This window comes from Lotus japonicus, chromosome 1 (genome assembly GCF_012489685.1).
Source record: "Lotus japonicus ecotype B-129 chromosome 1, LjGifu_v1.2".
Taxonomy (NCBI): domain Eukaryota; kingdom Viridiplantae; phylum Streptophyta; class Magnoliopsida; order Fabales; family Fabaceae; genus Lotus; species Lotus japonicus.
Window position 1 is genome coordinate 12,836,275 of NC_080041.1, and position 72,089 is coordinate 12,908,363.

Below are 72,089 nucleotides of genomic sequence, written 5' to 3' on the forward strand. Positions count from 1 at the left end.
TCTTCTCTCTTCATGGAGTTTTTTATTTTCTTTCTATTTCACTACTGCATCCCTATCCACTGCATGCATTCGAGAAAACCCTTTTCGATAGCTATTCTTTATAGTAAGTGACTGAATATTAGATTAGTGTCGTTTATATAATTTCTTGCTCAGTGAGAATCTACCATTGTCAATTACTTGAAACCAGTACAAGATTTTGTTATGGCGTTCCGCGTTTGGCATAAATTATTCTATTCTGAATACTTTATTTGATTTCAAAATTCAAATTACTTTGATTGTTTAATTAAGTGGCTATGTGACTGGAATCTTGGAGTATGAATTTCTTTTTTGTATGATTTGGGTGGAACAAATTTATTCAGAAACTTAGGTTGAATGTGGATTGTACATTGCCTTTTTTTATTACTTTTTTTGCTTGCTTTTGCAACCACTCATGCTCAAAATCAAGGTACTAAAATTTGCTAAACATTGAAACCAATTAGCATGGAAGACGGCAACGGAGTGCGTTCGAGTTTTGCGGTTGATATTATTAAATGCAGAGCCAAAGAGGTTCCGATTTTTGATTCTCGGATAATCATTCTTTTATTTTTTCCTTCGAATAAAAGGAGATTCATTTTGGTGATGTTTCTTCTGATTCTTTTATAATGGCTAGTTTTTAAGGTATGGTGTGAAGTGTGAAGAAGCATGATGGGGCGTTTAAAGTAGAGATTTGTGATATATAAAGCAGAGATTTTCATCATCTTCTTTTATGAGGTGCATTTTCTTTATAAACAAACATATCTTGTTTGGAGGGTAGAGGATCAACACAGTCCTTATATAGACTTTCATGGATATATTCTAGTTCTATGATTTTCAAGAACTACCCCTTTCAAAATGGATAACTGAGTCTATTCTTTCACAAACACTAAAAGTGCATTGAGGACTTGAAACGTGTGGTTTGTTGAGGTTAAGGCCCTTTCTGCCAGTTTGTTCTTCCTCTTTTGTCTGATGCCGTTTTAGAAGCACTGGTTGTAATTTACTTTAGTTTTGTTTCTGCGCTGTGCCTGTCATTGATGTATGTGATAGCATTACTATGTTTACATATTTATATAGTACAATGGATCATAGCAACTGTGTAGAGGTTCAAAAGAAAATTAGTGTTAAAGAGGGACACAATCAGGTGAGTGATCACTGCTGTGCAAATAAGTTTTGAGCTCTGCAGGGACCACTACCTCAATTGGGCTGGCCTCGTGCTGTGGTTCTTGGCCGAGCTCGCGTTGATTAGTTCATTATTATTGTTAATTAATTGCTTGAAACCTTCCCCTTTTCATGTCCAAACACATTATTAAATGTGGTTTATTCTCTCTGTCAAACAGCTTTTGCTTTGCTGTTGTGCAGTTCTATGGAGTAAGGAAGTTGGAAGCTGCTTTTGTTGTTGTGCAGTTCTCATTGCTACCATGGCTCTTTCTTTTGGCTGGGTATTTGATGACGCAAAACCTAGTGGAAAAGAACTTTTGATAGGTAAATTTTATATGATTGTGTAGCTGAAATATCACTTTTGTATATGACCCAAATTTTTGTCTTCTTTAATAGCTTGCATCTCTTACTGACTTTTTGGGAATGAAAATATATCTGTCCACTGGTATATAGCCTTCCTTGTTCCTCCTTCTGGTAGGTATTTTCAGAAATGATAATGTTACCAGCCACCTGCAGGTATCCTAATCATACTATTATCTCATATGCAGTGTTGTTAATGGTGGATGGCGGACTATGTTGGAGAGCCAAAAACCCGCCATATTGACAAATAATGATGGCGGGCAGATTATGGCGGGATATCGACCATGACAAAGCTAAAAATCCGCCATGAGATTCCGCTATGGCAGATATTTGGTAACACTGCTAATATGTACTTTAGGAAGCAACATTAGCAACTGTTACGGAGTACATGGTAGATGGTTCTCTTAGGCATGTATTGCATCGTAAAGATAGGGCTAATAATATGCAAGGTAAAAACTGGCTTTTCACCAGGTTGGTGATTTTGACCTGTCAAAAATTAAGCAAGACACCCCTGGAGGCTGGTGGTGTGAGTGGAACCCTACTTTGGATGGCACTAGAGCTACTGAATGGTAGAAGCAACAAGAAATAACAAATTATGCGATCATGAATTCATTATCATAATGAAAAATGAGGAATTCATATTGTCTCTTAAGTTTTGTTGCGTCTTTTATATCCATCAGCCTCCATTATCAGCTGACCAGGTGAATGCTTCCGCAGATTTTGATTATGAATGAGGTCGGTACCGTAACATTTGGTGTTATGTTTTCCCTCCCTAGAATAATTTGTATCTTCTTTTAACTTCTGTGTTCTACCTAGAGTTTGCCTAATGGTTGTGTTTGGGGTCGTGGTGACTGTGGCAAGGATAGGGCCAGAGGTACTTGTCTGCATTTTTCATTTCCATGAACCATATTATGCTTATCAGGTGTTTGTTTTCTCTAAGGTGAGTTGATTGTGATTGATGGAGTTTGTTATTTGAGTCCATTATATTGTTTCCTCATCTTATTTTTAATGTAAAGCTAATGCCTTAGATGTTGTGGATGATCACATTTGGAAGTTTGTCATAGGGGCATTATGATGTTTGAATGCATCTCGATCAGTAACGGTTAGATGTGCGATATTTTTAACGGGATGTCACTTCTTGATGTCCACTAGGCATTAGCTATTTATCATGATAAGTGTTACCAAGATATCATACCTATTTCTTGTAAAGTTGTATTAGAAAGAATGAATAAATGAAAAATATTGCTATAGCTTGGCAGTAAGTCAGTAAAGAATTAACTATATACATGTTGAATGGCTTGACAGTATAAAATTTCAAATTGTTCAATAGTCATATATTGAATTGACTAGGAAGGGGTAAGACATTAATATTATCATTTAGCTAGCAATTAGCTGCCTGCTGAATATTTAACAATATTTTTTCCATCAAATAACCGTGAATAGCTAGACTTGTCCTAACTATTTGGCTAGGAAATATAAAGCTATATTTGAGTTGCAGAGTAACGATGAAACTCTTAAAATTTGCTTCAACTTCACTGCCAAAAAATTTGGCAGCTAATCAGCTACTAGTTTTATGCTGCCAACATTTCTTAGCTAAACTTACTCTTTCTAAAGCTAAATAATTTTTTTGCTAGCAATTTGTTGCGTATTCCATTGTAGCAAATCTGCAGATTTCTTGTTGTGAATGAGAGGGAGAAATTAGATAGGAGTGAGTCAGAGGAGACTTTGGTATGTGGAAATGAATGGAAAATGGTAGGTTCCACGTTACTTTTTACTTCTCTGGAATAAGTGAAGAAAGGTGTTCTTGATTAGGTACTTTTTACTTAAACCAAACAATATTTCTTGTAGTGGGTTACCTTTGAAAAATAAAAAGCATTGAACAAATGGGTCTTTAATATTAAGTTTTTGGGCCTGAATTTTTGCCTATCCAAACTAGTAGTGAAATACAAAATTTATATTGGACAAATTGTCAATGTTGTAGAAAATTCAACCAAATAATTCACTAAAAACAAAAGACCAAGACTTGCTTTATGGTCAACTCTGACCAGTTAAATGTAACAACATTGTGGGATAAGTCTTTGTTGCTCCTGTTTGTTTCTTAGCTGTGTAGTAATCAGAATTCAAGGTTACTCTTGTTGCTGTTTTGGAGATTGGAGCAATTGGAGTACCCATAAAGCTGTTGCCAAGCTTGTGCTGAAAGTTCGGGAAACAAGGTAAATGTAACCTTTTGTCAAAAAAAAGTAAATGTGGCCCAAAATAAATTTTCCCTTGTAATATTACTAAGTAAGATTATTTGCTTTTTGATTTTGAACTGTTTATGGGTGACAAGTTTGCTTGCTTATTATGTGAATGTCTTTCAGTTGGGTTTTAGTTGAGTTTAAAGCCTTCTTTAAGGTTGACTTTCAGAAATGAGTTTAAGGATGTATCTTTCTATGTTCTGTTTTGTCAGGCTAATCAATTTGCACATAGTGGAGTAAATTGATGGAGTATGTTTATGGCTTTGCATCTTCCATTTCAAGAGATTTGGTGTGTGGAGCAGTAGACCAGTTGCGATACCCCTGCTGCTTCAACAACTTTGTTGAAGACCTTGCAAAGGAAGAGGGCAATTTGATCACAACAAGAGATAGCGTCCAAGACCGTGTGGCACGAGCTAAGAAACAAACAAGAAAGACAGCTGTGGTTGTTGATAAGTGGCTGAAGGATGCTAACACTGACATAGACTCTGTGGACCAGTTACTAAAACAAGCTAGAACAAAAAAAAGCTCATGTCTTGGCCACTGTCCGGATTGGATTTGGCAATACCGTCTAGGCAGGAAGTTGGCAAAGAAAAAAGGGGACATCAAAACATGCATTGAAGAAGGTAGACAGTTTGTACAAATTGAACGCCCTGCTTCACTTAGGGGATATTATTTTTCTTCAGAAAAATGCTGGGAATTCAATAGTAGAAAATCTGCTTGTGAGGATCTTATGAATGCACTGGAAGAAGATGAGGTGACCGTTATTGGCTTGTATGGGATGGGGGGTTGTGGTAAAACCATGTTGGCAATGGAAGTAAGGAGGAGAGCAAGTCATCTTTTTGATCGAGTGCTTTTTGTGCCTGTGTCCAGCATGGTACAGGTCCAAAGGATCCAAGAAAAAATTGCAAGCTCGCTGGAGTTTGAATTCCAAGAGAAGGATGAAGTAGAGAGATCCCGACGCCTGTGCATGAGGTTAAATCAAGAAGAAAGGTTCCTTGTCATTCTGGATGATGTGTGGCAAATGCTTGATTTTGAAGCCATAGGGATTCCTTCTAAAGAAGGTTGTAAGGTTCTCATCACCACTCGATCTGAAGCAGTTTGTACTTTGATGGATTGCCAAAGAAAGGTTCACCTATCAACCTTAACCAATGATGAGACTTGGGGTCTTTTCGAAAAGCAAGCACTCATATCTGAGGGCACTTCTACCGCAGTGAAGCATTTGGCAAGAGAAATTTCAGATGAATGTAAAGGATTGCCTGTTGCCATTGTAGCTGTGGCTAATAGCTTAAAAGGCAAAACCGAGGTGGAATGGAGGGTTGCATTGGATAGATTGAAAAGTTCAAAACCGGTGAATATTGAAAATGGTTTCCAAAATCCTTACAAGTGCTTGCGGTTGAGCTACGATAATTTGCATATGGAAGAAGCCAAGTCCCTTTTCCTGTTGTGTTCTGCATTTCCTGAGGATTGTGAAATTCCAGTTGAACTTTTAACTAGAACAGCGATAGCGCTAGGCTTGGTTGGAGAAGTTCGCTCATATGAAGGGGCAAGGAATGAAGTGACTGCAGCTAAAAATAAGCTCATAAGTTCTTGTTTGTTGTTAGATGTTGATGAAGGAAAGTGTGTCAAAATGCATGACCTAGTCCGCAATGTTGCCCATTGGATTGCACAGAATGAGAATAAGTTGATTAAGTGCGCACTGGAAAAGGATACGACTTGGGAACATACTTCAGCACGGTATCTATGGTGTGAGAATTTTCCAAATAATTTGGATTGTTCCAACCTTGAGTTTCTAGTTCTACACATGCTCAAAGATTCTGAACTATCGGATGAAGTTTTCAAAGGAATGAGAATGCTCAAAGTTTTATTCCTTTACAACAAGGGTAGGGAGAGAAGGCCACTGTTGTCAACTTTATTAAAATCACTGACAAATCTTTGTTGCATGCTCCTACATAACTGGGAATTAGGTGACATTTCGTTTGTGGGAGATATGAAGAAACTTGAAAGTCTTACATTGTGTGATTGTTCCTTCCTTGAATTACCTGATGTGGTTACACAAATGACAACCTTGAGATTGCTGGATTTGTCGGAATGTGACACAAAAAGGAATCCTTTTGAGGTGATTGGAAGACACCCGAAACTGGAAGAACTCTACTTCACTGATCGCAGATCAAAGTGGGACAATGTATACACAGCTGAATTTTTCAAAAGTTTTAGTGTCCCCCAAGTATTGCACAGGTATCAAATAAAACTAGGAACGATGTTTGCAGGTTTCCAGCAAGAGTTTCTCAATCATCACAGAACTTTGTTTCTCAGTTATTTGGATACATCTAATGCAGCTGTTAGGGATTTGGCCAAGAAAGCAGAGGTTTTGTGGATAGCAGGTATTGAGGGAGGTACTAAAAATATCATCCCAGACATGGAAGGAGAAAGTATGAATCATTTAATTGAGCTTCTGGTATGTGATTCTGAAGGGGTAGAGTGTTTGGTTGACACTAGCAATCATTGGAGCGAGGTTGGAGCTCTCTTCCCCAAGTTGCATTGGCTAAGAATTGAGCGCATGCAGCATTTAGGAGCTTTACACCATGGTCCTCTTCCTCTTAATGGACATTTTCAGAAATTAGAGGATCTATATATAAGTCATTGTCCAAAGCTGACGTGTCTTGATGTTGCTCTGAATCTGGTACAACTGAAGAAACTAGAAATATTATCCTGTCCTACACTTAGGCATATACTGGCTGATGATGAGATAAGTACAGATGATCACAAGTTGTTGTTTCCCAAATTGAAAAAGCTCCATGTGAGAGAGTGTGAAGAGCTTGAATATATAATCCCAATCACTTTTGCTCAAGGCCTTGCACAGCTGGAGTGTTTGGAAATTGTATGCAATCGTAAGTTGAGATACGTGTTTGGCCAATGCGCAGGTCAAAATGAACTCAAGATTGAGCTTTCTTCCCTGGAAGAACTTACACTTGTTAAGTTGCCAAATATCAATAGCATTTGCCCGGAAGATTGTTATCTAACATGGCCATCTCTGCGGCAGTTCAATTTGCAAAATTGTCCAGAGTTTTTCATGGCGTCTGTTAATACTTGCATGGCTTTGCATAACAATCAGATAACCGCTGAAGCTTCACATCTAACCGTTCAAAGTGTGAAAGAAGTTCGAGTCAGCGACTGCGAGCTAGATGGTATCTTTCAGCTGGCAGGACTATCCATTGATGGAGAGCAGGATCCATTGACATCATGTCTAGAAATATTGTATTTGGAGAATCTACCTCGGCTTAGGTACTTATGCAGAAGCGATATAGAATCCACAAACCTCCAATTCCAAAATCTTCAACAAATTCAGGTGACTGGATGTAGAAGATTGAAATCTATCTTCTCCTCTAGTATGGCTGGAGGCTTACCTCAATTGAAAGAGCTCAAGATAGAAAGTTGCAATCAACTAGATCAAATCATTGAGGATGAGGGCACTCTATTTCCATCAGGTACATTCATAAACGCGCTATTTGTGTGTGTGTGATTCTATCCTACCTCTTCTCTGTAATTAACCTAAAGTAATTTTGTCTAAAATATTGTTGATTAATGACTCAATATGTTGTTTTGGGTGAAATGAATTTAATATGTAGGGAGATGATGTAAATTCTTTCTAACTATTTTCCAGGCTCGTATAATCTTCCCAGCCTCACAAGGTTAACAATAAAGTCATGTTCAATGTTGGATTCATTGTTCACAACATCCACTGCTAAAACCTTGACTTCATTGGAAGAATTGATGATACAAGATTGCCATGGTTTAAAGCATTTGCTAACTTGTGGAAAAGATAAAAAGGAAGAAACAGTTCAGGATGATATGTCAATGCTCTCTAGTTTGAAAAAGCTGAGTATTATGAATTGCCACTTGCTGCAGTATATACTACCCGTCTCATTTGCCAGAGGCCTGGCTAAATTGGAGGCTATAGAAATTACAGAGACTCCTGAGTTGAGATCTGTGTTTGGTGAAAACATTCATTCTTCTCATCAGTACCAAAACAAGTTCCAAATTGAGCTTCCTGTTTTGGAAAAAGTCACACTCTGCAGTATATGCTCATCTTTGCAACTGCTTGGCATGAACAATGTCGGACTTTCTATAAATAATCTGTTGGTTGATTCAAAAGCAATGCATTCGGATCATAGTTCTAAAACGGTAGGTCTCTCTCTCATTGTCCATCTTGTTTCATACACTTCTTGTAGGCATTCTACTATGCCTACTATATCAATACAACAATATTATAGTTCATTTTGTCATAATAAATGAGTTAATATATAATTTGGTCATTGAAAAATGAAAATAACAACTAGTGTGGATTTGACTCCTCAAAGTGTTTATGTGCATATATTAGTCCCAAAATGTGCTGTCTTCTTCACAAACGCATCTTTCCATCTTCACAATTTAGCATTTGGATCAACTTATTGCTTCTTAGAACAATTCTGACACCCAAAAGCTACTTATAGAACTTCTTCCAAGAATTGATTTTTGGTTTAGGATCAAGTGCTTTATATTGATGCAGTAAAAACAAACGATCAGTGTCCCAATGTTTCACTTAGTGCTTCAATTTTAAAATAGTATAATAGATTGTCTTCTTCAATGCTTGATGATCAAAATGTTTTTTATAGGATGCTGGTGAAGGGGAAACAAGTATGACAATTCAGAGAAAGTTAATATCAGTTTGTATTGAGAACGGTTCCAAAATTGAAGGCATTTTTCATCTAAAGGGGGTTCCAGTCAATGGACAACAAGTGACCTCATGGTTAGAAGACCTAAAATTGGCTAATTTACCAGAGCTAATGCACATATGGATGGGTGTCAAACATCTTGTGAGGCTTCAGCATCTTCATAAAGTGCACATTTTCAATTGTCCAAAACTAAAGTTTGTCTTCTCTTCCTCTGTCTTGAGAACCCTACCTTTATTGAAGATCCTAGTGGTAGAACAATGTGAGGAATTGGAACAAATCATCGAGGACGATGAAGAAAATGACAATGTCCCAAATCCTCAATCCCCAAAAGCATGCTTCTCACAGTTAAAATTCCTTCTTGTCACGCACTGCAACAACTTGAAGCATCTCATGTACATGTCCACACCCCACCACAAGTTTCCAGAACTTGAGTATCTGATCCTAAATCAAGACTCTCATCTAGTGCAAGTGTTTGAGGCTGAACCAGGTGTGAAACAAGGGAAGGTGGAAACTTTGTTTCCAAAACTGAAACATGTAATGTTAACACAACTACCAAACCTCAATAACATATGTCATGGGATTGAGTTTCAGACCCTTCCTAATCTTCTTATCCACAATTGTCCAAGACTCTCATTTACTTCAACAACAACTCTTGAGGACATGCTACAAATATCTGATCCTGGTACGCGCTATATTGTGTTATATCACTTCTATTTAGTTTGTCTGCATTAGATGTTGAATATCTCATTCACTTCTTTGATAAGCTTTTTCTATATTGGTTATACACACTGAATGACTATAAATCTATAATACACACTCTTACATCAAATTTGTTAAAAAATGATTATAGATGAGGAAATTGATTTCTATCTCCGTCTTCACTTACACGACATAAGTGGTAGCATAACAAAGAAAGGAAACAAAGGGACTCAAGACTTTCAATCGTTGGAGCAGAAACTGACACCCATTCCTTTATTGAAGTTGACCGAGGTATGGTGTAATTTTATTTTATTGTTTTACTCCTTTAAGAAACTAGGCATATTGGATGGACTCATGGAGACAATTTGAATTAAACATCTAGACATGATGAAGTTTTTTTGTTGATAAAGTTTACTTCATTAACAAATTCAGAACTGTTTGCCTTGGATATTCATCTGCATAAAGTACACACTCAGATGTGAATCTGCAGTTACATTTTCTCAGTATTAGAGGAAACAGATGTTGTGAGATTAATGCTTCTAAACATTTTTTTGTGTAGCAGTTGGGTGACGAACAATCAATGGATGAGGCATGTTTGACAAACCAACAAAAGCAACTTGGAGAATCTGTAAGTAGACATATGATCAAATCCTAAAAGAACAAAACCTATAATTAAATTACTATTATATAGATAAGGTAACATCCTTGATTGTCACTAATAATAATAACATAATTATCCTAAATTAAAATGCTCATTCATTTTACACCAATAGCAGAGCAAGTACACCTTAAGTTATACTAAATCATCACAGGATATCTTACATATCTAATATCTATTATTCTTGTGCAGATCATTAACAGTGGTGTTGAAGAGGAAACCCCATCAAAGAATGCCAATATAGTATATTCATCAATTTGTTCCGAATCCTCTAGCTCACTAGTCACTTCTCAACTTAAATTATGTCCGCATGTAAGTTCATTGTCTGAAAATGCTAATTCCAACATTTTGATCAGCCTTAAAAATAATGCTACCTTGTTTCTGATTTGTTATTTGCCACAAAATTGCAATCAAGAAATTACAGTACATACTTGCACATTCAAAGTTTTGAATCAAGAGTCTTGAATTCTGAATTGGTTACCTTTTATTCTTATTCTTCCCAGAGTGGAATAAGCCTCAGTCAGACTGAGACAGACACAAACAAAGAAAGTGAAGACCATCCTATAAACCTTGGAGACTTGTGTGTTTCTGAAATGGCTGCAGAGAATCCTTCCACCAAAGATAACTTAGTTGCAAAGGCCCTTGTTGACCTTGAAGAGTCTCTAAAGATGCCTCTGAAGGACATAGCTAGGTCCGAGGTGAACAGCATTCGCCTTCTGACGGCGCTTAAGTTCTTGTCCCACCTTCCATTAAAAGATGTAGCTATATCAGATGGACTTAAAACTATAATAGACTCTATGCATGACAAACTTCCAATCATTCTATGTTCCTTCAAGCAAGCATTGGTTACCACTGACAAATTTGCTCATCAAAATGAGGCATCCGTTACTACCCTTGTTTCGAAAATTTCTAAGGCAAATGATTTTTTGGATGAAGCTCAACAGAAGGAAGAAATTTTGAAGGAAGAGATTGTTCGGTTGAAGAAAGAAATGAAAGATCGTGAGGATGACCTATCATCTCTTCAGGAGGAAAAGAAGAAGTGCATTCAAGAAACTATAGGGTACAAAAGGGAGTTTCAAATGGTGGAAGATCAAAGAAAATCTCGGCATGAATTATTTGAGGTGGACTATAAATGGTCTGCTCTATGTTGCCAATTTCAGCACAACCGCATTGTTGATAGAAATCAATGTTAAGTATTTTCCTAGATTTAGCGTGTTTGGATTTGTGTTGTCAGAATTGATTCGGATATCATATAGTTGATTATAGTAAAATTGAGTTGAAAGTCAAGTGCTTGGATGGATTTATGAGAAAATTGTTTTTATTGAGTATTGTTGTGAAATTCTATAATTGATTATGTTTACCACATGAGCCATTTTCTCTAGTTTCTCTGCATAATGATTTTGGAACTAAAATGTATTCTCTTAGTCGATTGCCAAACATCTATATTCGAAAATGTGAATTGATTATAAGATTCCCAAACACACACAAAGTGAATTTTCCTAGTCCCCATTGTCAATTCCAGGCTTATTTTTCCTGGTTTTTTCCCCTTAGGCTTCAATGATTCCACAGTTTGTTGAAAGCTAAATTTTCCTATTCCCCAACATCCTTATATAATCTGATGAGGCATATGTGATAAGTTTGTCATTGTTAGGATCAATCAAGCATGCTTCATGATTCACATCTTATCCTGAGGATCAAGCATTATCCTCCATGATTAATATCTCTTCCATAGCATTAAGCATCACCCTATGCTAGCTATTTTTTGATTCCTCAAATCAGACAAAAAGTTAAAGCCAATTGTTATTTTAACAATATACCTCCCACTTCCTCTTTTATCTCTGTTACATAGTGTATAAACTATATAGTATAATAAAGTGTAAACCCATAATTAACCATAAACCTGTTTAAACATAGAAAACATGTCCTTCTGTTTTCCTATTTCAAGACAAACCCAATAAAAGCAAACCCAAAAACCTCATCTTGCCGGCTTCACTTGTTCCCTCCATTCAGCTCAACCGAAACAACACCCTCAACGACACAAGGAGGTGTCGTTTCATCCAACATCCCACCACGTGTCACGTAACCAAACACATTACAAGGACAACGTTTGTTTTGTTGTTATCTCCCTCTTCCCGACAACAACAACACAAACCTGTCATCACCTCCATTTCTCTTCCCCACAATGTCCCACCGGATTCAATTCACCATCTTCTCTAACCTTCCATTGCAAGATTCTCTTCTCAAACTCCACAAATCCATTCTTCCAAATTAGCCTTTTCTTTATTCATTGTAGATGTCTTCTTCACATTGGTGTCACCGGTGCAACCGTTTCGTCAGAATATGGCGGAGGCAGGGGATACCGGTATGTCCCGATTGCGACAGCGGCTTCGTCGAGGAGGTTGAAAATCACACCAACAGCCGGCGCCGGAGGGTACCTCCGGCGGCGGTAACCATGCACCACCGCTCCGATCAGAATTCACGTCCGAATCACCGGTGGAACTGCAGAAACTTCTCCGGCGAACGGTCACAGTTTAATCCGGTCATCATGCTCCGGAGAGGCGAGTCCTCCACGAGCCGCGGCGGGTTTGAGTTTTTCTACGACGACGGCTCTGGCTCCGGGCTGCGGCCATTGCCTCAGAGGATGTCGGAGATTCTTCTGGGCTCTGGATTCGATAGGGTGATGGAGCAGCTCTATCACGTTGAAACTGGGAGACACGGGCATCATCACCACAGCCATCACCAAAACTTTCCGGCGTCAAAAGCCGCCGTGGATTCCTGGCCGGAGATTGAGATCAACGAGAGCCATATTTCCACGGAGTCACACTGCGCGGTTTGCAAGGAGCCTTTTGAGATTGGCATCGCCGTGAAGGAAATGCCATGCAAACATGTTTACCATTCTGATTGTATCCTCCCCTGGCTCGCAATTCGCAATTCATGCCCTGTTTGTCGCCAAGAACTGCCGTCAGAATCGAACGCCGCCGCACTCGTTGATCAGGACCAGGTTCCAGAGGGGTTAACGATATGGAGATTACCGGGTGGTGGGTTCATGGTGGGAACGTATGCCGGAGGAAGCAGAGGTGGCACATGGAGGGAGCTTCCGGTTGTTTTCACAGAGGTGGATGGTGGGTTCAACAATGGCGTTGAAGTTGAGCCAAGGAGGGTATCTTGGTCATTGTCATCTTCTAGACGGAGGGGAAACGGTGGCGATGGTGGTGGTAGTGGTGGTGGTGGATTGAGGAGAATGTTGAACACCATGTTTCGTTGCTTGAGAAATGGAGTTAGGACTCGGCGTGCTGTTTCCTCTGTTCCTGCTAGAGAGGATTCTAGTTCTAGAGTACCTGTGACTGTGAGGAGCAATAGTGTGTCTCGTGCGAATGTGGAACCTTCAATTCCCTCTCCACGTTCGAGGAGGACTTGGTCTATGGATGTGAATAGTGGAACGAGAGCATGGTGATGGAAATTCAAGTGGGGATGGGTTGAAAATTGAACTTTGTTTCTGGGTTCTGCTGTGGGGGGAAGGGGATGGAAGATTTCATAGTGGGGCAGAGTGGAAGATGCAATGCAATGACAGATTGTTTGGTGAATTCTGAGAGCGATTATGAGTCCGTTTGGATGTGGACCAAAGAGCACTTATTTTAGCTTATCGGCTACTTTTTTATGTATAGAAGTTCTTGTAAGTGTTTTTTACCGCGCATTCGAAAGGGATGGCTACTGTTAAAACTCTCAGAAGCAATTAATGGCAGCAGCATCAGTGGAGAAATGGAGGTGAAAGGAGCCTATTTGTGAATATTTTGGGGGACAAGAACATTGGTAACCTTAGTGGGTTTGATAATAAAATGATGTGAACAATCTTCATATTGTTCATTTCATGATTTTTCCTCCCAAGATTTGTAAAGTTTAATTGGCTTCACTTTGATCTTTCAAATTCTGTGTAATTTGTAAATGTTTTGTTGTTGTAAATGTTTTCCTCAAAATATTTGAGGTATTATTGTCAATATCTATATATATTTTGTCAAAATATACAACGTGAGGGGTATTATTGTCATTTTGTAAATCATACACATGTTCTAATGGTTTTCTTCCTGATTTGGGAGGAATACATTTTATGTGGGTTCACCCCCTTTTTATCATTCCTTCCAGCTTTTGAGATGAACCAAATGAAGGAAAGGATTTTAAAATGCGTGTTTTTTTTCTGCCTTCAATTTTTTTTTTCCTTCCCTCAAACCAAACAAACCATAAGTGAAAATACTTCTATTACATTTTCATTAGGAGATCCTATATAATTATTAGTTGTGGGTGAATGAGCTGGTTTGTGGGTTTATTACTTTCTTTAACACTCACTCAACTAGTCCAATAAATGGCGATGAATGGTCGTGAATGATGGAAGCGCGAGGATGCAGAGACTACAACTTGGGCGACAACGTGAAGGGCAGATGCGACAAGCCAAGATGCAAAGACAACAAGAGGACATAGGTGACAACGTGAGGGATGTAGTAGGGATGGCAATGGGTCTAGGACCCATAGGGCACCCGCAAAAAATACCCACTATGGGTAGGGTAAAAACCCGCTAGATGGGTATGAGGTTGGGTATGGGTAATTACCCGTAAAAAGTAACGGGTATGGGTGCGGGTATGGATATTATAGTACCCAACCCACCTCATACCTGCACACGCATATTATTATTATTATTATTATTATTATTATTATTATTATTATTATTATTATTATTTGGTAATATATAACAAATTAACTTAAGCAATAGCTTTCAAACTTACTCTTTCACTAATTTACTCCCACTTATTTTTAAAATTTGTAAGTTATTAACCTACAACTTTAGGGCTATATTATAAATCTAAATCATAAATTTAAAATTATATCTTTTTCGTTTATTCCTTCTAAAAAAATATGCTTAGTTTAATGATTTTATTTGTTAAGTATTTGAATAATCTTTTGTATTTTTATAAGTGTTTTTTATTTAAAATTGTAGTTGTATTTTTGTTTACTATTAACAAAAATAGTGAAAAATATATTTTGGTTAGCTAAATTGCGGGTAATGGGCACGGGTATGGGCAAATAGGTACCCAGAGAGTACGGGGACGGGCATTCAAGTTGCTACCCACACGGGTATGGGGACGGGTACGGGTAATTTTTTAAAACGCGGGTATAGGAATGGGTAGTATAGTACCCTACCCAGACCCTACTCATTGCCATCCCTAGATGTAGGTGATAGAGTTAAAGCTAGAGATGAGGTGTAAGGGACAGAGTGCGGCAAACGGAGGTTGCGACTTAGAGTGATGGCGCAAGGGAAGGAGAAGATCATACGAGGGAGTTGCGTGCTTAGGGTAGAACAATAATATTATTTTTCAATACATGTGACAAAATACTAAAGTTACATACATAAAAGGGAAAAATTTAACATGCACAAGTAAAACCTTGTGTAAGGTTACACCAGGCCATTTTGACCCACTATAACAGGTTTTAAAAAAAAATCAAAATAAATATTTTCTTAATTAAATATTTACCTTTAATTAATTAAAAAAAAAACATTTATCCTTAATCTGAACCTCTTCCTCTTCTCTCTCCCCCTTCATCTCCTCTCTCTCCACCTAAGTATTCAAATCCAGAACAAATTTAATTTTATTGTGAATCCACAAGAACAAAGATGACATCCAATGAAAAATCAAAAAGATTAAAACTTGATACATATGACACTGGCCCAGCCACCGTCCACCTTCACCTCCATCACCACCACCTCTCTTCACGCCACCACAACACTTCATCTCATCTCTTCAATCTAAATCAGTGCTTTTGCATTCAAATCCACCCACTGCCATCATCAAAGTTTTGATCTTTTTGCATTCAAGATCCACGCTCACAAACCCCAAATCCAAACCCAAACCCATAAATCATACAGAATCGAAGGGAAGAATCGAACTATTTTGTGGATCTCAGAACCCCCAGCCATCATCAGTCATCACCCTCAACCCAGCACCTCCTTTGCGATCTGGACAAAAGCTTCGAACTTGGTCGTCGCTGTTACGCTGTGAAGGTTCGAGGGGGAGATTGGAGCGGCCATGGGAGCAGTGGTTCTTGGTTGGTTTCCTGGGTTCGTTTCTAGATCTGGGTTGGGTCGCAGGTGGTGAAAGGCTTGATCTTTCGAGACTAGGTGTTAGGATTATGCTACTTGCTAGTGTGTTTTTTGAAGTCCTGTTTTGTTAGTTTTCTCATATATATATATGAAGTTTTTATTGGGGCTGTTTCGTTTCTGAACTTCTATAAGGTTTATATATGCCAATTTTTGTTTTGTTTTCATGTGGTTGTTAACAATTTCACCCTGACTTCTATAGCGTGGCTTCTTGATCTAGAGAATCATTTGTTAGCTATGGATGCTATTAGTGTCGGCTTTCTGTTTCATGTGGGTAATTGCCATGCTTCCTTTTGGTTCAGTAGTTGAAGTGGTTTGGGTTTATTTAGTGATGTCATTAGTAGATCTGGGTTGGGTGATGCGAATAAATAGAATCAAGATCCTTCTTCTTCCTCCACTGATTTAGTTTTGTACATGTTTGTTGCATGTTTTGTTGCTGGATGAAGATGAGATGAACACATGTTGCTGGAGAATCATGGGTTTTGGAGCGGTAGTGGTAATGGTTGTAATGGGTTCTGGCTGGGTTTGGGTTCAGTCGATTTAGTCTGGTGAGAAGCAAGAAGAATAGGGGAAATGATTAAATGATGATGAAAAAAATGTTGAAGATGGCAAATTTGGAAGAACATGAATGATGAAGATGAATGTCTGGGTGGAAGATTAAAAGATTTGTGATCTGGGCAAAAGCTTCGAACTTGGCATGGAGGTTGAAGATGATGATGATGGTCAGGGGTTCTGAATCATATTTAGGGTTAGGTGATTTATTGGAGGTTAAGATTTTTCCTTTTTTTTTTACTATGAATAATTAACCTAATTATTCATTAACTAATTTACTAATATATATGTTTTTTGATTTTTTTTTTAAAAACCTGGTAAACCTGCTACCATAGGTCAAAAGTCACTTGTGTAACCTTACACAAGCATTCAATTGTGCACCGTAAATTCCTCCACATAAAAGAAGAGAACAGCCCACCTTACTTCGTTTTATGCAGATTGATAGCAGGAAGAGAGACGAAACTAGAAAAGGTAAAAGGTTCCATCCTTATGGTTCCTTGGTAACCACAAAAAATGCATTTGCTAATGAAATGAAGGTTAGATTCGATCAAAAGGAAGAAACTTGTAATATTGTAACTGCTCAAGGTTATTTTGGCTGATTGATCTTCCAATGTGCTAGTTTCAACAACTCTCATTCTCTACATTTCTTCTTAGCTACTTGGCCTGTAGTAGGTATCTAGTTTTTCTTTGTTTTATCAATTTGATTTGTATTGGTTGCAACTACAGACTGCAACTTAAAATTATAAAAAAGAAACTCTTATTTTTCTGGTTGGCATTTGGAAATTCCATTTTACTATTGATAGAATAGAATATTCGTTGTAATAATTTCTGATTATTCTCCTGTAATTACGTTGTGTCATAATTAGTTAGTTGACCATACGTTATAACTCATGTATTTATATTATTCACAAATCAATGAGAAAGGTACCCAATCAATTTCTCACATGGTATCAGCAGTTCAATTTTGATCCAAAATTAACCTAATTTCTTTTTTTTTCTCTCTCTCCTGCGCCTGTTCTTCTCTGGTTTGACTGGTCTCCCTCTGTTTTGACCAGCGGCCAGACACACCTTCTTCCCGCGCCGCAGCGCCAGCAGCCCTCTCGCCGCGCCCAAGCGCCGCGCTGTGCGTCCCTGTCAGGCGAACCAGACCCGCGACCCAGCCCACACACAGGTCTCTGCCTCACGCGACCCAGACACCCGCGACCCAGACTGTAACGCCCCGATTTCTCGAGTGTCACACAGTAACCAAAACGTCGTGAATTCTCGTCGTTTAATTAATTAATCTTCAATTAGTGACAAAAGTTCAATTTTACAAAATTCTTGAAACTTAACCATTTCAAACTTGCGGAAATAATCATCAACGTAAACCTCAAACTTTATTAATCAGTGAAAAGAGTATGAAAAACTTCAAAGTAAATTACATCAAGTTAAACTATCTCAACTAAAATAAAGTAATGGTTCAATGCTTCCAAAACTCGGTACTCTCAACCCAACCATATCCTTGGCCCCTTCCTCTTTATCTTCTTCCTCTTCTTCAGGAGTGTAGTCGTCATCCAGTAGTGGCTCGTCACGTAGTATCAACTCCCAAGAATGAGTCGTCGTCGTTATCTTCACGACCATCTACCCCCCCCCCCAAATAAACACATAAACAAGTAGTGCAAGGGTCAGGTCTCATATTCTCATAAAAACATTAACATATACATGTACTCTCATAAATAACAAGGTATAATAAGCATAATCTTTAAGTTATATCTCAGTCAGTCACCTAAGTTCAGTTAGGCTAGCGACCTCACCATTCACACAACCACCTCAACACCAATGGCCATATTCACGATCATTCGCAGATGAACAATTCTTGGAGGGGACACACCGTACAACCCTCAATCACGTGGGGACACACCGTACAACCCACAAAATCACAAGGTGACCGCAGTCAACCAAATCACGTGGGGACACACCGTACAACCCACAAACACCCTCGCGTGCAAGTAACTGTTTGTCTCTAACGGCACCATCATTCTCATGGTACATAGTCTCACCTAGACCTATGTTCCATTAATCACATTTTCACTTTTTACTTCAAGCGAGTTATTTCTCTTTCTCTTATATTGAGGCTCTAAGTCAAGTCTTCCTAGAGTCTTTTATTCTCATCACAAAACTAAAGATAGCAACACAACATTCACATTGCACAAAAGGGGATTACGGCTAGGTGAGCGACCCTTTTGTACAAATAACCAATTAAACAATGTGAAATCATTTAAGAATAGCCATATACATAAAAACATGCATATTATGTCACAACAGCACAACAAGGCAAGTACCAAGGCTTAACAACATATAACTCACAGCATCTCCTAAACACATGTTCCTAAACAAAACTTCAAAACATTTTCGCAACTCAACATATTGACAGCAGAAACAACTTTCACAAAAACAGAGCCACAGAATGTATCTTTCAACCAAAAATCACGTATGATACCTTTCTGGAAATCTATTTTAAATATCTACAACTCTCTAGTTAAACACTTGTTCATTTGAGTCCCATAATTAGGTGATATTAGGCCTTAAATCTTACTGTCCGGAACAGGAAAGACAGCAGGTGTAACAGTTACTAAAAACTACCCCCAGATCACATTACTAAACCAAAAATTATGATTTTTATATTTCCGGAAAGCTATTTCGAAAATCTACAACTTTCATTTTAATCACTTTTTCATTTGACAACCATAAACAGGTAAAAAGGGGTTCTGAAGTCCGCTGTCCAGTACAGGAAACTGGCAGCGAAACTCCCACCTCTAGTTTAAGCTATAAACCATTTCAGCCCAAGGCTTTAAGCTATGTTCCAGCAATAAAAATCAAATCACATAGGTCTCATATCATAATAGTACAGCAAACAAACCTTCAACCCAAACCCTCATGCAAACCCTCAACAATCAAGATTCTTCACAACCAAACATAGCAACAAGTTCCTAACAAACTACCCAAGTTCTAGGACCAGCCCTTAGCTTGTTTTAGAGCTTGAAAATAGAAAGAAAGAAGATGGTTCTCCTGCTGTCCAAACCTCCTTGCCTTGCTCGCGGTCACTCCCTCTTCCACTCGCGATCTCTCTCCCTCTCGCAAGCTATCTCTCGCGCGCGCGTCGTGAGTGGTGGTGGCGGCTTGGGCGGCGGCGCTCCTCTTCTCTCTCAAGCTCTCTCTTCTCTCTTTTCCTCTGGTTTCTAACGTGAAAGAGTGTGGGTGCAACTTCTGTTTTCTGATTCTTAGAAAATAGGGTTTCTCCCCCTCTTGACTAAAACCCATGCAAACCAACATGTGGGCTAGGGTTTGGCTTTTACCTTTTTAAGCCCAAACCACTTAAACCTATGGCCCACTAATCAACCCTAATCAGGTCTGAACATAATTAAAACCCAACTATTTTTAATTAAAAACCCAACCAAATTCGGAATAAAAATAAAAACACATTAATAAATTCGCTGGCACTTTACAGCCAGAACCCTGCTCGGTAAAATTCGAATATCTCGAGCTACAGAGATCGGAATGTCCTGATTCCACTTCGAGAATTTTCTACACTTAAAGGGCTACAACACTCATGAAGAAAGTTTTCCCAAATGAGGTCGTTAAGACCCTATAAAAATTCACACAAGTTGACAGTTGTAATCTGTCAATTTCTCAAACTTGAACAAAACCCTCATTTTATTCAATCTTTCTCAAAAACAATACAAACTAAAATAGGGCCTTACACAAACCCAGCCCGCACACAGGTCTCTGCCTCACGCGACCCAGACACCCGCGACCCAGACCCGTGCTCTGGTTTCTCTCCCTCGCGCGCCTCCAGCAACGCCGCCGTGCTCTTCTGACCCGCGTGACCCGTGCCCCTGCACCGCGCGCCCTTCTCTCTTCCAGTCGCGTAGCCTCCCGATCTAAGCACTCTGGTCACCGCCGCTCCTTCAGCCCACGTTCTCCACCGTCGTTCCACTCTCTTTCGGAACCATGTCAGACTCCGAGAACAGCGATACCGGCAACAGCGTCTCCAAGGCCAAAACCGCCTCCGGTGCTAAACAAGCGTTTCACCCCGCCTTCACTGTATCCAACATCAAGAATCACATTCCTATCGTTCTTGAGATGGAGACAGATCAGTATGGCACTTGGGCAGAATTGTTCCGCATTCATGCAGACTCCCACAAGGTTCTTCATCATATTGAACCTCCCACGGGGAAGGCACCACCGACTCCGGTCACCGACGATGAGAAGGAATTATGGAACACTCTTGAAAAAAAGGTTCTTCAATGGATTTACTCCACTATTTCATTTGACCCTTTGAACACCATTCTTGTACCCGGTTCAACTGCTATGGGAGCCTGGAATGATTTGAGAGACATTTTCCAGGACAATCAGAATGCTCGTGCTATCACTCTTGAGCAAGAGTTTTCTACTACTCGCATGGATAACTTTCCCAATGTATCTTCCTATTGCCAGCGTCTCAAGACGCTCTCTGACCAGCTGAAGAATGTTGGCGCTCCTAACAACAATCACTGTCTCGTTCTTCAGCTGATCTCTGGTCTTTCTGATGCTTATCGTGGTGTTGCTACTCTGATTCGGCAGAGCAATCCTCTTCCTACTTTCAACCAGGCTCGCTCCATGCTCACATTGGAAGAATCTGGTATGGCAAAGATGGTGAGTCATAGCTCTCATGCTGCCATGCACACGTCCCATCCGAGTCATTCTGATGATTCCTCACATAATAGCAATCGTCGCTCCAACAACCGCTCTCGTTCCCGTGGAAATCAGGGTCGTAGCGGAGGACGCGGTCACCGTGGTGGTTCTCGACCTACTGGTCCCCCAAGTGCTCCCAATGCCCCTCCACCGTGGCCTTCTCCTTGGCAGCAGCAACCGTATCCTGCCTGGCAACAGTGGGGTTATTCCACACCGCTCTGGGCTATGCCTCTGTGCCCATATCCCACCGCTCTGTGGCAGCGCCCCAACACTCCTCCAAAGCAACCAGGCATCCTCGGTCAGCGCCCACAGGCGTATGCAGCTACCACATCCTCTCTAGCTCCTACCGACATAGAGGCTGCCTTGCACACCATGTCTCTCCACCCTCCGAACAATCAGTGGTACATGGATACTGGAGCGACATCTCACACCACGGCGTCGCAAGGTAAACTCTCGTCTTACTCTAATTTGTGTAATTCAAATCAGACTGTTATTGTTGGCAGTGGACATGAGATTCCCATTCACGGTACCGGCACCACAACCATACCCACCTCTCACCAACCTCTTAACCTAAACCGTGTTTTGCATGCCCCGCAAATTATTAAAAATTTAATTTCTGTACGACAACTCACTACTGACAATAATGTCTCTGTCTCATTTGACCCGTTTGGTTTCTCTATCTCTGATTTTCAGACGGGGATCCCTTTTCTTAGATGTGATAGTTTCGGCGACCTCTATCCAGTCACTGCTCCCACCAATTTTGTCGGTCTCACCTCCACTCTCTGGCATCGTCGACTTGGACATCCTGGAGCCTCCGTTTTGAATTCCCTTCGCACAAATAAGTTAATTTGTAGTGAACCTTTTGATTCGTCTGTCATTTGTGATTCTTGTGTTTTTGGCAAGCATGTTAAGTTGCCATTTTATGATTCAAGAACTACTACATTGATGCCTTTTGATATTGTCCACAGTGACTTATGGACATCTCCTGTTTTGAGTTCTACTAGTCATAAGTATTATGTTCTTTTTTTGGATGATTTCACAGATTTCTTGTGGACTTTCCCCATTTCTCGCAAATCACAAGTGTTTGACATGTTTACCTCTCTTGTTACTCTTATTAAAACCCAGTTTAGGCAACCTGTCAAATGTTTTCAATGTGATAATGGCGGTGAATATAATAATGAGCTTTTTCGCAACTACTGCAATGATCATGGCCTTGTTTTTCGCTTCTCTTGCCCACATACCTCATCTCAAAATGGGAAAGCGGAGCGGAAAATACGAACCATTAACAATATGATTTGCACTCTCCTTGCTCATTCTTCTGTTCCTGACTCCTTTTGGCCTCATGCACTTGAAATGGCGACTTATCTTTTGAACATACTTCCTCACAAAACACTCAAGAATCAATCTCCCACACAATTATTATATCATCGTACTCCTTCCTATGCACACCTTCGGATATTTGTTTGTCTGTGTTATCCTTTATTTCCTTCTGCTACTATACACAAGCTACAACCTCGCTCCACTCCGTGTGTCTTTTTGGGTTACCCGTCCAATCATAGAGGTTACAAATGTTTTGATTTGTCGAACAGAAAAATAATAATTTCGCGGCATGTTATCTTTGATGAGACCCAATTTCCTTTTGCCAAACTACACCCACCTCCCCCTCATTCTTATGATTTTTAAAATGATGACTTACATCCTTATATAGTTCATCAGTGGAAGAATCAGTTACATCAGCCTGTTGCAGATGAGCCAGCCACCTCGGCCACCAACGTTGCCGACCAACCAACCTCTTCCATCAGCCAACAGCCACCCACTGCTTCTATCCCAACTAGCCCCCAGCCCCCGGCCTCAGCACCGACACCACCGCAGCCACCGACTCGACCTAATAGGACCGTCACCACTCGTAGCATGACGTGTATTGCTAAACCCCGAAAGCTATTCATCCTCTCGGCCTCTATATCTGATCCTGCTATATCTCCTCTACCAAAGAACCCCAAACTTGCTTTGTCAGACCCGAATTGGCAATCCTCAATGCAATCTAAATTTGATGCTCTTATTAGAAATAAGACGTGGGATTTAGTCCCTCGACCTTGTGATGCTAATATTATTCGTTGTATGTGGATTTTTCGGCATAAGAAAACATCTGATGGCTCTTTTGAGCGTTACAAAGCTCGTCTTGTAGGTGATGGCAGGTCACAAGTTGCAGGTGTTGATTGTGATGAGACTTTTAGCTCAGTGGTGAAGCCTGCTACAATTCGCAATGTTCTCACCATAGCTCTCTCTCCAAGTCTTGGCCCATTCACCAACTCGACGTCCAGAATGCCTTTCTGCATGGTGATCTTCATGAGACTGTCTACATGCATCAACGTCTCGGTTTTCGTGACCCACATCGTCCTGATCATGTCTGTCGCTTGAAAAAATCCCTCTATGGCCTCAAGCAAGCTCCCAGGGCGTGGTACCAACGTTTTTCTGATTATGCAGCCACCATTGGTTTTCGCCATATCACTTCAGATCACTCTCTCTTCATCTACAGACAGGGTTCTGACATGGCATACATCCTACTTTATGTTGATGACATCATCCTCATCACTTCCACTCAAGATCTTCGACGTTAGATCATGTCTCTCTTGGCCTCTGAATTTGCGATGAAGGATCTAGGCCCTCTGAGCTATTTTCTGGGCATTGTCGTTCATCGCCATCCTCATGGCCTCTTTCTGAGTCAGAGTACTTATGCCTCAGAGATTATTGAGCGTGCTGGCATGGCGTCCTACAAACCGTCTGCCACTCCTATTGACACCAAACAGAAGCTCAGCACCTCCTCCGGCACTCCTTATGAGGATCCCACTCTATATCGGAGTCTTGCAGGTGCATTACAGTATCTCACTTTTACTCGCCCTGATATCTCTTATGTTGTTCAGCAGGTTTGCCTTCACATGCATGCTCCTTGCACAGATCACATGCTTGCTCTCAAACGCATCTTGCGTTATGTTCAGGGTACTATTCATTTTGGCTTGTCTTTGACCCCATATCCCATTCAGAAGCTCCTTTCTTACACTGATGCTGATTGGGGTGGATGTCCTGACACTCAACGTTCCACGTCTGGCTATTGTGTATTCCTTGGTGACAACCTCATCTCCTAGTCTTCTAAACGGCAGCCTACTCTCTCCCGTTCCAGTGCTGAGGCTGAGTATCGAGGTGTAGCTAATGTTGTTTCTGAATCTTGTTGGCTTCGTAATCTTCTCCTGGAGCTTCACTTTCCGCTTCCACGGGCCACTTTGGTGTATTGTGACAATGTTAGTGTCATCTATCTCTCTGGTAATCCTGTGCAGCATCAGCGTACAAAACATATTGAGATGGATATTCATTTTGTTCGGGAAAAGGTAGCACGTGGTCAGGTACGAGTTCTTCATGTTCCTTCCCGATACCAGATTGCAGATATCTTCACCAAAGGTCTTCCCCGTGTTCTTTTCGATGATTTTCGGACCAGTCTAACCGTCTGTGACCCTCCCGCTTCGACTGCGGGGGTGTGATAGAATAGAATATTCGTTGTAATAATTTCTGATTATTCTCCTGTAATTACGTTGTGTCATAATTAGTTAGTTGACCATACGTTATAACTCATGTATATATATTATTTATAAATCAATGAGAAAGGTACCCAATCAATTTCTCACAACTATATCATATAAAAAATAATTAAGTAAACTTTTTAGAATTTCAAATAAGTAATAGATTTTATAGCTGATAGGTGATTCTGGGGCTCCGTGAGAAAGTTTTTCTTTTCCTATTTGAAAAGGATTGGTGAGAACAGGTTCATCAAAATAGAAATAATATTAGGAAGAATTCAATTAGAATTAGGGGTGAATTTCCTATGATTTATTCTCTTCTTTATTTTCAAAATACAATAATTCAAATCCATTGAAGAGATCAATTTTAGACTAAACTAGAGATCAATTAGCTGTCTGCATGCGGCAGAAAATAAAACTGTGGGAATTGGATTGCAAAGTATGAAAATTGTGTCACTCTCCAATTGCTTAGTTGAGAAATTGCTATCAACCATTAGAGTTTCTTTTTCCAAATCAACTTGTGAAATTCCATTGTTCATTCAATAGCAAAATTAAGCGGGAATTTGATAACACTTTATGCCTATGACACGCGGCTTACAATAGATGATGGGATGATAACAAAATGTATCAACATAATTCAAGTTTCAACCACCCTTAATTAAAAAGAAGCATCTGATATTTCTTTTTCAATCATGAGGGAAAAATAAGAAAAAGAAAGTCGTTAATAGCACGAAACCTTTAGCTTGTTTACATCGCCAAAAATTTAAAATAGGTAGCTTTTGAACTTTCAATTACATGCGTTTGCTACACCTATATTACCAGTGTCATTATGTGCAATTTTCAAACCAAAAGACTAGAATTGGATCTGTTTTTCTATTTCAAGTTTGATTGCTTTGGATGGTCCCTGTACGGGACTTAACTGCAAAAACGGACAAGAATTAATGACCTCTCAACAGCTTTCTTGCATCAAGAGAAACAATTTTATGTATGTTGGGAGCAATAATAGAAAAGAGAGAACAGAGAAAGAAATATCACACAAGAATTTTTAACGTGGTTCAGAACACAATGTGTGTACCTATGTCCACGGCTACACTAGGTAGTAATATTTCTCTTTGGTATGTATAATGCTTACAATGAGGTGTCTATATATAGTAGGAGTAAGTCAACCTCCTCCTTATTCTAAGCGTTGTGGGACTTACAAATAGACTACATAAGCGATGTGAGACTACAAATAGACTACATAACATAACAATTCTCTCACTTGGAGTCTAATTGTAGTAACTTCTTGTAAGCAATAAGTTAATCTGCTCTCCACCTAGTGCAGCGCCTTCGTCTTCAATTATCCTCGAAGGCCAGCTGAGGCAATGCAAAGCCTCAGCTTATCAGCTGTAACAGTCTTGGTCAACATATCAGCTGGATTCTCTGATCCTAAGATCTTCAACATAGATAATTATTAATCATTGATAAGTTCTCTGATGAAGTGATACTTCATCTGTATGTGCTTGCATCTGGAGTGAAAGGCAGGATTTTTTGCAAGGCAAATAGCACTTTGACTGTCACTAAACAATGGAGGAACATCTTGTTCTTTTCCCAATTCTTTGAGAAAATTCTTCAGCCATATCATCTCCTTAGCTGCTTCTGAAATGACAACATATTCTGATTCAGTGGTTGAGAGAGCAACTCTATTTTGAAGTTTAGACTTCCAACTCACAGCAATTCCTCCTAATGTGAAAATATAGCATGTGGTGCTTTTTCCACCATCTGAGTCTCCTCCTAGATCTGCATCAGAAAACCCCTGTAAAGTGAGATCATTTCTTCTAAAGCATAGACATATTCTTGAAGAACCCTTCAGATATCTCAGTATCCACTTTACACATTCCCAATGCTCCTTCCCAGGGTTTGACATGAATCTGCTGACAACTCACACTGCATGTGCTATATCAGGTCTGTTACAAACCATAGCATACATCAAGCTTCCTACTGCAGATGCATATGGAACTGTTGACATGTGACTTTCTTCTTCATCTGTTTGTGGGGACTGCTTCTTTGAAAACTTTAAGTGATTTCCCAAAGGGGTGCTTCTGGTATTGGCATCTCCAACATTGAATTTGTCAAGTAATTTTTCAACATATTTCTCTTGGGACAGCTTCAAAATACCTTCGGATCTATTTCTGGAAATTCTCATACCAAGGATTTGTTTGGCTGGACCAAGATCCTTCATCTCAAAGTCTTCTGACATCTGTTGCTTCAATCTGTTAATTTCAGTCATATTTGATCATGCTATCAACATGTCATTAACATACAAAGCAAGAATAATATAACTGTCAGCAAATTTCTTAACATAGCAACAATGATCCATGTCATATCTATTAAAACCTGAGTTGCTCATAAACTCATTAAACTTCTTGTACCACTGTCTCGGTGCCTGTTTCAGACCATACAAGCTTTTGTGAAGCTTGCATACAAGATTCTTCATGCCTGGAACTTCAAAACCTTCAGGTTGTGTCATATAAATCTTCCTTTAGTCTATAGACCCATCTATTCTGCAGAGCTTTCTTTCCTTCTGGTAACTTGGTCAGAGACCATGTTCCATTCTTCTGAAGAGATGTCATCTCGTCTTTCATTGCTAACTCCCACTTGATAGAGTCATTCCCCTGCATTGCTTCACCAAAATATTCTTGCTCTCCAACATCAGTTAACAACAAATAATTCAACGAAGGAGAATACCTTTGTGGTGCTTTCGGCGTTCTTGTAGATCTCCTCACTTGAGTTATAGGAGTTTCAATTACTGTTGTTGGCTCTTGTTCTAGCTCAACTTCTACCTCATCATCCTCGTTCTCGGGATTAATCTGGTTTCTTTTGGCTACATTGCTTTCTGAAATTTCTTCCAATGTCACTCTTTTAGAAAGTTCCAACTGTTTACTTGAACTCATAGATTCTGCAGAAGACCTGTCTTTATAAAGCACACTTTCATTAAAAGTGACATTTCTACTTCTAATGATTTTCCTGTTTTGTTCATCCCAAAACCTGTAGCCATACATATCAGACTCATAACCAATAAAGAAACATTTTATGGCCTTGAGGTCCGATTTGTCTCTCCTATTGAAGTCTATGAGAACATAAGAGACACAACTGAAGACTTTTAAATGTGAAAGACTTACCTCCTTTCCAGACCATACCTCTTCAGGCAACTGATAATCCAAAGGAACAGATAGTCCCCGATTTATCAGGTAAGCTGTTGTATTAATGGCATATGCCCAAAACATTTTTTGCAACCCGGATTGGATTCGCATACATCTAGCCCTTTCGTTCAAGGTCCTGTTTATTCTTTCCGCGACATCATTTTGCTCAGGTGTACCTGGTATTGTCTTGATCATTTTGATCCCATTTTCTGAACAAAATTTTTTGAACTCCTGGCTGTCATACTCTCCGCCATTATCAGATTTCAGACTCTTAATCTTCAAGCCTGCCTGATTTTCAACTTCTTTTTTCCACCTTTTAAACATAGAAAACACATCAGATTTATTTTTGAGAAAATAAACCCATATCTTTCTTGTTGAGTCGTCTATGAAGGTGACATAATAGCGTGAGCCTCCAAGAGATTTCACTAGGGCTGGACCCCACACATCTGTATGCACCAGTTCGAGCTTTTCTGATTTTGATTTCCTGCCTGCTTTTGAGAAGCTAACCCTTCTCTGTTTTCCCAAAATGCAATGCTCACAAACACCAAGATCAACATGCTTCAAATTTGACATCTTACCCTTTGATGTCATGATCTTCATTCCTTTTTCACTCATGTGTCCAAGTCTTTGATGCCATATAGATGAGCTATTGACAGCTTCAGTTACTGCTATCATGTCCTCCTCTGCAACCATATAAAGGGAGCCTCGTTTCTTTCCACGAGCTACAACCAGATTGCCTTTCGTCACCTTCCAAGCTCCACCCCCAAAAGTGGTGTGATAACCCTCATCATCCAACTGGCCAATGGAGATCAAATTTCTCTTTATTCCAGGGACATGTCTGACATTATGCAATGTCCAGAGAGTTCCATTAGAGGATCTGATATCAATATCACCTCTTCCCACAATATCAAGTGGTTTTCCATCTGCAAGATAAACCTTTCCCAACTTTCTAGAGATATAGTTAGATAATAATTCTTTTGAAGGAATAGTATGAAAAGATGCACCTGAATCTATAACCCATGAATCAACAGGACTATCCAAGCTGCAAATTAATGCGTCTGCTACTTCCTCAGTTGCTGCATTAGCAGATTCATCATCATCTTGCCTCTTTTGGTAATTATTCTTCTTCCTCGGGGCTTTGCATTGATTGGTGAAGTGACCTTTCTTGTCACAATTCCAGCAAGTGATGTCATTCCTAACTCTTGTCTGACTTCTTCCTCTTGATTTTGATCTGCCTCGGCCTTGGGCTTGATTGTGACTCTTCTGGCTACCTCTTCCTCTACTTTCAGTATTCAATGCTGAACTGGAAGCGTTTGAAGACTCTCCTGAATCTTTCCTGTGAATATCCTCACTTAAGATCAGGTCTCTGATGTCATCAAACTTGAGCTTGTTATCCCTTGCAGAGTTACTGACCGCAATGACAGTTGCAGCCCAACTATCCGGTAAGGATTGTAACAGACTCAAGGCCATCAATTCGTCGTCAAAGGTAATCTTCACTGACGATAGCTGCAAAATAATTGTATTAAAGCTATTAATATGATCAGTTACAGAGTTACCTTCTCCCATTCTGAGATTGAATAGACGTCGTATCAGATGTACTTTATTGGCGGCAGATGGCTTCTCGTACATATTTGATAATGCCTTCATCAGATCTGCATCAGTCTTCTCATTCACTATGTTGAACGCAACATTTTTGGATAACGTCAATCTGATCACACCAAGGGCCTGTCGATCTAACAGGCTCCATTCTTCCTGCTTCATGTCGTCTGGCTTCTTCCCTGTCAAGGGTTGATACAACTTCTTTTGGTACAGATAGTCCTCCATCTGCATCTTCCAAAACCCGAAATCTCTGCCATCAAACCTCTCAATCTTCACCTTCCCTTCTTCCAACGCCATTGCTCCCACTTCTTCCTCTAAACTGAGGATCTTTCCCACGAACTTGAAGCTCTGATACCAGTTGTTGGGAGCAATAATAGAAAAGAGATAAGAGAGAAAGAAATATCACACATGAATTTTTAACGTGGTTCAGAAGACAATGTGTGTACCTACGTCCACGACTACACTAGATAGTAATATTTCTCTTTGGTGTGTATAATGCTTACAATGAGGTGCCTATATATAGTAGGAGTAAGTCAACCTCCTCCTTATTCTAAGCGATGTGAGACTTACAAATAGACTACATAAGCGATGTGAGACTACAAATAAACTACATAACATAACCATCTATGTTGTTAACACTATCTATTATTTTTAACAAGCGAATGGTTAAATTTTTCACTAAAAATGTTGGGCGCCGATAATTTCATTTCTAGACTTGGAAATACCTTTTACAATTCCTAATTGTGTAAAATATCAATTAAATTAATTTTTGTGGTTAGATAATATATATGTTGGTTAAATTAGTTATTTGAGGGATTAAGTTGATGAACATTTTACACAAACTATAAGAATCATTTTGTGGTCATGTATCACGTGATCAATGAATCATTTTCTAATCAGTCGACAACTTCAAAGTTTGTTTGTGATAAGAGCTAGCTGGTAGAGTTGAAGAAGTGAGGAATGGTAAAAAAAAGTGCAATAAATGTTGCTTCTGAGATGGAGAGACGGTGGAAGACGTGGCAGTATCATGAAGAAAGCTTGCAAATGTTGAAAACACACAATTGTGTTTGTTTTGTAGTGATTTAGAGAAGATACATTTCTCACATGGAGTCCTAATACATTGACCTCGTGAATGCGCGACCATTTTTTTTAATTACAAATGGAAGATAAACGAAAAAAAAAAACAACTACGCTAAAACATTCTGGTAAAGTAGGGGCACCACCATAGATGGTGTAGCCTCCAAACTCGTGAACTACAACAAGTGCTAGTTGCAAACTTAGTTAGAGCATACGCCACTATATTTCAATTCCGAGGAATATGGCACACCAAGATTTGCTAGCTCCGCTGAAGCATCTCCCTAACCTATAGAATAACATCTCTATCCCAGAACTAACAGACATCTTGCACCCATGTTACCACATCAACCAACTCAACACAATCAGAGAAGCACACAATCTTGCGAGCACCATATTGTGTTCGTTCCGAGCACCATACTTCCATCCACAGAGAGCTCGACAAAGCCAGGCTCCCTAGAATGCGTACGACGGCCGCTAAATACAAATGGTAAGAAAATTAGCGGAAGTATTCGCTCTCTATTAATAAACATAAAAATTTAGTGACCGTTTAAAAATGTAGCTTTCTTAAACTATAAAAAGTTTTTTTTATATTACACTATAAATTGTGGCAGTTAAAATTTACCGTCGAATATTTATCGTAACTTTTGTTTGTATATGTATCATTATTATTTGTTATGACATCGAAGAGTCTAACTTTGAATGTATAAATACCATTCACCTCATTTCAACAACACACAAGAGGGACCAATAACTCAAGAAAAAGAACATAAACCAAATGCAGGGTCTAATCTTGTTGGAAAGTTTTGCATTCTATTTGACTGATAGAAAGCATGCAGTCAACCTCGCTTGATATGTTTGGATCCCGTTAATACAAGTGCAAACGCACAATTAGTATTTAGTACTAACTTTAACAGAAAAAATGAACAATTTTTTTTTATGAATTGTGGTAATTAAAAGTTCATTATGTTACACTCATGATACCAAACCCACAATACATATATACATCTAGCATTTAGATTAGCGTGCAGCTGAACTTTCAAATCATTCCTCAATATCAATAGATTATAGTTAATTAACAGGGGAATGATAATTAATTAATAGACCATCTCTTATATTTAAGCAGCAGTTTTTGGTGGTTTCTGGGCTCCTCCGGGTTTTCCTGTAACACTGCACTTTTGTCTACGCCTTTTGCCTTCAAGGGAGAGCCTTTACCCTAAGAAAGTGTCGGTAGCATCAAACATTGAGCCTTCCTTTTTTTTTTTCTTTGGCTCACTTTTGATTTTTAATCATGTCTTCAAGCATATGATATAATGTCTCCATGTACGAATATGAATTGGACAAATAAGATAAGACGTCCAAAAGACAATTGATTTTATTTTTATCCAATTACAAATGCTCTGTATGAGAGAAAAAGAAGAATCTCATGTGAGAAAAAGAAGAATCTCATGTGCAGTCCTAATGATATTAACTATCTAATAACAATAGCAAATATGTTGACATGTACCGTCACTATCAAAAGAAATTTCACATCCTCAATGTTAGGTGATCATCTAATTAACGAGCTTCACACCCCCTTGACCTTGACTATGTGCTGGTTTGTGTCTAATTGTGAACTAATAATCTAGAATTCACTGAAAAAAAAAATAGAGTGATTAATGTATGTTAATTTGGAAAATCTTTACAAATGAATTTTAAGCCATAATCAACTCTAAGTATTCGCATGAGCTTTCATGGTTCAGTCCATTGTCAGCTAGTCATCGTAGGATACGGTCCATAGCATATATTGACTCAAGCGAGCGAAACCTACCCAGTTTGATGTTTGTGGATGACTTGACCTGAGGACGTAATTAGAATCATACCTCGCAACAAATATTTACATAGGTGTATCTTTGCGGAATGATCCATATAATCAACCTTTCAGCGCATTAGAGATATTTACATAAGGGTCTATAACTTTATGTGGCTGAGGAAACAGATAAGCACTAATGAGTCTCATCTGGCTCGTCAAGGGCATTCTCTGTTACGACCCAACGATCTCCTACATCCTACGTTGAGTCTGTCAGGGAATGTCACCGCTACATGACGATGATTGACAGTCAACATCACTTTATAAATAGTGCATGACATTATTCAACATATACGCACAATTAGCCATATCATTACTCTGTCGAGTTATACCTAACTTGAGCACCATAGTGTCTTTTATTAATAGCTCCTCACACCCCAGAACTTGACGGCGAATGTTCCACCAACTCGACTGCCAAAAATGACGGACAAGCCCCATAGGAGCTGAGCTAAAGCTACATCTCTAATATTAGTCTAAACAGTTTAGATCAACTTCTCTTTCTTCAGAATCAATTCTAACACGTAGAGAAGCTACTTAGACAAGATATTCTCAAGAACCGGTTTTGAAAGGTGGATATAACAAACAAGACCTTCACTTTCCAATGAATGTCATGACATGAATTCTCATTCAATCCAGCTACATAAATATTTAAGAATCTTTACAGCTCACTGCTACCACCAGTGACTCACCTAAGAAGATTGTCTCTCAAAGACAATCCAACAGAGACCCTTCTCCAAATATCTTCCATTCTCTCTCACTTTTAATTCTCCCTGAAAGTTCCAACTCAACAAATTTGAGGAGCAAAAACCAAACCATACCACCAACCAACACAAACCTCAATCAATATTCTCAATTCATTCATGGCCTCTCCTCCACCTCTCACAATTCCTCTCCTCCTCACAATGTCCATTTTCTTCATTCCCCTTCAAATTCAAACAAGTTTTGCTGCTTCCTCTGTTTTCCCTTCACCACAAACACAAACCTCACTCCTCATACTATCTCTAAAAACACAAACACTCCCTCAAAACAAGCTCTCATTCCATCACAACGTCTCCTTAACGGTCACACTAACCGTTGGCTCGCCCCCACAGAACGTTACCATGGTTCTCGACACAGGGAGTGAACTCTCATGGCTTCACTGCAAAAAAGCTCCAAACTCAAACTCCTCCTCCATCTTCAACCCACCCCTCTCTTCCTCCTACACCCCAACACCATGCACCTCACCCGTTTGCACGACCCGAACCCGGGATTTTCCATTACCCGTTTCGTGCGACCCGAGGAAGCTCTGCCACGCTACCCTGTCCTACGCCGACTCCTCCTCCGTGGAGGGGAACCTCGCCACGGAGACATTCTTCGTCGGAGGGAACAAACAGCCTGGGATTGTGTTCGGGTGCATGGATTCCGGGTTCAGCTCCAACGCCGGCGAGGATGCGAAGACAACTGGGTTGATGGGTATGAACCGTGGGTCGCTGTCGTTCGTGACGCAAATGGAGCTTCCGAAATTCTCGTACTGCATCTCCGGCCATGATGCCTCCGGCGTGTTGCTCCTCGGCGCCGCCTCGTTGCCGTGGCTGGGTCCTCTGCAGTACACTCCTCTTGTGAAGACGACGAACTCGTTGCCGTACTTCGACCGGGTCGCATACACTGTCCAGCTCCAGGGGATTAAGGTAGCATTTGCAGCATTTGATGAGTTTATTGCATTTTTTTGAAAGTAAATAGTCATTTTTCTAGATCAATAATTTTAGTTAATTTTGAAATATGAAAATTATTACTTTAAAATAAAGTGAAAAAAGTGAACATTATATTGTGTCGTGTGCTAATATATTTTTCGAATGTAGGTTTCGGAGAAGTTACTGGAGTTACCAAAGTCGGTTTTTGTTCCCGATCACACAGGGGCGGGTCAAACCATGGTGGATTCGGGTACTCAATTTACTTTTCTGCTCGGGTCGGTTTACAATGCTTTGAGGAATGAGTTTGCGGCCCAAACCAAAGGGGTGTTGAAGCCGCTTAACGACCCGAATTTTGTGTTCCAAGGAGCGATGGACTTGTGTTACCAATTTCCAGCTAGTGGAGCGAGTGCTTCGATAGTGTTACCGACAGTGACGCTAGTTTTGGATGGAGCAGAGATGAGGGTGTCAGGGGAGAGACTCTTATATCAAGTGAATGATTTTGTGTGTTGTTTCACTTTTGGAAACTCCGACTTGTTGGGGATTGAGGCCTATGTGATTGGTCATCATCATCAGCAAAATAAGTGGATGGAGTTTGATTTGGCAAACTCTAGGGTTGGATTCACGGACACTAGTTGTGAGCTTGCTCGTCAACGACTTGGCATGGTTCCTTAAATTTTCGACGACATTTGTAGTCATTAGAGAGATAGTTTTCGTGCATGTTTTGATACACATTGAAAAATCATAGTGGATAGAAGTAACTTATTTTAGTTTTTATGATTGTCCGCCGTGATTTTTTACTATGTACCAAACATGCACTTTTGTAGTTCTTAAAACAAACAAATTAGGAATTTTTTATTTTAACTATATCATTAGAAAATGGTTAATTAACACTCATGATGTATATCCTCCACACAAGAATAGAGAGAAAGAAAGATAATATAAATGAGTGAAGATGTAATAAAAAAAATATGGAAAAAATTGAGAGGTAGAAGTACTATGCAGCGGTTCTTTTGGTACTATGCGGCGGTTTTTTCAAAAGATAAACTTATGATATTATTAACACTTTTTTTTTCTTTGGTGAATGGGAAAAATTATTAACATTCTTTTGCATATCATACCCATATTTATTATTTTCACTCAAATATAAAAATAAAAGGAATACTTTTTCACACTTTTAATTTTTTTTATCTATGATGCATGTTCCTATATATATCATTTGGAAAAATGTAATTGACGTCCCTCTAAATAAATAACTTTTCTATGAATTGAATTTATGTTCTCATGTGATCTTACTAGATTACGAATTTGTTGTGTAGAAACTAGAAAATAATAATTTTTTGCTCTTTCAAATTTCTAGCATGGCCACAATTTAATCAAATCCATGTCCACACATTCTGTGGGTTAATTTATTTTCCTTTATTTTTGGTGGGGCGTTCACTGATCGGTATGTCAATTGTCATGTGTGTGGTGGTAGATATAGTTTTGGTGTGTGTATATAGATGTACTAGTTTTGTAGTTAAATGATTGCAGTTGGTGCCACCAAAATTAAATTTCAGATCTATGACATGTTATGTCTATATGTTGATATTAATTTGAGAGGTTCTGAGGTAGGTGGAATTTGCTGAAGTTAGTTTTTTGAAAGTGTCTATCCAACCTCAAGGCTTTATATTCAATCCAATTGAGGGTAAAAAAGGAACCATGTACACAAAAAGCATAATGTACTTGGCTAAAGTGAATTATCATTTTGGATCTAAAATATTTTGAATTTGAAGAGCTGGGGAAAATTAAAACTTCAACTAACATTCTTTCAACAAAAAAAAAAAACTTCAACTAACCAAAAATGTTGTAATCCGAGCAATATGAAGTGCATCCAATGAAAAACTATGCGTGTATATAGAAATTAAAAGCCATACATCAATTTGCACTGTGTAAAAAAAAACTTAGTCTATTTCTCATTATTTGAATAAAGATCAACTTGATAGAAATTCTTTCTAATAGAAAGAATACCAAGAACTTGATCCAAGTTCTTTTCCATTTATTTCTACGTTATGTCATTGCCAGGAGTTTATGTAGGTGCAGGAATAAACCCTTTTTCTCGGTTAGTGTCATTTATATATGCTTAACTCCAAAAGCATGCGTTACTTAATTTTTGGAAGTTTCTTTTAAACATTTTTTTTGGTGAATCATAATTTTTTTTTTGAAAGTATTTTCCTTTTAAGCTAATATTTGACCAAACAAATATTTTTTTTGTTTTTCGGTTAAATAGAGGTCGACACTCGAAAAGAAAACTACAAACGAGTAGCACGCGGGAACAATACACCCGCTACATCACAAACAAGTAAATTCGAACACCTAGAGGGGGGAGACTCCCAAACATGAGTACCCAATCCTAGATCATGAGCTAGGTTCGCCAAGCAATCTGCCATTTGATAAGCTTCACGCCAAATGAGAACGCAACGGACCTCCCAACTCTTCGACATCCATTCTCGAATCTGGTTAACCATGGAGGCGTAGGGATGCGAGGTACCACAACCTCCATTGATGAGCAGAACAACGACCCTCGAGTCACTCTCCACTATAATTCTCGAGAAGCCCTTACTCCAAGCCAAGGATAACATGGTGAGAATCACCCACAGTTATGCCCAAAGAACAGTTGTCGTTCCCAGGTTTCTGCTAAACCCAGTCAGCCACAGTCCAGAGGAATCACGACAAACACGACCACACCCTGCTGCATTACCTAGAAGTCGTACTGACCCGTCGGTGTTGCACTTCAGCCAAGGATTAGGGGGAGGACATCAGCGGACCTCCATCAACTTGTAGCCATGGTTCGCCAGTAAGGAAGTTCCCTGAAGAGCCTCTCGACATTGGCCATAATCTAACTGGAGTCTCAGAGTAGCGTTGTAGATACTCTGCAGGTCGAAAACAACACCCTAAAAAATCATACATGCCCTCGCTTTCCAAATGGCCCAAAGAGCAAACCAAAGCTCGGAGAACCACCACAATCAAACCTTTGCAACGACAAATCATCCAAATTCTGCAATACCCAGGATCAAAAATCGCTGGTGAAGAACAGCGTCAAATTCTGAGGGCGAACAAGTCGCAACCAGAGAAGCCGAACAGTTGCACAAACAAATATTACTAATGCCTTTTAACCAAATATTTGACCAAACTGATTCTGATGTATTTAACCGTTTAATAATATTTTATCAAATAATTTTATCCAAAAATATGTCATTGGATTGAATTAATATCATAAATCATATTAATAATTACATCAATAAAACATCATTGATTTTTTTTTGTACATGGGAAAATTAAACATCATTGATATATGTCAAAATTAACATTATATACTTTTAAAATATATGAAAACAAACTATATTTAATTATATTTTAATCACTATTCATTTTTTCACAAATAATCGAGGAAAAGAATGATTGTACATCCACAAATTAATCAGCAAAAGTCATATTTTATGTGAAGTTATAAATGGCGTAAATATTCTAAATCATATATTGGTGTGTAATTACAATATTCAACAAGAAACATTTGTCTGTTGAACTAAGAAATAGATTCTAAAAGCTAAAAAAGGGTATCCTGAGCAATTTCGATAATCGGGTTCATTTTTGTGTAATTATTTTTCTTCCTTTTTTGTTTCCTAAATGATTTGGGGTTATCTCATTTCAGACTTCACATGATTACATTTATGAGCTGAAATTAAGAACAGTTAGGACCCATTAATCTACACTCATGCCAGCTAAATTGCCTAGTAATTAGTTAAGGTGTATTTGGATAAACAGCTTAATGGCTAAAGGTCATAAGCTAATATGAGCAGCTTATGAAAATAAGTTTTATTTTTTGTCAAAGCTTATGAAAATAAGCTCAAAACAGTGTATAGATAGGTCATAGGCTATTTACATACGCTATACCAAGCACATGTATAAACGTTTATGCTATAAGATAAACTTAAATAAAGTATTCCAAACAGGGTCTTAGTAGTGTATAATCACTAGAACACAAAGAACTCAATGGGAAATACTGCAATGAAAAACCATGTTATTTCATGTTCATTCCATAGTAAGCTACCCAATATCCTATGCTCAAATTATTATGCATCTGAAGTCAGTCTAGCACCATGTTAACAATTATTTCATTTAGGATGGACTCAAACTGAAGAGAGATAATGGACACAAATATATAGCCATTTGATTATTATGTAGATGTCTTAAGCCCCTACTTTGCTTTCCCTTTACCCTTTCCTTGACCTTTCTTGGCTCCTAACTTGGCTTGCACACGAGCTGCAGCAGCAGCTTTTGCTTCTTCTCTCTTCTTTTTCTCCTCTTCTTTGACAGCAGCAGCTATCTCTCTCTGCTTTTTCAGCTCTCTACAATAAACACATCACATTTGCCACTGATGAGAAGGATATATCCCAAGCAAACAAAAATAACAAGCCAACTCCACTTCTGCAGAGGATCAGAAAAACAGAAAATGGTTAAGGCATATAATGTGCCACTTACTCTAGCCTAGCCCGCTCCTCAGTAACACTTCCCAGACTGGAGCCCTTACGCGGATTACAGGCAAGTAGCTCAACTTCGAAAACAAGTGTTGCACTGCAAGGGAATAATAATAAGATAAATGATTAATTTGCATAGGTAAAAAAGTAAAAAGTTGTTTCATGCGACTGAGGTCACGGGTTAAAGTCCTTGAAACAGCCTATTGTTTAAAAAGCAAGGTAAGACAGCGTAAATAGACCAAGTGGTCATACCCTTCCCCGGACCCACCCATAGAGGGAGATTTCGTGCACCGGGCTGCCTTTTTCTTTGTTATATATTAATTTGCATTCTCAAGAAGATACAACTTCTTGTGAGTTTAGTTAGAACAGTAGATTAGGTAACATTAAAAAACCAAGCTTCCGAAATTTACTATATAACTTAACCTGATAATTGCATAATCAGAACATTACTACGATGGCTATCCCAGATTCATATTTTGTTCATACACACTGATGAAGTCCTTAGAGTAAAAAGATTTTGATAATAAATGGCTTTTCTGACATTCTTTTATTTTTCTAGGTAGGAAGTTTCCTTTTAAAAGAAATTATTAACAAAAATTTATTCTTATTGTGAATGAAATGAGATCAGTACTCTGGGGGAATATCTGGTGGAGATCCTGCACTACCATATGCATATTCCGGCTTGCATGTTATTTTTGCAATTTCTCCAACCTGTTAAATCCAGCAAAAAAACAAAATAAGAAACCTTTATATAAATAATTACAGCTCATCAAAATCATGCAGTGTTAGACCTTCATGGTTTTCACTGCAACGTCCCAAGCCTTAATAACACTACCCTTTCCAAGCTCGAAAGAGAATATAGTGTTATCTTCATGTGTAGTGTCAAATACTTCACCAGTATCAGCAAGCGTGCCTTCATAGTGTACTGATTGAGGGAAACAGTGTTAAAGAAATGACAAGCCAAGCATGCAGAGCTCCAAATTATTGGTCTCATCTGGGATGAGTAATATTATAATCATAATTAAAAAGATCACCATTTCCAATAGATTTAGCTATACAGCTTACTGCCAAATATATAGCAAGATATTGCTTCTTAGCCTTCCAGCAAAGGGAAGAAAAGTAAACAAATTTTCCAGCAAAGCAGAATAGTATAATCTATAGAATCAGAGTACGTTTCCCATACCAGAGAAGAAGAGCTTTCAACATGAGAGATTTATAAAATTAGTTTATGCAAAAAAACTGAATATAAAAGACCAGGTCAAGAAACAAACTTATATTTCTGGTCTACTGTCCAATGCGATAGTATGGTATTTAATCATCCAGTACTCCAGTTGACAGAGGACCCAAGATGGCAAAGAATACATAGGCATGAAGAATTAAAAAACAAAGCAATATTGAAAGATGTTCTGAATTTAATACATGATCAGCTATTCCCCCACATAAATTGGTTCTTACTGACTCCACTAATATGTTATAGTGTAAGGAGGTTGAGTTTAACTCTGACTTTATACAAATCACACGTACTTCAATGACGCAGTCCCATGTTAGAGTTGGTATTTAAGCTTAAATATTATGTTGCTTTGAAACACATTTTCATGGTTGGGACAAATGGGCTTTGTACTCGTAAGCAAGTCCTAATGCCTACAACAACATAACTAAGGTTGAAACTGTTATAGTATTGGAATTGAAATTACAGATTACTTCGATGTGTGATGCCTTTTATTTTGGTCATGATACTTTTAGGCATAATTCCAAAACCTGTAAGTTTGTTATCTTTGGATTGAGTGACACATGGGTTAATGTTTAACTTGTCATATTTTTCATTCATCCTATGCTGTTTCCCTTTTTTTCTTTTCTAATCTTATATCTGCAGTTTATACCCTGTTCTGTTCTAATAGTCAGTCATCTTAAAGTAACCCCACTTGTAAAATCATAATCTATCAATCTCTAATTTTCCTAAACATACATAGAATGCTTGAGTACAGATTTTCCGCTACTGTTAGTTTTTACCAGCATGGAACGACTAGTCTTTTGCTAAGATTCCTTTCCTCTCACTAGTTCACAGCATCAAACCTTGATATACTCTAACCCTAGCTTGTAAATTTTTAATATTCCAATTTGATCATCAAATCAAACGAGACATGCTTTGCATCACTCCTAAGAGAGTGTTCCTCTTAAGTTGCAACACTAATCCTTATTTAACTAATACTAGAGTTAAGTACAGGGACGTTCATATTAAAGGCCATGTACTTCAATTGCTACCATCCATAGTAGTCAATCCCGGATCGCGGCGCATAGCGGCCGACCCCAAAAGTGGGATAGCGGGATAGCGGATAGCGGGATGACCGCTATTTTGATTTTTCACATATAATATTATATAACTAATATATACATATAATTACTAAAAGAAAGGAAAAAAAAATAGAGGAAAAGAAGAAAAAAACAGAGCAACTCAGAACAGAATAAAGGCCCAAGGGTAAACAGGGGTGGTGGTCGCCGGAGCCTGGACGGTGCTTGTCAGATTGCGCCGTGGCCATGGGTTCTGGACTTCTGGTCGAAGGTGGCTGAGGGGAAGCAAGTCGCACCGGAGAAACGCGTTGAAGAAGGTTGCAGGTTGCAGAGGAAACGCGTAAAGAAAGAAGAAACGCGTGAAGAAGACGAGTGAAACGCACCGTTTCACTTATTAAGAGCGAAATTCCAAAAGTACCCTCAAATTTTAACCTAATTTTACAATTTTGAGGGCAATTTGGGGATTTTCCTTGAACCCGACCCATCTTCAACCTGCACCGCGATTGAACGTGATCGAACGCGATTCGCGGCGCGACAGCCGCGACGGCGTTCCGCGACGCGATCGACTCAGAATCGCGGGGAAGGGCCGCGACGCGACGGCGCGATAGCGCTGCTATTTGCCGCGATCGATAACTATGCTACCATCCCCATATATTTTCAGCCTGAAAGTGTATATACATGGCTAGCAAATAGAAGATAAGAGTATACCATCTGCAAACAGATAGAGGATCAGAGATATCTCAATTTCTCTTGAACCAATGAAGATAAAAGAGAATCTAAAATTGCAATTGCAGTGAGTTCTACAACACCTAATAACAACAGTGATTTTATTACCAAGTAAGATAGTTCATCACTATAAAAGCTCTAAACAATCCACACTACTAGCAAAAGTGCAAAACCATACCATCAACAAGAGGAAGATCATCCGATGGAGCCACAGCATCCGGCTTGCTTTTCCTCAAAATGGTCTTGAGAACTCCTCCATCCCCAGTCAAATCAATTGCATCACCCATGGTTTGCACACTGTTGACAGATATTAAAATAACAAACATAAAGCTTTAGTTGATAGGGTTGCATTAAAACATCAAAAATCAACTTAAGAAGTGCATGGAAAGAATAAAACAAAAAAAGGGGTACAGGTTGAAACCACACAGAACCAAAAACTCACAACAAAATTCCAATCAAACCATAGTTAATTCAGTTCAGCCCCACTATGCAGAAATCAGAAAAAAATCATTAACCTATACTACTACTAGATTATGCAATTCAGACTCGTTTATCAAATCCAATCTCCAATTCCCACCACAAAACAAATGAAAACCCATAACCCTATTACATCCTCCATCAAAAGCATGTAACTTCAGCTCTCTACTTTTCTAGAACCTCCACAAGTAAGACCAATGACCCATAATTCATACACTTAAAAAGATTAAATTTTTCACACACTGTCAGCATATAAGAGTTATTTCAACAACTGGGTAAAGGCCAAATCAAAATCTCAAGCAATGAAATTGATGAAGTGCCAAACAATGCTTAGCAGAAAGATAAAGAGTCAACAATACCTAGCAAGAGTGACCCTTAGCTGAAGGGTGAAGAAGAAGCTTCTGGAACGAATCGGGTCAATTGGGTAACCGGGTCTATACGAAGCGGCGGCGGCGAGTTTCGGAGATGTTTAGAGGCCATAGACAGACATGTACGATGAAGCTGTTTCTCGCTGCTATCAAGAATAATAAAAAGCCAACAGGGGAATCTGTACCTCACGCGCCATTTAGAGCGTCTGAAAGTTATGACCAACCCTACTAATTTTCCTTTTTTTTTATAAGCCCTACTAATTTTCCTTAATTACCCTTTTGGTCCTCTAATTTATCGTTTGTGTGATTTTGACCTCATAATTTTTTCTACTTGATTTAAGTTAACCCATTTTTGTAGTCAAACAAATTTGACTACAAAATTAGTGGATCTCATTTCCAAATGGCGGGACCCACGTGTATTTTAACTAATCATAATGAGAGGGTGTCCAAAAGAGAGTGTCGTTAGCATTTCTCTAAAATATTAACCCAATAACTAAATTTACATGGGACTCTTTTCCCCATGGAGACCGGTGGCCAAAGACAAAAAAAAAAGTTGAGAGAGCAAAATCACTCAAACAACACACTAAATGGCCTAAAGTGAAATTAATTAATTTTTTATTAATCCTAGCACTCATTAGTGTTATTTAGTGGAGTAAATAGACAATTTGGTGACACTTGAACATGCCACTAAACATCCCACGTGTCACTTTATCATTCTCCTCCAAAATTTGCTCTTCAATTTGGTGCCTGAGCACATTTCAAACTCTGAAAATCCAGAATAAGTAATCAATATATTATCAGGTAGATTATTCAAGAATTCAACTGGCCATTGGCTTATTGGGCATACAACATTGAAGTGCAATTACCAAAGGCATAATAAGACTTCTATTTTACAAAACAAAGTGGAGCACTTAGCCTGCACAAACTCTAAGGTTGTGCACATATATATATTCAATAAGCAAATTAGTTGAAAGCAATAAGGTCAATGGAAACATCATCTTTAGGATGAAAAGGAAACCAATGATTATAAAATATGACATGAAACAATATGGAGACTCACGAGAGAGTGAGATTTTTGTTGGAAAAGGCAAGGGAGTTTCTCTTGAGCTATCACAACATGAAAATCTTAGCCAAGTATTAGCTGGAGGCAACCACCATGGTTTGTTGAGTTCATTCTCAACTGATATACTATGTTCTTGGACTGATGAATTGCTTTTTAGCCTAGTTCTTTTGTTGTTGTAATTAAGTTGATGATTTAATAGAAGAGGTATCACATTGTTTGTTATGTACTACTATATTTATTCTTAGAATTGATCAATTGAACTTTCAAACCAGACTGAAAGCAAAGATGAAAGATAGAGATTGAAGTGCATTATTAGATGTTTGGGATAGTATTGATGATAATTTGAATTAATATTTGTTTAAGTTTAAAAAACTTGAGTTAATTGATCATACTTCATATCAAACAAAAACAATAATCTAAATGATTGGAGTTATAAAGATCAAGTAAAATTTGGATATAAAATCAAACCGAAGGGTTATTTCCAATGTCACTGAGCAATCTTCTCTTCATTGGGTTCAAATGTCTTATTTTTTGGGTCCGTGGACCGTGGTCCAATATCGTTGAGCAAACTCTTTCTTCCACCAAGTTGGATAGTTTGTACAATTTGGGCTTATCCGAGACTATGCACTATGCAAGACCCAGTTCATCAATTACGTGGGGTAAAAAATCCAGGTGTTAATTAACCAAAAAACACTCTGTTCATACACTTAGAAGTTAGAACTTCGTTATGGAAATAAAGAAATTTTTTTTAGGAATATATTAGTCTCATAGCTAATTATTTGACAAATTATTATGATTATCCATTGAATAATCCAAGTTCTTTTATACGTTCTTATTAATAATTCACTGGAGAAACTTTGTTTGTATATATTTATACCAATTGTAAGCAAATTTCTTCTATCCTAAGTTTTTCATCATGCAAAAAATCTAAACTTGGATCTTAATTAGTATGATTCTCATTAACTTTAAAGGAAGGAGATGACTAACCGGGATTCATGCTAGAATCCATGAAGACTTCCTTATGCTTTTTAATCATTTTCTCTCTTCTTTACCTTCCACTTTCAGTTATTCTCTTTGCCTTCCACTTACACTTAGAATATCAAGGGAGCATTAATTCGTATTTTTTCAAATAATATCCTAGTAAGAAAAATAAATGAGGAGATATATAATAGTTTGAAAGTGTAAATTAAATTTAAAAAATAAATAATATGTTTATAAAGGTTAATAAAATTAATGATGTTCTCCGATACGAAAAAAAAAAATTATATTTTTCAATAGGTGTTTTATTCTCTTTTTAAACCTTCAATTAAAAATAAATGTAAGGTAGTAGGTTAATAATATAATCAACCAACACACCAAATGTCTGCCTATTTATAATTGTAATGGATAACCAAGCCATCATTGCATAATCAGCAAGTTTATTAAATGCATTAGTGCTTATTATAGATTTATAATTAGGCTAATGGATAACTTCAACATCATCTTTTATTTATTTCTAAAAAGTTATTAAAGCTAGCGAAGGGTGTGGACTACAGACAAAAACCATCTCCATTCTCAAACCTTGTCTTATTTCATATTTTCATTTATTCATTCTTAATCTATCTATCTATATATATATGTAAAGCTCACTTGAGCTATATGTAATAAAAGCATTAAACAATGAAGTTAAACAAATTAAATTTCTATTCAACTTTCAATATAATGTAACTTTTGAAATATTTCAATTTTTATGATTTTTGACTTTACACATGCCAATATGATGTAACCTTTGATTAAATTATGTAATAATATTTTTATTAAATACATTAAATATAAATATTGAAAACTGAAAGAAATTAACGAGAGACTATTTAGCTACCTATACTAAATAATAAAATTATAAACTAAATTTTGAATTTGTTTTTTACATTACTCATTTATTATTTCTTCATTTCAGAAAATAATTCATCAACTATAAAAAAAAACTACATTAAATCATATATATGAAAGTATTATATATTAAATAGTAAAAATATAAAATACATTAGATAATAAAATACTCATGTTTGTATTAGTTGTATTAACTATTAATTATAAATTGCAGTTGCTTATAAAAAAATGGTTTATTCAATATTAATTAAAAAATGTTAGAATATTAATTATCAATCATAAATTGAAGGGAAGAAAATTAAAATAGAACCAAGTAATATTTTTTATACAAAAAATACTGAGAGTTAAAATTAATTATAATAAAATAATATTTATTAAAAATAATTAAGAAAAAGTAGTCTTTAAATAAAAAGTCGCTCTATGAGTATTTACCATTAACTATAATATGTGTGTATTCGTTGAAAAAATTCTTCAAATATAATTTTTTATTTATTATATATTAGTAGAAATGACTTGAGAAATAATAACAGAGTAAAATAACTATAACCAGAGTTGAATAAATTTAAATTTAATAAATAATTCTTTACACTGATAAAATCATTTTTTATTGTAATTTTAAAAGTTAAAATTACTTTATTGTAGATATAAAGTGTAAAAAAATATGTCATTATAACTTATTTATGATATTAAAAACTTATTACTTGATTTAATATATTTCAAATTCACATAATGATTTCTATATTTTTAAATGAATAAAATATTAAGACTACTTCAGTGCTAATTATTTAATATCAATTACTAGAGAGAAATGCATGCGTGTTTAATAACAATATTGTTTCTCTTGAACATATATGAGACTATTGCTTGGTTTGTGTTTTTTGGTGGGTCAAGGGGAAGTGGAATGATTGTTCATATGATTTGGAACAGTTTGCTAGCTAGAGGCTTTGAGCGTATTAAATGGTCACGAAAACAAAAGATGCCACAAAGAGTGTATTGGGAGCCACAACTAGAAACTGTTTTGAAGTTTAATGTAGATGAGGCGTTGAAAGGGAACCCAGTGGTGAGTGGTATTGGCGGGATTTTGAGGGATCAAGGAGGAGATTTGTTAGGTTACTTTGCAAAAGGAACTGGAATGTTGTGGGCTTTTGACCAAGGTTCAAGCAGTGTTACATGCTTTGTTATTTTTCCAACAATTTAAATTTTCAAATGTGGTAGTTGAGAGTGATTCTTCCTCAGTGGTTGGGTGAGTACGTCTATGGTAGATAGGAGGTCATGGAAATTGGAACATGTATTTAATCATATAGATCATCTGATGTCTATAATTCAGTGTGTTGGTGTGGTGCATGTATTGAGTCAGGAAAACACTATGACAAACTTTTTGGCAAATCAAGGGTGTGGTAGGGAACAACAGATATGAGTTTTTTATGATCCAATGTAATTATATAAATGAGAAAGTTTTTCTCATTTTTATTGCGTTTCAATAAGGTTTCTTTTTTAAAAAAGGTCAATTATCAAATTTGAGTAATATTAATTATTTAGATTTAGACAACTATAATTCTACTCAATGAAATGCCTCACCTCCATTATTATTTAAATATTATATTTTATAATTAAACATATTTATATATTTCTTAAAACTATAATAATCATATATAATTTTTAAAATATTATAAATAAACCCGTGCAACGCACGGGTATAATTTCTAGTTCTTATGTGATGCCCACTGCCAGGTGCCACCCAGTGCATGACTTTGACTCTCACAACTTTTCATAAATAAAAATATTTAGTATTTAAAAAAACACGATATTAAATTAGATAAGAAATATAACTGTACTTCATAATGGTTCATTCATAAATATTATAATTGATTTTTTTCTTAAATTAAAAAATTGAGATATATGAATTCAGCTACCTCCCTTTAGAATGAATAAACCCATTAGAGTGATTATTTATATTTATTGTATTTTATTTTAGGTGGAGAAATAGATTTTAAAATACGAAAAGTGGATAGAGAATTTTATAATTTAATTAATATATAAGTAATTTTACTAGTCAATTGGAGTGAAATTAAATCACAATCACTGTGAATTTGAACAACTCTTAAAATAGTCATATGTTTATATATCCTATTATTATTGGATCAAAAAGATCATGTATCCTCAAAAAGTGTCTCACTCTCTATCTTACCAATGAAATTTTGTCACGTCTATTAAGAGTTTCCAATCTAAAATTATAAATAATTAAATATCATATATACACATTTTCTAATTGAGGTAACATAACTTCATTCATTGGAATGAGACATAATATGATCTTAATCTATTATTGCAAACATTTATGATATGAAAAGTGATGATATACTATATCTGTAAGGCATGCGTGCCAACAATGCCATGATGTGATCCTTGACCATACGTGGACCTGTGAATGTCATGTTAGGTTTAGGCCCAAATTACCTTCTAACCTTGTTTGTTTTTACCCTCTACCGGGCCCACTAACCTCTAACACGGGCTTTTTCTGTTTCCCTTTATTTTTAGTTAATGGGCCCACATTATCTTGGATTTACTGAAAGCTCAGATGAAAAATGGGCCCATCAGTTCCATGGGAAAAGTGACCCTTCTTCTTCCTTGCAACCTACTTTCCATTAAGGTATCTTTCGGCTTCTTTAATTAATTTTCTGAGATGCTTATTCAAGCATTAATAACAATAATAAATTTCTGAGTGGAATTACACCTATTTTATTTTAAATTTATAATGATTATATATAGGCGTGTAAAAAGTGAGAGATCTTATATGATATGTGTAATTATTATTTATATTTTCAATAAAACAAAGTAAAGCAAGTGAATCAACAATTGATGAAGAGTTTAATTTCTATGCACCGACGGTGTAAAGTTTTTTTACACCGTCAACCAATCAGATTTCAAAGATGTGAGAAAATCTCTCATTTTATTGAATTTCATTAATTAACGTGGCATATCCTTAAAATCTGATTGGTTGACGGTGTAAAAAAACTTTACACCGTCGGTACATCATCTTTTTCTCATTGATGAATGTTGACTTTATAAGAAGTGAGGATGAAGAAATTGTGTTACCTTTTGGAGAGTATATGAATTCAACGGATAGTCGGATACATCCAAATTCTCCTACAAATATTTTTTCAAAATCTTCTAGTATTATATATGTATATATTAAATGTAAGAATAATACACTTTGTATGTTAGTGATTATATATTTAATATTTATTTATTCAGTTTAATTTTGAGTGTTTATTGATTTCGTTTGACCTCATCAACCTGAGAAACCGAATCAAACCAATTAAATTGGTTCGGCTAAAATATTTATTCATTCAATGAAATATTTAATATTTTTTCAATGGTGTATGATATATATAATAACTTAACAAATTTGTATAGTAAGACTTTTTATTTTGCCTAAAAAAAAGACTTTTTATTTTTATTTTTCCAAACTTGAAATTTCAAACAAAAAGTGGGAGATAGAAGTTGAAGTTTTTTTTTTTTGAAAGAGAGAAGTTGAAGTTGAATCTGGCCTTTTAATGATTATGGAAGAGGAGCTATCCACTACTAGGAGTGCTGAAATCCCATTATTGTTCAAACTGTTGGATACCTTTCAACAAAATAGAAATAGATGGATGGAAGTGGGACCATGATTAATTAAAGAAGTGGATTGCTTTGCTTTTGACCATAATTAAGGTAACTAATCAAATATGTAAAACACTGGTAAGAAGATATTATTTAAGGTTGTTTGTGTCTCCGAATGATAGCTAAAATAGTAAGAGCTAAGAACATGATGATTGAGAGGGATGAAGGATGAAGAGTCCAGCGTTCGAACCCTAAGGAGAACTAATTTCCTAACATTACTAATAACGAACATTTGCCTATAAAAAAAATCTAAGGTTTCATGTGTAGGTGTTGGTTCTTGCTTTGTTATTGCTCTGTTTTACTCTATTTTCTCTTTGTTGTTTTGTCTTTTTTAATTCTCCTTGAAGACCTTGTCCTTTGTTGTAATGGGTTGAAGAATCTTTATACCTCCCATTAATGCATTATGCTTATAAAAAAACTAGTAAGAAGATATACATACATGTAGGCAGGATTAAGGGAAAATATGTGTTTACAATTTATTTAAATTTACATGTATAGTTATATATATATATATAGATAGCAAGAAAATAGAGAAAAATAAAAGATATTACTTTATAATGTGATATAAAAAGAAAGAGAATTAGGAATGAATGAAAACTCATGTACTCTACTCCAAACATATCAATTATCATCATAGATGAGACAAGGATCTCATCTCAGTAGCTCAACTACAAGAGTAATGATTCATGAACCACTACACAGTAAAACACCCCTAAACACCCTTTTATCCTGCGGATTTGGCCAAATAATACACTGAACTAACCACCTAAATACACATGACTAACCATAAAGCACAGAACCATGTAAAGTTGAAATTCCTAAATTAGGGATTTGGTCAAATAATACACTGAACTAACCATCTAAATACACATGACTAACCATAAAGCACAGAACCGTGTAAAGTTGAAATTCCTAAATTCAATTTTACACGGTTCTGTGCTTTATGGTTAGTCATGTGTATTTAGGTGGTTAGTTCAGTGTATTATTTGGCCAAATCCCTAATTTAGGAATTTCAACTTTACACGGTTTTGTGCTTTATGGTTAGTCATGTGTATTTAGGTGGTTAGTTCAGTGTATTATTTGGTCAAATCCCTAATTTAGGAATTTCAACTTTACACGGTTCTGTGCTTTATGGTTAGTCATGTGTATTTAGGTGGTTAGTTCAGTGTATTATTTGGCCAAATCCGCAGGAAAAAGGGGTGTTTATGGGTGTTTCTACTATTCAGTGGTTCAGGAATCATTTTTCCAACTACAAACATACATGGTCCTTGAAAGACCATAATTAGCTTAAACATATAGTCCAAAAATGTGGGGAAGAGGGAAGAATAACAGATGCCACGCTTCCTTTCTTTCCAGTTGTTTTCACTCTACCATTTCACTTACTTTTTGCAGTAATGAATAGCAGTCAAATGTATTTAATGCTCTAAATCAGCTTCAAATATCCACTGTACCATATTTCTTTCACAAAAAAGAGCTATACAACTTAATTAAGAATTAAAACTAAAAATTATTTTATTTTTACAATACCTGAAGAGTTAAATCTTAAACATTTTTTCACGTTTTGAGCGAAAAAAAAATAGTTTTTAAGTTTTATATAATATTAAAAGCTATACAGTTTTTCATCTGTGCTCATTGTAAAAAAAATTACTTAAGCAAATTACCTGTTCCATTGCATGCTTCAACCTGGGAATATTTTTTTTTAATTGTGTAGTATTGGATTTTCCTTTTGTCACGCCAAACCATATCCTAATCATGAATATGATGACAACTTAATCTAAATTTTTGAGAATGATGCTTCTTTGATTACTAACAAAGTGCATCAAAAGAAGGTTTTGAAGGAAAAGCAAAATCTTCCCTTTGACCAGAAAAGAAACAATACGGCTATAGATAGAAACAGCCGAAAACCGAAAAGACAGACAATGAAACAAATTATGAGTAGCCCACACCACAGTGTAGCAATAATCAAATTATTTTAATAAAAAAGGAGGTATGTTGTGCAAATACAATGTTCTTTCTATCCATTTTTATTTAATTAATTAGACAACAATGAGCCCTGGAAAAGAAAATTCCTTCTATTCAACAACCACGAGAAAGCTCAACTCTCCTAGGAGTAATAAATTTGTAAATGTTAGTATGAGCGATGTACTCCCTCCGGTCCTATTTATAAGCATGAAAGAGAAGAAAAATCTTGGTCTTTTTTATAAGAACCAAATGAAAGTTTGAGCTATATTAATTAATTTTTTTCAATGATACCCTTATTAATTCTAACTTGTAAAATGTGTCTCATTAATTATTCTCTCTCTTTTCCACTTTCCAACACTAATAACAAAGGGTAATTTTGGAAGTTCATTTTAATTTAAGACAAATTTAATGCATTTTATCTAATTTAACTACATTTCTTAAACTGTGTGAATTTTTTTTTGTTGCTTATAAATAGGACCGGAGGGAGTATTAAACTTTAATAAATTAAAAAAAATTATATTAATTAAAAACACATGTTAATTTTTGTTTAGAGAGTTCTATATTAAAAAAATGTGAAATTTTATTTTGGCATTTGTAGGAGGATATAATGCTCGGATATTAAGGGTTCTTCAAAGTAAATTGTTCAAATTGAAAAGATAAAAAAATCTGTAATTAAAGACATTACAAATAAAGAGCTATTTTAGAGAAATTTCAATATAAAATATTTTAAAATATAATATCATAAATATTTTTATTTAAAACTTTTGACTTTTATGAAAATAATATTCCAAGAAGAAATATTATATCATTCATTTAATAACACTTCCTCTTTAATTAATTCCCTTTAAAAAAACATTTCCTCCTTAATTCTCTTCAAAAAAAATTCCTCCTTAATTAACCATGAAGTGTTAAAAAGAAGGTGAATTATGTGGTATCTTGATTTTTTTTTGGTGTGGTACCCTGTTAAGTAATTTTCTAGATTATTATCATGTTATTCAACGTAAATACTACATCTTTAAATTTTACTTTACTTGTCAATTAATTTTATTTCATGAAATTCATTTTTTAATGAAAAATGAACGAGTGGTGAAAACGAATGATGGTGGTGGAGATGCACGTAAAATGACAATGGTTGATGGATGAACAAAGCTCAGAAAACATAATTCGCAAATCTTACGTCTCTAAGAATGGAACGTTGCATTACTACAATAGAACAAAATCAAAATTTTAACCAATACATGAGTCTTTATTGCTGAACCAACTCATTTTGGGTACCACGCCTTAGTCTGGCTTAAGGTACCACCGCAAACACCTAAAAACAAACTCATTATCATTTATGACGATTCAGTCCCCGAAGGATTGCTCAAATGGTAAGAGCTAGGGACTTAAGGGTTGGGTAATGAGTGGAATGAAGGGTGAAAAGTCATAGCTAGGTTCAAACCCTGAGGAGAACTAGTTTACTAACATTACTAACAACTAACATTTGCCTATAATTTTTTTTTATGACGATTCAAATCTAAAGAAAATTTGAGAATGGGTAAGAGAAAAATGAAGCTCCAAACTTAAGGTTATGTTTGTTATTTTCATTCAAGTTAACTGAATGTTAAGGACCTATATGTAATTATTCTTTTATTATCTCTTTTAATCCAAATAACTAAAAAAACAAACAAAACAAATTACAAGCCCCTATAGTAACAACACTATTTATTATTAGTATTTTATACATGTCTTGTACGTACAATAATAATATGGTGCATGTTAGGAATTTAAGATACATGGTGAAAAATTGTGTGGAAACAAATATGGAAATTAAAACATTTTTCTCAATTTTTGCTGACTATCCATCATCATTTTAGCACTACTGTGATTTTTCATTGTATATTTAAACATGCACATGATGGTGTGAGAGTCCATCCATGTTTGGCGCTTTCTTTTTAAGCCATTGTCTCAACAACTCATTATTCATGCCACAGCCAACCTGCCATTCCCAAAGCCATAAACAAATTTTTTTAACCAAAGTAATAATTTTTTTATCATACCAAATAACACATAATTTTTTTTTCTCACATTGATCTCTTTTGTGATCTTCCCTTTATTCATATTTTTTATCTCCCAAATCAAACATAGTAGAGATCTTAATGAAATATATAAGCAGACAATCTTGGACTAAACGGTTCAAATTTTTTAACTGCGTGAACGTAAGAATTCTCTGAATGCAGTAAACGAATTTTCAAACCATATATATACATACCTAATTGTAATGTAAACAAACCCTACATTAACTCAAAGAGTTACAATATATAAACCCTTTATAGTATATATATATATATATATATATTTTTTTTTTTTTATACCACATCATATCACGTATATCATTTTTTATATCTCATTCTAAGGCCTTGTTTGGTAGGAGAGAGTTAGGGTAGAGAGAGATGAGAGGAAGAGAGATAGAGGGAGGAGGGGGGAAGTTACATTGTTTGGTGGGAGAGAGATTGAGGTGAGAGAGAAATTGAGGGTGGGAAAAACCCACTTTTTTATCTCTTCGCGTTTTGTGAAGAGATTCTGGCGGAGGTGTTTTTTTTTTGATTCCAGTGCATTTAGTGGCGGTTCAAAACCGCCACAATTTTTTTTTTTGTCCTTTTCCTAGCTTTTAGTGGCGGTTTTGAACCGGCACTATCTGCATTCTGACACCTTTTTGTAAAAAATGTTTTTTTAATCAAATATTATTTTTTCTCTTTCTTTCACCTCATTATTTCACATCTCTCTCTCCTTTATCTCTACCCTACTAAACAACCTCTAAATCTTATCTATTTCTCACATATTTCTCTCTACTTAACTTCTCTCTTCTCTACTCTATCTCTCTCTACTCTACCAAACAAAGCATAAGTGTCTACACACTCATTATGTGTACTAACTCAAATGTGTAGCCGCATTGAGTCACAATTACACATCACATTATATTTTAGGGGAATAAATGAGAAACAAGAACAATGCACGTTGAGGTAAGGATGAAGATGAAGGAAAAGAACAAAAACACCAAAACTGCCCCATGTATAGAAGATAAAAGAGGGTCAAAGTGGTCCATGCAGTGGTCAAATAATTCAACTCAAGCTTGCAGTTACAGGACTGTTTTGTCATTCACATTATAAATAAAGAAAATTGCATCAAGACGCGTGCCAAAAAAACCACACCTTCCGCCACCGTCGTCGCAGTCATCTGACGCCAACCTCCTCCTACGTACACTCCACCACCGTTCTAGAACATCGTTTAACTCCCATTCTAAAATTTTAAATATTAATTTTTCAATAAACTTATTATTTATCCTCAAGTGCCATTAGAAAAAAAATCAACTACAAAAAAATCAAATATAAAAATTCCTCAAGTGCTATTAGAAAAAAAACACCCACTGTGAATGATTAGAGTTCAAATAAATAGATTCTCAACTTTCTTAAATGAAAAAACTCATTAATCAACTTCATACTATCTAAAATCAAGTATATGAGTAATTGTGAGGCGACGAATTAGATTCACCGTATGGATAGAGATAAAAAAAAATGGTAGGGTGTTTGGATAGATGAAAAACACACAATCTAGAGAGGGATGCCGCTTTTCCAAAGAAGTGATTAAGGAGCTTTTATGTAACCAAACATGGCAAAAGATTTTTAATGTAAATTTTGTGAGTAATGATATATACACACCTCATCTTTTAAACACTTTATTTCCACCTATTTTTGTTTTTACCTCTTTCCTCTTATCATTTATCACATCTTATACTTTTTCTCTCTTACTTTTTCTTTTCTTCCTATCTCTCTCCTCATATACCTCATTCCACCTTAAAATGAGGTGTGAAGAAAACATTTTCCAAATTTTGTTGCTTGCCCCTTTGGGCATTCTGATTTTGAAGATGCCAAGACTCTTCTTCTCTCTCTCAAACATATATAAATTAATAAATAATTCTCAACTTCCACATTTAATTGTCATTAAAATAATTGCAGGAAAAGATTAAACAAACCACCATGTTGCGTCAGCCTAAGCACATTTAGATCTATACTGTACACAGAGCTTAGCTTACCTCATCTCAGCTGCAATGGTTTGAATGGAATCTCAAGAGATTTTGAGATCTCAAACACACACCCATCACTTCTTCCTCAATCCCAAAGTGAAAACAACAACACCCATAAACTGAAATTGAACCAAAATCATTTAAAAAACATGACTAGTAATTAATTTCATTTGGGAATTGGGAGGGAAAGAAAAAAAAAAAATAAGAAAGGCTTAATTGCAACTTTGGTCCCTGACATTTACAAAAGCCACGATTTTGGTCCCTCACCTAATTTAATTACAAAAATCGTCCCTCACCTAACACTTCGTGAACAACGTTGGTCCAACCGTCAATTTTTTAACGGAAGAAGCTTACGTGGCGTCTGAAAGCTTATGTGGAAGTGTCACTGGCGTCAGAATCAATTTTTCCTCTCCTCTCGGCTGTTTTTTTTATCTCATAGTGAAGCTTTGCTGTTGGGAGGCCTAGTTGTTGGAACGCTGAGATTGAGGTTGTGTGCTATTCCTCTGAGTTTTTTTGTTTTTTCCTCTGAGATGTAGAGGCATGTGCCTCCCTCTCTCCAGTGGCACTTCCACCTAAGTTTTCAAACACCGCATAAGCTTCTTCCGTTAAAAAATTGACGGTCGGACCAACTTTGTTCACAGAGTGTTAGGTGAGGGACGATTTTTGTAATTAAATTAGGTGAGGGACCAAAATCGTGGCTTTTATAAATGTCAGGGACCAAAGTTGCAATTAAGCCAATAAGAAATAAGCAAAGATACCATTTCACATTTCAATCAATTTCTTCATTCTAACATGTTTTCTTCTATTCTCAGACAGCTAGAAAATTAACAAAAGAACTCAGGGCAGGCACAAACATGTGACTCCATTGATTGAGCTTCAATCTTCATAGCACCCTTTGAATAAAATAAAAAAGCAAAAATTGAAAACCTCTAGCCAAGAAAAATCACTTTTGCTATGTACAGGTATATCTCTTTCTCTGTTGACTGGGCCTTCATCTCAAGTAAGATCTAACAGGGGAAAAACAGAGAAGCAAAAAGGAGAGAACTTTAAGCTCTCTAACCCTCCTTTTCAGCTTTCCTCATCGACCCTTTTCTTCATGAATCACTGTAGTCACGCCAGCAGATGAGCATTGTCACACACCGCCTCATGATGTAGAAACGAGCTCTCTGCTCCTTCACAAGCCTCGCACACTTTCTAGCAAAAGCACACTTCCTCTGTTCTTGTGAGGATTTTTTCATGAAATTGGTGCTGCTTGAAGATCTGCTCCTGGTGGAGGACCCTTCCTTCTTCGAAAGCTTCCACTTCTCATCAAAGTACAAAGGCGGTGGTGCTGCACTTCCCTCAGTAGAAGCCATGGAATCAAGGGAAATTGCTAAGGATTTTGGGGTGAAAACAGAGCAAAAACAGGGGAAAACAGAGCAAAACAGAGCAGGGAGAGAGTAAATTGAAACTCTGTGGGCAGTGAATAAACTGAGAAAAACTGAATCACTGAGGAAAAGAAGAAGGGTGAGGGTGAGTATTTATAAGGGGTTAGATTGGAAAAGAGGGTAAGTAGATGGGGGTGTCATGTGTGAGGCAGCGTGTGTCACCTGGTTCTTCCTCTCAGACTTGAGGGCCCACCAGTATTATAATAATCATAAAATATAGTTTTATATTTTGGTGAAATTATTATTTTAATCATAAATTATGTTACCATATATTATATAATAAATGTCATGTTGACTCACACGGTAAGGATGAACAGGTGGTCAATACCTCTTAAAATGTTTTGTGTTTGATTTTTGCTGCGAGTGAGAGCTGTTTCAATAAATGATTTGTAAGTATCTTTGTAAGTGGTTTATGGTGCTGAAAACATGCTGTATTCCGTGATGTTGATCGGAGTCCGACTCACTTAAATTTGTAATAATATAAAATAATAAATAATAATAAATGTTGGCTATAACGGAACTTTATTACAGTGTGAAGTTGGTTAGTTCCCAATGCACACGTCAGTTATGAAAGGGAGAGACGGGAATTGAATGCAGGAAATCTTATTTTTACACTGACACTTTTGGTGGAGAAAACGGAGAAAGAAATTAAGGGGAAAAAAAGGAAAAGGAAATAGGAGTATAGTTTTTGTTAGGATTTGACTTGAGTAAGTTATCATAATTGTTGGTTTAATTGTTTTATGGACTTTTTAAAGTATGTAGGAGTAATAATCAATAGTTTGAATTGACTTTTTAAAATAAGTAATTATTGTTAATGAATGTGATGACTTATTTTACCTTAAAGTACTTTAGATAAATTATACGGTACAATTTTTTTTTGTTGCTCAAAACTAAGTTAAATGTGAACGTTGTTGGAGTAGCACAGCGGAAACATGAAACTCTTTACAATTTGATGACTTATGATAAAGTTTACAAGTTCATCATCCACATACATTCACTACAAAACCTTAAGGCAAGAGTGAGTGGGTCATTCTACCTATAAATTCCTCAACACTTGTTTATCCATCCAATGTGAGACTTCCTTATTCACACTTATTACTTCAATACTCCCCTTCAAGCGTGAATGCACTTTCCATCTTCTAACGACGTTACTCTAATCTCTGTAAGGATTATTTTGACAATATTAACAATCAATGTGAGACTTCTCAATACACTCTCTCATACCTAGGGCTTTGGAGTGTCAAAGTTGCAAAGAAATGAATGTATGTTAGTGAGCCACATATGAGAAGTCTCTAATAAGTGGATCGATGATATATTCTGATACCGTCTTAGAAGTTGGTTTAGATAGCTCTACACCAAAAATTAGCTTAAATGTGGTGAATGTTGCTCTACACTTTATAAAGACTATACTGAGAATATTTCTAATTAATGTCAACGGTTTGGGTCTTGTAAATGAAAAAACCGCTCCAAGTGATAACCTCAACAAAATATGGATGATCTCAACCATAAAATATAGAAATGAGTGAAAATTTAGCACACCAAATAAAACCAACAATGACTAATCGAAGAATAACGTGTAAAACCTAACTTTCACTCCTATCTTTTTCTTCCTCTCATTTCTATCAAATTTCCTTTTCAATTTTTCTCTTTTCCAATCATAATACATATCATATGTCTCACTTCTCTTTGTATCTTTCTCAAAGAGTAGCTCAAATTTAAGTGTGAAAATCGTTTTACATTTTTGAAATCACAAATTCTTCCCCAATAGAGTATGTAAATAGTAAATAGAGATATAAAAGATCAGATATGTGATGTGTTTGGATAAGAAGAGGATATAGAAATAGAAAGTGACTAGCAATGAATTAAATAAAAATTTGCTATTTTAAATACTAGATGAGTGGAACAGACTTCCAAGGTCCAACATTTATTTCCAAATAGCAATACTCATCTGGCGTTAAACCAGGTGAATGTATTAATGATATGTTTTTGTTTCTCACATTACATATTTTAAAATAATTTGAATGTGTTTTTGACTAATTCATGTCTCTTGTGTCATTAGACTATTAGAGTGATTTTTTTAAAGTGTAAATACAAAATATGTGATTAAAAGTGAGAAAAAAAATGTAAAAACACATCCTCTCAATGGCCCTCTCTTTTGATCCATTGCTATTTTTTTTTTTTTTTTCATTGGAAAAAGAGAAATGTGGTTTTTGAGTTCAAACAACTGATATCCACATGTACCAAAAAAAAAATTATGTACCAAAAAAAACAACTGATATCCACAAACATCCCTAAACTTCAAAAAGAAAGGCTTACTTAAGTGGGTGGAGATAGAAGTAAGTGTTACGTTGTGTTTGTCAGCATTTGGGAAAAGATATTACAGACTACAAAGGATCAAAGTGGGATACAACTTTAACCAAGGTGAAAAACTTTTGAGATTGAGGAACCTTGGTAGTGAAAAAGGCTATTTGATTTTCCTGTGTAAGCTAGAAATACCCAATGCAGAGGAGATTCTAAAGTAGGGGACCGGGAGTCTTTCTGTTCCCGTTTACCAATTTACGGTTGCAGCCAGCCATCTTGCATGATGTGGATGCCACTTTTGCGTCTACTGTGGATAGATAAAGGCAAAGCATTTGTCTGTTATACTACCAAGCCTCTCTGTTTTTTTCTTCAAAAAAGATTGCCATTTTCTCAGTGGAATTTTAGAATCTCACCACATGATTCTGTTTTTAGTTAGGATGTGAGGTCTTTTATGTCACTTGTGTCATTTCACTCAATTTGGCTGTTTCAAAACAAACATTGCCACTCCATACCATTACATGACATGTTTGTTAATTAGAAAGAATCATTCATTTTGAAAAGAAAATTAACTCTAAAAAGAAATGACATGATAAAACGAAGTGTCATTGTGATAAAGTGACAAGAAGATTCTTGTTGAAATTAAACCGTGCTGATACAATTAACAAAGACATCTTAATCTTTACTTAAATAAATATCTTTTTAATACAAAATAAAAGTTGCCCCAAATTGGTGCAAGTTTCAATAGGTAGATATCTATTACATCAAAACAATCTAATTCAGAGCATCTTATCCTATTTAGGAAAAATGTTTTATTCACATTTTTTTTATAGACAAATGTTAGTTGTTAAAAATGTTACTAAATTAATCTCTTATCTGGGTTCGAACCCGAGACCCTTCACCCTTCACCCAACCCTTATGTCTCTAGCTCTTACCACTTGAGCTATCATTCGGGGACATTTTTATTCACACTTATTCACACTTGTTTTACACTTATATTAAAAGAGAGATGAAAACAAATAAAGAAAAATAAAAAGGTATGATGTAGTAGGGATATAAAATGTGAATAAATTATAACTCATTTTAAAATTGCGTTAAATTTAAAACTCTATGTGCATGTTTACAAGAGTATGAAGAATTGTATATTTAACTAAAATAGGGTGATTTTGAAGTTTGAAATAGTAGCATCTCATATTTCATATGTGATTCAAACAATCAAAAGCTTAACTTAAACCTATCATATGTTGTAGTTTCTAACGCACTAGAGAGCTTGTATTATAAGAGAATCCAATCATCATATTTCATATTACTTGATGATTGACAAACCCTAATGTTGGACTAAATCCTTGCCAAATCAAGAAAAAATTTGCTGGTATCGAAATTTATCCTACCTGGTCGAAATATATAGATTTGGCCAGATACAAATAATTAGAAGTTAGTCAAGAGATAACCATGGGGATTCGATCTAAATAAGAATTTCAAGACTGGGAATCATGACTTTGAAAGAATCAAAGTTGAGGAAAGATTTCTATTTTTCGACCAATATATAAGTTCGAAGGTAGTCGAAGAGAGCTTGTACTCTCAGGTCAGAGAAGATATCCTAATATGGAGCCATGATGGGTCGAAAACAAGATCAACAAAGTCATGAAGAATGGAGAAAAGTTTCCTCTGAGTTTCTAGGATGAAATTGTTTCGGCTGGCCTCTTAGCCACCTTGCCTGAGGCATCTCACCCGATCAAAAAGGCATGCACTGAAGCATCCGCCTTAAAGCTAGGTTGAATAGGTCAGAAAGCAACATCCTGCCTGACAGCTTTCGCTCGACCACCAAAGGACCGAAACTGGTGATTAAAGGCAGGGAGGCTCAAGGCCACTTGCTTGCTCGAAAGCCCTATTTAAAGGGCTTCCCTCGCACTTACAGAGACAATTGTCAAGGACTCCAATCTTATAAATAAAGGTTTTATCGTTTATTTGCATAACATGCTACTCATTCTAATTAGCATATAAGTTATATCTGTGATTCAGAGAACTTCTCTCACTTCAACACTGACTTAAGTGTCAGAGTGTCTTCTGCAAGTACTCCCTCCACGCCATGGAAGCTGAAGCTCTGTCGTGACCCCAAGGACCACCACTGCACGATCCCATTGTGATCCAATATCTCAACAAAGAGAGATTTGCATCGGATTAACAAGTGCGAATAACAAGATTGATAGGAAGTTAAGGACAGTTGTTTTGATCTAGAAGTAACACTTAAGATTTTCCTAAAGAATATGAAAGGATTTGAGGATCATTTGTCGAATTTTTGTTTGCAAATACAATGGTGGGATTGAACAATACCTACCTAGGTTTATTATACTTTATTTGCTATTTTCTATGTTAGTTAATTATTTTATTTTGCTACTGATAATGAACACCCTACTATAATTATCAAAAGAATTTTTGTTGGTGGAGTTAAGTAATTAACATATACATATCTGACATATGGTTGGAACATATAAAACACTATCATGTAAGTAGATGACCGGGTGCAAGCTAAAGAAAGAAATGTGCAGACGTTAGATGCAACTCCAATATGGTTAAGGGTACAATCAATATGCTACAATTGAATATTTGATAGACAATGGAGGATATCATACATAATATATTTTAGGGAAATATGAGAGCAAGGAAAATATAATTTCTTTCTCCACATATATAATTCCTAGGATGGTATCTGCAAAAGGGTCTCACCTATGTTATTGTTATCATTATTATTAGTTATAGATTCTTTGTATTTAATTATGCATTCTCCATAGGAATCAAATTGATTGCAGTGGTTATGAAAAGGAGTTCAATACCAAACTTAGAGTAGTAGTCAGTACTTTTTACCTACTCTTGGAAGTACGTAAGGTTCAAGGGTTGCTGCTGATTTGGTTGCTCTGCCTCTGCAACTTTGGCAAAGTTCTCAGTATTTCCACCGACCCGCCACCACACCCTAAGCAAACAGTGATTCTGTGAATCTTTTGTATTTCTATCTATACTTACAGTACATCCCCTTCTCTAGCTACCAGTACTCTCTCAGTGATTAGTACGTACACATAGGAAATTATTTCTCAGGCACCCATTTTGATGTAGGGTGTAGACAGTCATGTTAATAAGAAAGAGAAAACAACAGCAGATATTTAAGGTGTATGTTAATTTGCACATATAGTGTATGTTTAATTTGGATATTTGGTGGAAAATGAGGATAATAAAAAAGATAGAAGCAATTTCTTTTTACCTTTTTTTTTATAATATGGAGGGCCAAAGTAAGGGTGTACAAAACCCGGCCCTACCCGCCAACCCGTCCCGGCCCAAGACTTTAGGGCCGGGTTGAACCCGGCTCGATCATTAAAAGATGTCGGGTTAGGGTTGATCATAGAGTTATCCGGCTTCGGGTCGGGTCGGGTTCGGGTTGGCACTCGGGCCACCCGGCCCGTCCCACATATACATTTTACAAGATTTCAATTTGTTATAATGGTCAAAATGTGATAGATGGTGCTCAAATTTATCTTACCATGTGGATGAGATGAAAATGTTTAACATCTAACTTATGAATTAAATAAACGTTGGTCAAAAGATGGACACTTTCATGCTTTAATAAGAGAAAATCATGTAATGCACATGTGAGACAAGTGAAGAGAGATCAAACAAAATGAGTGACACGTGCAAATATATCAAACAAAATGTGAACCTCTCAAGTGCAATAGATTATGGCATAGATTATGCAAGAATTTGATAATTTCAAGTTCTTTCTTCTAAAAAAAGGTTATCACTTTTAACTCTTTTAGTATGTTATTATCTTTAAATTTTACAATTAGTATCAAATACTCTTAGATTTATTGTCCCTCGGGCCAACCCAGTCTCGTACTACATAGACCCGTCCTAAATTGGACCCGCATATTGTCGGGTTGCTTCGGGTCTAGGGACGGGCTAGGGTCTAAGAATTGGCCCGGTCAATATTTAGGGCCGGGTTAGGGTTAACCAAAACCCGTCCCAACCCGTCTCTTGTACACCCCTAGGCCAAAGGCCCAATTCTTTTTACCTTTTGTGGTTGTTCCTCATGATGATTTCAGTTTACTTTACTTTACTGTAATTTTTTTATTATGTATCCAAACATGTTCATAGTGCATGAATGTTTTGATCTATGTTTGATACAATTGATTATTGATAAAATTGATTACGGGTGAAAGGATTCAAAGTGAGTTGAAAGTAATACAACTTATATTTGAATACATTTAGGAAAGTTGTAATTTTTATGGGACAATGTTATGAAATCAAGTTGTAAATGTTTGATTATGTTTGACACAAAAAACTACTCACTCTAGCTTCTACATATAAATGTTGATTTGGATTAATTTATTTTTCTTTAAAAATAATTCTGACAACTGGAAGCTTGTACACATAATCAATTTTGACTTTATAATTAATTTTAGCATGACTTTAAAAAATGCACTCAAACATTTAGTGTGTTTGGTTCCACATTTGGAACCTTAGAATCAATTATAATGGCCAAAACCAAATAATTTTATCTGGTAAGTAATATTGATGTTTGACAATCAACATAAAAAATTGATTTTAGTCACAAAACCAATTTTGCAGAGAACCTATAGAGAGTAACTTCTGCGGTGAAGATAATCAATTGTAAGATTTTACAACATTACTCTATTATAAATTTATCCAAAAATAAATTAATTTACTTTTAACTCACTTCAACTCAAATTTACCATAATCAATTATACCAATAATGATTCTACCCAAAATCAACTCTGACAACCTATCTAAAGACAACTTTTTTTTTTTGGTCACTAAAGACAACTTATATTGTCATCCAAAAATAATTTTACCCAATTAGAATTGTTTTTGATCGAGCTCCTCGATGTGAACCAAACACACATACTGATTTTATTTGCATTGGATTGCTTAAAGTTATTGTTTTACAGTTTGCTAAAGTGATTCTGTCCATTCAGCCATTCAGGTAATAAAAAAAATTGAAAGGGTGATCTTGTGGATGTGACCGTACATGGGACTAGTGAGGGTGGATACAAAATGTCCCTCATTGGTGGGGGCTTTCATTCAATGAAGGAAAGAGAGTGAGTGACCCACAGTGACATATCAGAAGCTGTATTTGTAGGAAGCGTGATCATGTAGCAGCACCATTGCTGGGTTCAATTAGGCTATAAGGTCATGTGCATGTGCAAGTGCAACAAAAACAACAACTAGTGGAGCTACCTAGCAAGAGACGTATCAGTAATTTTTGTGATGAGTTTTAATCATCACCATCATGGTCATGGTCATGCCTAGCCAATTTCAATGCGGCAAACTAAAGGGATTGCCATGTCTTCACACCTGATGGGAAATATCAGTACTGCAGGGCCCTGTAATTTCTCATCAACAACACACAACTTGCATTTGATGAGAAAATTAAGTCTTAGTTAAAAGTGCTATCCATTAAATGGAAATGGAAGTAAACATATTGAATAGTATATAAAAAATAATACCCACAAACTCATTGCTTTAAATTTTTTAGTAAAAATATAGTTTTATATTTGTTGATGAGAAATTACAGGGCCCTGCAGTACTGATGGAGTATCTCTTAAAGGTTTCATTAATTAGCCAATGTCATTTGTAGAGGGATCTCTCATCAACTCGGTGAAAGACACATGTATATGTTAAAATTTAATTTTTTATTAGAATAATGAGGGGTAATAAAGGGTGAAGAACATATAATTAGTTTTAAATTATATTTCTAACCATCTCAATGTGATCTTAATTTGATGATCCTCTGTTGTGCTGAAATGGACAATTCATTCTTCAAAGAGCACTTTCTCCCAATGTGACTATCATAAAACATGACACACCTTTGAGTTTGAATGATTATTTGTATGCATGTATGGTATTTCAATACCAAAACCTTTTCTGGTTAGTTGTTTTAGTTATCAAGTCAATATCTGTGATACCAAATCATGGACCCCTTTGTATTAAAAATTTGGACCCCTATAGGGCTGTACATTGTAGAAAAGATCTTCTAGTGTGGGAAATTTGCACGAGTGTTACTTTGATGACTTTATTGGAATCATCCATTTTCATCTTGCAGATTATTATGCTGTATGTTTATATGTGTACAGTATTAAATGCATTTTCCTATATTTCAAGAACCCATGTGAGGTGTCGATAAATAGAAGTAAATGGTAACAAATCCTTTATTTCATGTCGACATTCCAATCCCTGAACTGTTTTCTCATTGCCGCGTTCCCATTGCAAACTCTGTTTCAGAATGAATGTAAAATGTGCATTTTTTACCAAAAGGGTTATCTATACTATTGATGTAATCATCAAAGTTAAAACCTTTGAAGATTTTGATTTATAAAATTGAAGTAAATAAATTAAATTATGTGGTACCCTGAATTTTTTTTTGGGTATGGTACCCGTATGAAGTAATTTAATAGATTATTATCATTTTATTCAAGGTAAATACTACATCTTTAGATTTCACTTTACTTATCAATTAACTTTATCTTATGAAATTCATATTTTAATGAAAAATGAATGAGTGGTGGAAACAAATGATGGTGATGGAGATGCGCGTAAAATGACCATGGTTGATGGATGAATAAAGCTCAGAAAACATAACTCGCAAAGCTCACGTCCCTAAGAATGCAACGCTGCATTAATACGATAGAATAAAATCAAACTTTGAATCGGTATATTGAGTCTTTATTATCGAACGAACTCATTTTGGGTATCACGTCTTAAGCTGGCTTAAGGTACCACAACAAGCACCAATAAATTATTTAGAGACAGAAACTTTTAGAAGGGTGAAATACTGAAATATCAATCAACCCTTTAGACTCGTTCAAAAAAACCTTTAGACAGTAGTTTGTTTAGAAAAAGCTCTCACATTCCGGTAGTTCTGGTCTGACTATTGTCATGGGCCCTGATGACTTTGGGCCATGTTGTAACACCCCGATTTCGGTGGCGTCACTTTAGTAACCAAAGTAAACTTAATGCGGAAAAACGTAAATATTTTTTTTTCGATAATAACTAAGACAAGACTGAATTAAATAAAACCCAACAGTAACGATAAACAGAACTAATATACAATACATATAACATTCTCCGCTGTAAGTAGCGACCTCGTCACGAGTAACCTCCAGTGACGGAAAGTAGAAAAGTGTAACGCCCATAGGCAAAATGTACAATCCCCAAAATGTTAGGTCAAGTGTCAGCAACACAAGCCCTCAAAAATAAGAATAAGTCAGAGCTAGGACACTAACACCCAACCTTAATAGACTCTAATCACCCATCCCCCATACTTCCATCATCGACTCCCATCTGGTCATGCATGAAGTCCGGGTCCACGTCGGAGGCTCAATAGTAGTCATTTCGCTCCGGGTCTTCCCCGAACGACGAGGAATCACGGAAGAATCCCCCAACGACATCTGACAAAAAGGGCATACATAGCCCCCCAAACACAGGTAGCACGTGCAAGGGTCAACTTACGGAAAATAGGATAGAGAATACAAGACACCAGATAAAGTATAAGGGGTATATATATATATATATGTTGTCTACATACATATAAGTTCTGCATTGTCTACCCTAAGGTTTAAACATAGCATGTTATCAAATCTCTAGTACAATTCCATCATCAAAGCACATAACGATATCTATCAACATCTACTCATCAAAACACATAACGATGTTTATCAACATCAACTCATCAAAACACATAACGATACAATTAGAGTGCATGATATGTCAATGCAACGTCACTCTCGACGGTTCCAGAAAGAATAGGCTGGGCACGTTTGAGTCGGTCCTAACACTGACATTGTGTCGACCATAACCCCGGAGTGTCACTTACAACCTTGACATAGCCGGATCAGTCCTAACCCTGCGGGTCGACTTTTCCCTCCGCTATGCCCGACAATCAACAGGTCGATCCTAACCTCACGGTCGATCCCCCGTCGATGTCCGAATTACCCGAAGGTATAAACTGTACCCGAAGGCATAAACGGTACCCGAAGGTATAAACTGTACCCGAAGGTATAAACTGTACCCGAAGGCATAAACTGTACCCGAAGGCATAAACTGTACCCGAAGGTATAAACTGTACCCGAAGGTATAAACTGTACCCGAAGGCATAAACTGTACCCGAAGGTATAAACTGTACCCGAAGGCATAAACTGTACCCGAAGGCATAAACGGTACCCGAAGGTATAAACTGTACCCGAAGGCATAAACGGTATCTCATGATGATCTCCAAGTCATCCGACTCATCTCTATCCGATGGTCAACACTGCTCAACGAGCAAAGAGCATCAACATGCTCGGAAACTACCCGTTTCCCGGCTTATCTCTCAGATAGCCCAACAACACAACTGCTCCCAGAGCACAAGAGTATCAACATACTCAAAACCTCTCAATATCTCAACACTTGGATCCGACGACACTTCTCGTTTTCCAAAACTAAGATTCGACTCCTAAGCTTCCTTCGAGATTATTATCATTACTTAAAGATTTAGAGGTTGTTTAAGGTCTTATGAGTTTTCTTCACAAAATAATATCCTTTTAGCCTTATCGCAATTCTTATAAGTTCTCGGGATCTCCAAATCCCCAAATGACTCCAGAGAATGTCTCGATCCATAAAACACCATAACAAGGCCCGAATCTCATTCGTCCTATCAAACTTTCCCCAAAACTCTCAAAATAAAATCGGCATGACCTGCCCGCTATTCTCACTATTCAGAAACTCAGATTTCATTGCTAAAGCATAAATAACTCAGCACCACCAATCAACATGTCATATATCAACATAATAAGCAATAACCACATAACACTTAGCATATAAGGCATGCACCACACATCCTAGATTACCCACATAGCACATAGCATGTAAGTCAATCTCAAAGACATAGTAGTAGATTCATCATCTACATTGTCAGCCGAAGCCTCAGAAAACATTTTCCCAATCATACACAAACAAGTGCATAAACAGTAAATCAATGTCGAAAGCATCGACACCTAAAGCATTAGCTAGTAAGGTAAGTTGCCCTTACCTCTAGTTATTCCAGCGTTCTCCTCAAACGTTCCTTCACAATGAGCTCCTTGATCTTCAGGAAATTCTTCAAAAGAACCTTTACAACAAAATCACAGAATACTATAAGAATCGATCGAAAACTAAGCTATCGATACTTACTAAGGTTACTCGAAGTAATCTATACTCTAAGGTACGATAATCTAGCGCGAAAAGACAAGTTTTCGGAAAAGGAAATTTCTTCCTCCCCCTCTAATAGGCTCGGCCACTTTACACAATTATGGGGCTCGATTTTTCTTCGATCAAACTTGGTTCCTATGCTTTCATAAGCCGTAACTAAGGGTATTCTGAACTCGGAAAAATTATCGGATCAAAAACTGTCGCAGGGGTATTTTGGTAATGATTTTTAACTTAGGATTTTCAAAACTGAAATCCCAAAAATAAAATTTTGCAGGGACGTCACCAACGACGTTTATGACAACTAATCCTACTAGCACTAAGCTAAGGCGATAGTTTTCAGCCTAAAGGTTGAAGCTTTACTCCAAAAACTCCAAAATGGGTATTTTAGGCTAAAATTGATTCCGACGGAATTCCGGCGACATAACGGAAAATCTAATCCGGCAGAAGTGATCTTGGGCACATATAGAAGAGGTTTAGAATCAGAAATGAAAGATTCAGGATAGTTTTGCAAAAACCCATAAACTATCCACTCAGAAAACTCTACAGAAAAGCTATGGAAAAAGCGATCAGAGGTAAGGATTAGCGACTATACCTCGAAACCTTGAAGCAGCAACTGATTGATCAACGATCAAGCAAGGATTGAACAAAATCTCTTCTCCTCCTCTCCTTAGCAAACTCGCGGCCTCCTTGGGTAGAAAATGGTGGAGTTTTGTGATTTCTTCTCACTTGCTTGCTATATATAGAAAATGGTAATTCGCGGGAAAATGAAAGTTTCGCGAATCTGATTTTTCCGGCATCATTCTCCATGAATTCTAAGATAGGTTTTGGCAAAGGAATTCCTAAGCTAAGAAGATGTCTCCTTGTATTTTTGGCAACTAATGCAAAGTCGGTGCAAAGTCGGTGTAAAACTATTTTACCCGATAAGTTGCTTTTTGCATCGAATGTCGGAATGGAAAACTTCCTTCTGAAGAAAGATTGAAATCATCAAGAGAAATGGGTGTACGCGTGTAGAATATTCATTTGAAGCTCTGAATAGATAAAGTCTTCATTGTCGAGAAATTCTAGGGTTTTGAAATACCAGGGATTCGGTTTCGGCAAACTTCCGATGATTGGAATCGGACGTTCGTAGATCCTAGAGTTTCGCCTCGAAACGATTGTGATATATGGAAAAAGAGAAGTTCTAACATTTCTCTGAAGATTTTTGGAATTAACTTCCGTCGTGCCTAAAAGTGAAAATTAGCTATATACTAGGGTTTCTGACCTAGGTTAAGCGTATAACGATCGTGCTATAACTTAAATCGACTTCGATAAAATCCTTTGACTTTTCCTGAACTTTCTCCTTCATAAATATATTTCCTTTAATAAACTTTTGTTCAGGTTTCCCTTCTCAATACGTCAAACCTAATCGTGAATGGAAATCTCTTCCACTTATTCTAAGCTTAAAACTTGGGTCTTACACATGTACTCAGATTTCGCCCCAAAACAATGCTAACGCCTTCTAGTTGATAAGCAAGTTGAGGATTGAAAGCTGTAAATCTATTTGGTTGAAAAAAGTATTTGTTAAAACTAATAGTTGAATAAGCTGAAACGGTAAAATGATATAGAAAAACACACTTGTGTAATAGTTTTTATATGTATATAACTAGTGTTTTTTACCCGCGCGTTGCACGGGGAATACATCCATTATATTTGATATGTCAATTAATACCTTGATCATTAAAAATATAATAGAAGGGTGAAATACTGAAATATCAATCAACCCTTTAGACTCGTTCAAAAAAACCTTTAGACAGTAGTTTGTTTAGAAAAAGCTCTCACATTCCGGTAGTTCTGGTCTAACTATTGTCATGGGCCCTGATGACTTTGGGCCATGTACTCAGATTTCGCCCCAAAACAATGCTAACGCCTTCTAGTTGATAAGCAAGTTGAGGATTGAAAGCTGTAAATCTATTTGGTTGAAAAAAGTATTTGTTAAAACTAATAGTTGAATAAGTTGAAACGGTAAAATGATATAGAAAAACACACTTGTGTAATAGTTTTTATATGTATATAATGTTATTTTATTTACCTATCAATATATATGATTCTAATTTTAAAATAATTATCACTTTAAATATTTTATCTTATTAATAAATATATAATATGATTTTTAATTTGTTTTCATCCCCCATATTGTTATTAGATTATATAGGATTTTATAAAGCACCTTATATTTTAATTCAATAAATAAATTATATATCTAAAGATTAATAAAATATTTAAGACGAATGCATCAACCACAACCATCGTAGATGAGATGAGTATGGTAGGAAAATAATATAATATTTTTTTTTTTGTTATTAAGTATATAAAATGGGTGAATTTTTTTAAAATGTTAAAGATAAAAATGTGAATAAATTATATAATAGGCTTTAAAGTAAAGTCAGAAGCAACTGCATGCTAGTTTATCAAACATTTTAAAGGAGTTTTTAAACTAGTTAAACATGCTAGTGTAGTAAACTTCAAGCTTGCTAAAAACCCTTGTTAAACACAGTGATGTCTAATTTATTGTGTAAAGAATCAACAAATGAGCCAAACTTTCACTATTATAACAATTAATTTAGCAATCATTTTACTGTCTTTAAAATAAATATTTCCTAATTATTTCGGGGTCGCGCGCACACGGTCATTCAATTGTCGATTACATTTTATACATTGCGGCATCCATCACTGAATGCTTGAGTTAGGGGGTCGAACACGGTCATTCGATCGTCGACCACATTCTGTACGTCTAGGTATTCATCACTGATTGAGTTCTAGAGCTAGAGGACCACACAATCCTAAATTAACTCCATAAAATTCAAGGCATAGAGTACACATTAACTATCATATATATTAAGTCCATTAAACCCGTGTTCTAATTTGAGCGTCAAAGTGTCATCACATGGATTCCTCCCCGCACGACGGACAACAAAGCACCGTGAAGATCATTATTTTGTTGCCTTCCTCATCAGACAATCAACAACTTTTCAGATGATTTGATTAGATTTATCTGATCACGAACAATCAACCACTTAATCCAAATAATCACAGATGTTAATTTACTGCAAAAGGTCTTAAAACGCCAATCCTAGTCAAATGCAAAAAAAAAAAAAAGATTAGAATAAAACTAATGAATGTTAGTTTAATTTTGTGTTGGGACAGAGTTGAATTGAAACTCTTACATATTTTATATTTTTCATTTTCCAGTAGTACTTAAAATAAAGAAGCAATTGCAAGAAGAAGAAAGTGTAATGGTAGCAGTAGAGAGCAGCACATGGGAATGGTATCATATAGTGTGGCCCTAGTGGGCCCTTCTCTTTTAGGGCTTTGTCCTGTGTGATTTGTGTCATATTGTAAACGTGTCGTTCACTAGAAGTAATTCCTGTGTCCCTTGCACCAAAACCTACCTTAAAAAACTATGTACCTAAAAAATAAAAACTGTGCTAGAACATCAACCTTATCTGCAGAAAAAGCTTTAGGCTTTGTTTGGCATGAGGAAGGAAAGAAAGAGAAAGGAAAGAAAGGAAAAGGAAAGAAAGAAGAAAGAAAGTAAGATGATTCTTAGGTTGTTTGGTATTGGAGAAAAGAGGAAAGAAAAGTGGGAGGAAAGAAAGTTGTATATTTGTGAAATGACACAAACATCCTCCAATAAAATTGACAAGTAATAATGGGTTTTTTAACTAAATTATTTTTAAAAATTTATTTTAAATTATTATTTCGAACATGTTGAAACTTTTTCTACTGTTCTTAGAAAATATATAATGGGGACATGCGAATAAAACAACACTAATAAAATTACATCTAACTTAGGAGCATCGTTATTTGTAGTTTTTCCAATACAATTAATTATTTATTGCTTTGTGAGAGAAGTAAGAGGATAAATGTGTCATTATGTTGAAATATGACCCTTTCCTCCGTTTTCT

The 72,089-nt window shown here is 36.4% G+C and overlaps 4 protein-coding genes and 1 long non-coding RNA gene across 6 annotated transcripts; 3 read left to right on the plus strand and 2 right to left on the minus strand.

The window, feature by feature from the left end:
* Positions 1-3,137: 3,137 nt before the first annotated feature.
* LOC130733703 (uncharacterized) lies at positions 3,138-11,202 on the plus strand. 2 transcript variants are annotated; one of them, XM_057585944.1, is made up of 8 exons: positions 3,138-3,746; positions 3,983-7,255; positions 7,432-7,952; positions 8,423-9,164; positions 9,333-9,472; positions 9,741-9,809; positions 10,032-10,151; positions 10,343-11,202. In XM_057585944.1, exons 2-8 carry the CDS (start codon positions 4,015-4,017, stop codon positions 11,030-11,032), a joined length of 5,523 nt encoding a protein of 1,840 aa, XP_057441927.1. In that variant the 5' UTR covers positions 3,138-3,746; positions 3,983-4,014; the 3' UTR covers positions 11,033-11,202. The 2 variants fall into 2 exon arrangements, with proteins under 2 accessions (XP_057441927.1, XP_057441928.1); XM_057585945.1 differs by having other exon boundaries at positions 9,744-9,809.
* A 650-nt stretch (positions 11,203-11,852) lies between these two features.
* LOC130733705 (E3 ubiquitin-protein ligase RDUF2-like) lies at positions 11,853-13,921 on the plus strand. The gene has a single exon (XM_057585946.1). It carries the CDS (start codon positions 12,133-12,135, stop codon positions 13,291-13,293), a length of 1,161 nt encoding a protein of 386 aa, XP_057441929.1. The 5' UTR covers positions 11,853-12,132; the 3' UTR covers positions 13,294-13,921.
* Positions 13,922-17,887: 3,966 nt separating this feature from the next.
* Positions 17,888-19,792, minus strand: LOC130731614 (uncharacterized). The gene is made up of 2 exons (XR_009016762.1): positions 19,436-19,792; positions 17,888-18,156 (listed from the first exon to the last, which is right to left on the minus strand). It is a non-coding gene; the product is annotated as an uncharacterized LOC130731614 (long non-coding RNA).
* A 13,399-nt stretch (positions 19,793-33,191) lies between these two features.
* On the plus strand, positions 33,192-34,966 carry LOC130733706 (aspartic proteinase PCS1-like). The gene is made up of 2 exons (XM_057585947.1): positions 33,192-34,189; positions 34,361-34,966. The coding sequence occupies exons 1-2, from the start codon at positions 33,383-33,385 to the stop codon at positions 34,862-34,864; spliced, it is 1,311 nt and encodes a 436-aa protein (XP_057441930.1). The 5' UTR covers positions 33,192-33,382; the 3' UTR covers positions 34,865-34,966.
* A 3,263-nt stretch (positions 34,967-38,229) lies between these two features.
* LOC130733707 (peptidyl-prolyl cis-trans isomerase FKBP20-1) lies at positions 38,230-42,718 on the minus strand. The gene is made up of 6 exons (XM_057585948.1): positions 42,558-42,718; positions 41,900-42,018; positions 39,498-39,631; positions 39,338-39,417; positions 38,711-38,803; positions 38,230-38,577 (listed from the first exon to the last, which is right to left on the minus strand). The coding sequence occupies exons 2-6, from the start codon at positions 42,006-42,008 to the stop codon at positions 38,427-38,429; spliced, it is 567 nt and encodes a 188-aa protein (XP_057441931.1). The 5' UTR covers positions 42,009-42,018; positions 42,558-42,718; the 3' UTR covers positions 38,230-38,426.
* Positions 42,719-72,089: the final 29,371 nt, after the last annotated feature.

What these genes read in the sequence shown, in the direction of transcription:
- LOC130733703 (XM_057585944.1), top strand. Translation starts at nt 4,015, where the DNA reads ATGGAGTATGTTTATGGCTTTGCATCTTCCATTTCAAGAGATTTGGTG. An exon ending in GGGCACTCTATTTCCATCAG is followed by an intron (nt 7,256 to 7,431) that starts GTACATTCATAA and finishes ACTATTTTCCAG; the next exon opens with GCTCGTATAATCTTCCCAGC. An exon ending in CTTTATTGAAGTTGACCGAG is followed by an intron (nt 9,473 to 9,740) that starts GTATGGTGTAAT and finishes TTTTTTGTGTAG; the next exon opens with CAGTTGGGTGACGAACAATC.
- LOC130733705 (XM_057585946.1), top strand. Translation starts at nt 12,133, where the DNA reads ATGTCTTCTTCACATTGGTGTCACCGGTGCAACCGTTTCGTCAGAATA.
- LOC130733706 (XM_057585947.1), top strand. Translation starts at nt 33,383, where the DNA reads ATGGCCTCTCCTCCACCTCTCACAATTCCTCTCCTCCTCACAATGTCC. An exon ending in TCCAGCTCCAGGGGATTAAG is followed by an intron (nt 34,190 to 34,360) that starts GTAGCATTTGCA and finishes TTTCGAATGTAG; the next exon opens with GTTTCGGAGAAGTTACTGGA.
- LOC130733707 (XM_057585948.1), bottom strand. Translation starts at nt 42,008, where the DNA reads ATGGGTGATGCAATTGATTTGACTGGGGATGGAGGAGTTCTCAAGACC. An exon ending in TTGCAGTGAAAACCATGAAG is followed by an intron (nt 39,418 to 39,497) that starts GTCTAACACTGC and finishes TGGATTTAACAG; the next exon opens with GTTGGAGAAATTGCAAAAAT. An exon ending in CCACCAGATATTCCCCCAGA is followed by an intron (nt 38,804 to 39,337) that starts GTACTGATCTCA and finishes ATTCCCTTGCAG; the next exon opens with TGCAACACTTGTTTTCGAAG.